At 46.2% G+C, this 72,089-nt stretch overlaps 1 pseudogene; it reads left to right on the top strand.

Moving 5' to 3' along the window:
- Window positions 1-19,220: 19,220 nt before the first annotated feature.
- LOC147596573 (lipoxygenase homology domain-containing protein 1-like) lies at window positions 19,221-70,233 on the top strand (annotated as a pseudogene).
- Window positions 70,234-72,089: the final 1,856 nt, after the last annotated feature.

Here is a 72,089-nt window from a genome sequence, read left to right as displayed (position 1 = left end):
GCAATAGGAAATGGCAGCTCCCAATAGCCCAGAACAATGATGAAAATCACATTTCCCCACCCTTCCAGTGTCAGACCACTGTAGGCCCCCCATCACTGCTGCCAGGGGAGTTTTTCCCTTGCTCTTCAGGAAGCCTCCTACTCTTAGATGTCATGACTGTACAGAGAGGCAAACCCATTCCTTCTGCGGCCTATTTAGATTGGTCATAACAAAAAACATATGGTAGAGTGGTACAGTGGAGCATAACCTGCCCGAAAGTGCTAACAGCCCCATTGCAGGAGGTGGACACTTGCAGACTGAAAGAGCCCATGGACACTGCAGGAGAGAGCAGCCCTGTGCTGTTTGGGAAATAAAAAGGGTGATCTGCTTGATCTTCAGTCACATTTCTGCTGGCTCTCTTGCTGGCAAACCAACCCAGGACGCACTGGAGCCCCGCCCCGGGGAAAGCAGGGCATCACACGGATACCATCAAGCCAAGCCTTCAATTTAATGCTGTGCAACACAGGGTTAAATATCTGCACACCCGCTACTCACGCGAACGCACGCGCCCCCTGTGCCCATGGATCTATCCGTGCCCGCCACGCACCTGCCCCTGCACCCATGGACTTATCCGTGCCCACCACGTACGTGGACGCACCTGCCCCCTGCACTTGTGGACTCATCCGCGTCCAGTGCGTGGACCGCCCCTCTAGCGTATGTGCAGCCCTGCTAACGTTACCCCACAATTCCCCCCCCTCTATGCTAAATCATCCTGGTCTAATGGCTGGTACTCTGGGGCGGATGCCGCCATAACATAGTTGATCATGGATAGTCGCCTAGTGACCCCTCAATCACAGCATGCAAGGACCGTAACAATAAGGGAAACAAACAAAGCATTATCAAAGCAACTGCTAGGATCGTCAGACCTATGGACACAATATTTCTTAGCCATCTAGGTAAACCAAACAGGTCTGGAAACTACCCCCAGTCCTTTTAGGGCTTTGACGTTGAATACCGACTGGGCAGCATGCGCACGCGTCTTCTCCAAGGCCGAGGAGGCGTTCTTGCTGAAGTCCAAACAGCAGTAACCCTGGAGACCTAGGACTCCCTCTAGGTCGCTGCAACCGATGCCGGGCCTCGCAAGGGCATAATCTAATGCCAACTTCATTTGTGTCAGTCCTTCGTCGTGTGCTGCTAAAGCAGTCGCCGGTTCAGATATGGCGAGGGCTGTGCAGTTGGCATTCCCAAGAGCCCAACAGGCCATGTGCTATGCAAACCTGAGTAGAGTCGGCGCAGTTTGTGAACCGCTCCCAGGAATCAGTTGTTATCACTGGCATTGGAAGACTCACAATCAGGATCAATCCCACTAGGGTGAGCTGGAGAGCGCCGCGCCGCTCGGTCACCCTGCTGATCCTCCAGCCACGGCTGTACCAACCAGGCTGGGATCCATCGGGTCCCTGCACCTGTGGAGATACAAGCATACCCTTGTGCCCATGTTAGCAGATCAGCGGGACCTTCCCAGCCTGGGTTTTCTGGCAGGCGGTACCAGACCTTTGGGAGTGCCTTGCCCCTAAACAGCGGCTGACGCGAGGAAAAATGGTTTTGGATAGGGGAAACGGATTGGGGGTTAGCGAAGGACATATGATTCAGTACCACAAGCGCTTCACCGACCAAGACCCCCGGCGAACCCCTCTCTCCCCCCTCTCTTAAGCATGTTAGCTGTGTGCCCTGATGTAGTATTCTCTGTATCACTTTTGTAGGCAGGTGACCAAGCACGGAATGTTCATGATTATACCTAGTATGATGCCTAGTATCACAATTCCGATTTTAGCCAAGGATAGCAACCACCCAGTTATGCCACACACAAGCTTAGCCAACAAAATTACTGATCACACGTTATACATAACTGCTAAGCAAAACTAAGTTTCACTACCTCCTAGTAATTTTCTACTACAGCATTCTTCTACTATTACAGACATAACAACTCCAGTAACTTTCTTACCTACAAGGCCAGTGACTAGTTTTTTGCAAGCCTCTGTTGAAACAAGCCATAAATTCTGCTAACAATGTTTTGTATCTTAAAGCTTCCCTTCTCATCCCATGGCTTTCTTCCTGCGAGCATGATTGTATCCCTCTCCCAAGGTCAGTTTGCTTTCACTGACACTGTACTGGCTCGAGAAATACCCACATCTCCCTCTTCTTTGTTTATGAGAAGAGGCTTGTTTCAACGCTTTATCTATTAAAGTCCGCATATATTTCAACACACACACGGAATACAGATCAAAATACATATATAAAAAGCATGAATAAGCATCCTACAGCTATTTCTAATAAGCTTATATCAATCCACCAAAAAGATCTCTGAATATATCAAAATCATCCCTTTGGTGCAGTTTCTGTACTCCTTTTTGCAAGTTTTGAATACTTTGTGAATAGATTCCGAATAATCAGACAGATTCATGCAGCAAAGCCCATCGAAATCCTGACAACCACGATTTTGTGCTAATAATAAAAAATCTATTACTGATCTATTCTGTTACCAACCCGACTACGCCAAAGACACCGCCGAGCAAGAGGATGATGATCAGCCGGGTCAGAGCAGAGAAGGGAGGCAGGCGCAGCACCTTCAGGGCATCCCCTGTTGTAAATAAAGTGTGCTCTGGGTCCATCCTCTCTCCCCTGCTCCGAGCCACCTTTGTTTTTACCCTCAGCAGATTCAGTGAAAGAGTACTGACTAGACGTTGCTGCACGTGTGGCCAGCGCACACAACAAGGCCTGACCAGACGTTGCTGCGCGCGTGGCCAGCGCACGCAACAAGGCCTGTCAAATATGTGCTCTGCAGGCTAACAGCGGTTCTGTTTTGTAAAGCAGCGTAGCGTACAGAATCTACATCAGTTAGCAGCGGTGATAGTACCGATGCAGTTGTATGCGTTTGCTGAGCAAGCCAACAGCCCAATTTATCTAGCGCAGCTAATGCCTGGGCACTTGCCACACCACGTGCAAAGACTGAAGCAGCAATAATTTCACTTGGTTTCCAAAACCCTGTATTATCTTGGCAATCAGATTCAAAGCTATGCGTACTTCATTTAGGCCTTTTATGCTGTCTGGGTTTTGATATGTGCTCGCGTGATTACACCATGCTGTGCCGTTGCAACGTATAGGTCTTAAAGCATTCACAATCATTACCCCTCTAGTAACATTAGCTCCTGAATAGTTAAAGAAAATAGGCAGAAGTCCATCTTTAGTGATCCCAAAAGTTCCATCTCTTGTAATTTAGCACTCTTGGCTGCTGTTGTTTTACACAGAGTTGCCGTCCTACCGCTATCTGATCTGGCAGATTGCCCAAGCATGTTCTGAAAGGCTTATTTGCAGATGATACAGACAGACAAATGGCGCCCCACCCTGTGGCACCAGCCATAGTTACCCGCACGTTTGTTCCCTCCGTGACTGATGCCCATGGAGCTGCCACACAGCTTGTTAAGAATCTGACAAACGCAAGGCGGCTTGGAGCGCTGGCCGTACCCATCGTGCAGGGATCCACTTGTTCGCTGCTCCTGTAGAGACACAAGCGTATCCTTTCCCCCACGTCATAAGAGGGAATGGTCCTTCCCAATTACCTGTTTCCAGATTCTTATTTTCACTTTTTTTTTTTTGGCTCCATTCCCTGCACCTGCTCATTAACGAGACTTGGAAAGCCAGACAGTGTCCTTGGTCTCATTAACAACAACCCTTATCATCAGAGCATTTTTATCAACATTCTTCACATACAAAACCCAAAGCTTCTAAGAGGAAAATTAACTCCATCCCTGCTAAAACCAAGACAGTATTCATCCCTTATTCCACACCATTTACTTCATGCTTATACACACACACACAAACACGCCACCTCTATAACAAGGAAGCTCCAAAGACTGAAGGCTCCTTTTCTGGATCTATGGGACCTGGATCAAAGGGATTTTCCGGCTCGCTGTTAGTCTTTGTTTCCATGGACGAAGGAGCAGACGGGGTAACGGGTGCTGTTGAATCTCCTTTCTGCGTGTGATTCTTCAAGGCTTCAAACATTACACGCCACACCGGTAATAGCCTTTGAGCAGCAGGGTCACCCCACGTTGCACAGTCCCACAGTCCAATACCTATGGTGTTCCAGGAGCCCACCGTATATAGATTACAGAGGTTTGCGTCTGATACGTGAGCGGACACCCAAGTCAACAAGCTCTTCAGGTCAGTGTTATTAATAGCACAGATCTGTTCTAACATTTTTGTTAGACTCGTTAAAACTGATTTATGTTCCTTTGAAGCAGTGCTTCTCGTCGTTCTGATCTGGAGGAATGCAGCTCTATCACCTGCCGCTTTATCCTTGGTCTCGGGACCGCGGCTCTTTTCCCCACCGGGAAAGCGCTCGGACCCCGCTCCGCGCCCCGCGACTCCTCGGGCGCCACCTCGAAACTGGCTCCTGCCTCACTATCGCCCCTCCGCAAATCCACAAGCGGTGGAGCCGATGGGGCAGAAGGAGAGACAGAGGGCATTTCTGTGTCCTCGTATTTGGGGGGTTGTTCTTTCGGGTCAGGCTCCTCCGGCAAGGAAAGCGTGATACACGGGGGAGTACACCCAAATTCCATCGCCCCTCTACCACCATCAGAGGCTCCCGGCCAAACGAGGCAGACCACCGGAGCGCCACCCCCTGTCCCCTCCGCGCCGTCTCGAGCCCGTTCGTCCCCCTCCCCTTCCGAGGGCCGCCCTTCTTTGATTGCAGTTAAAGCCGCAACCCACACTTGGCGCGCCTCTCGAGCCTTAGCCAGCAGTCTTTTCACCGAACCTAAGGTCTCCAGCCGCGTCGCCACACCCTTCGTTCCGACCCCCCTTCTTCCAGTAACTCTTTCCCCCGCCCCGGGGAAAGCAGGGCATCGCACGGATACCGTCAAGCCAAGCCTTCAATTTAATGCTGCGCAACACAGGGTTAAATACCTGTACACCCGCTATGCACACCACGCACCTACCCCTACACTCATGGACTTATCCGTGCCCACCACGTACATGGATGCAACTGCCCCCTGCACTTGTGGACTCATCCACGTTCAGTGCGTGAATCGCCACGGACCGCCCCTCCAGCGTACGTGCAGCCCTGCTAACGTTACCCCACAATTTCCTTTGTTCCACCAGCAATGATTACCATGCTGTCAGCCCTCACCTGTCTCTGCAAGGTGGCAAGTCCATCTCTAAGTTTTACCCATACTCCTGCAGAGCTTGGAAGACGTTCTCAGCACTTAACAAAACATAGGCTTTGCTGCGCAGCCATAAATAACTGTGTTGATAAATCACAATTTACCGCTTAGAGATTTTTCTCGTGTGCCTCTGATGTGCTTTGACAGATCCTACTCTCCTCCATCGTTAGGCAGCTGTGAAAGCATATGCAGTCAAATACCTCTCCAGTGGGGAGAGGGCATCAAGTACTGCTGTGATCACCATATGGTGGGAGAAGGTATCTGACTGTGGTCTTTATCAAAAAGAAAGTGCTCGTCAGACTTCGAGCCACTGCAATTGTCTCCATTAATTTGTTCACAGATGATGAGCAAGAATGCATAGACCTTCCACATTTCCATGGGGTATCCTCTTTTCCTGCACAGAAATTGTGTTCAGGGAGGACAAGAGGGATTTGACAGTGTGTCTAGGATTCACTTTGGACCAAATTGTCTAAGAAAACCTGGTGAAGATGTGTGAAATCATGACTGTATACAGCCAGTCTGATGTTTTCTGGATGCATCAGGCTCATGACACACGAATCTCATCACTTGTGCATCCATTTTAGCATCTAGGAACTTAGCTGAAGCCTTAATGATGCTTTGTTCCAGTCATCACACATTTCATGCCAGGCTTGCTTCATGTTGGGGCAGGCTTCCATTTTCTGCTACAAGAACACAAGAACAGACATACTGGTCGGACCAAAAGTCCATGTAGCCCAACATCCTCTCTCCTGTGTCACATAAGTGCATGAGTAGAGAACAGTAAGAAAAGGACAAATATTTATGATACTTCCCCCTAATATTCTTCCAGCTTTCAACTATTTCCAGTTGGAGACCTACTTCCTGAACAGATCTACTAAATATGAAGCATTTAGTAGGTTTCTCTTCCATTTATTTGTTCAAAGTTTCCAGTCTCCCCTTGAACATTTAAACTTTTAGCAACCATAATAATTTTTGCCAAGGACTTCACAGGCTGATTGTGTCCTTTTGTTTGTTTTGAACTTTGCTCTACAAGCATCATTTGATGCCCTGTATTTCTTGTAGCAGAAGAGTGAATAGTTGACACTCTACCTTCTTTATGCCACCTGTGATTTTGTAGACCTTCATCATACCCTTCCTTCACCCGCTTCTCCAGCCATCTGCAGAGCCCCACCTTATTTGCTTCTTACTCCTTTGGAAACTACTGCAGATCTTTGATCATGCTTGCTGCCATTTTCTGGATGTTTTCTAAATATGCCATGTGCTGGTTTTGAGCTGCATCAGCCAACAGTGCAAGCGTCATCCACGATTTGCTCTGTGGATTTATATGGTGGCATATGACGAGCAATTATTAAGAGCCATGGTATCCGTCAAAACTTTCACAGCACCATGGAGCGACTGGTAAAAGGAGAAATGAAAAGCTGTCAGCTCTGACGGACTTTGCTCCGTGCGTGGTGGTGGTGTGTGAGTCTGAATGACGGTCTCATTATTAACGTGTGTTATTCCTCTGCTGCTACCCGCTCTTGCTTGCCAGGCAAAAAAAAAACCTGTCAGGAGCTTGTTGCTTTTTTGTCTTTAAGCCTCTGAACTCATGTGGTGTTTTGGTTTAATGAAAGTAACTCTACTGAAAATACTAACAAAAGACAAATACTCATTCAAATGCGGCCACTGGCTAGATATAAATGAAGACGACAATGAGATTGTGCGGGAGCTCCCTGTGGAGGGATCTCTAGTGACTGAAGTCATGCCAGGTGAGAGCCACGGGCTCCGTGCAGGGGCTTGCTTAGGACCTGAATAGAAAGAAACCCTCTTTGTGTAAGGGAGGCACAGGCAGACCAATGCAATTCAATTAGCTTCTCATTCTGGCACTTTCTCTCTGGAGTATTTTCTGTTTGCATCATTAGCTGCACGAAGCCTCAGAAATCCCAGGCTCTTATTCTGAGCAGATTTCTCTGTGGTGGGAGAGATCTGGCCACAGCACAATTGTTTCCAGGTCTTTTTTTTTTTCTTCCCCAAATTTGTATTTTTTCTGGTCTCCTTTAAAATATGAAATGTCAAGTTTGAAGGGATGTTCATGGAAAGCATACTTGGGCAAAATACAATCCAAAATTTAACAATAATTTTTGGACTTTGACGTTTTATTTATTTATATGCACATTTATGCAGCTAAATGTATAAACGTATAGGAAGTAAGTAGCACAGAGCAGTTGTGCAAGAGCATATGCACCTTTCAGTACATGTGAGTAATTGGAAACATTTTTTTGGGTTAACTATGCTCAAGTTAAAGGCTTAATTAAGGAAAGCTGCAGAACTCTGTGTTGGCTTCCTGAAGTGGTCACATCTGCCTTGACCTTGTATCACAAGAATTAAATGTACTTGGAGGGAGAATTTTGAATAACAGAATACCTCAAGGTGGCCATTAGGATTTATTTTATTTCCACCAAAGCACCCAATGGGTCTCCACACTCTGTAGACCACGAGTCCCCTGTTTTGTGAAATTTCCAATGCACTCGGTGATCTGCATGCAGCTGAGCAGTTCCTCAGAAGAGGAAGAGTAATTGTAATTGCAGATATTATTAAAATGTAAGTAAACCTGATTTTGAAATGTATTTTTAATCAACTGTGGAGAGGGCTGCTTGAGTTCAAATGCAGGCACTGTCCTGTGAGGAGCAGTTGTACTGAGTGGAGGCGAGACTCAGTGTCCGTGTGTTGGGCTTGCAGGTGGGTTTGGGAGGGAGAATGGGAGCATTGCTTGTCCCTTCCTGATGTTGGAGAAAAAGTTCTCTCTTTCTTGAAGGCTGGTCTGTGGACTGGTTCTTCATTGTGAAATTTCTTCTAGAAATCCTACACCCAACGGGATGGGAGGGAAGAGATGAGGGCAGGGTGGGGAGAGGAAGGTGGCAGCTCAAAATCCATCCAGGAAAATCCTAAATAAAGATCTCAAAGGTGACAATGAGGCAAGACAGAATCCAGACTCCTGCACTGTGAGAATAATAAATTTGGTTTGTTTGTTTGTTTTTAAGGATAAATACTGTCTTACCTTTTTTAATTTTTTTTTCTCCTTCTCCAAGGCTGATGAATTCTTTGTTGAAGCCGTAACGCTGAAGCAGGTGAGGAGGGTGAGGATAGGGCATGATGGCAAAGGAGGAAGCAGTGGCTGGTGCCTTACCAAAGTGATAGTGAGGGAAGGACAGCCAGAAAGTGAGGCTGTGGAATTCCCCTGCTACAGATACTGGAAACAATGCTTGCAAATTGTGCCTCCATCTATGCATTTGCCAGACTTTGAAGAGCGTATCTGTTGCTCCAAGATGGGAACTTTCTGAGCAGGGCTTAATTCTTTTTATTTATTCATTTATTTATTTTTGTTAAGCCTGAAGGCAAAGAGTGTGGATTGGGAGGTTTAAGATATGGCTAACTCCCCTTACCAAACAAACAGCAATCTTAATTTTCAAAAGGTAAAATGCAACCTTCAAGTACCACATCCAGTGTCACTGCAATTGCCTGCTGCAGAAACATGCTCTGCAATCCGCTGCAATCTGCTAGTTTTACTGCATGTGTGGGATGCGATTCTGGTCTCTCCCATGCACATCCCATCTTTCCAGGAGCAATGGAATGCTATTTTCATGTTGGGAGAATGCAAAATTGTTATGCTTCTGTCTTGAGGGCCCCTTGCATGAAGGGAAATGCGTATCATGCAGACAGAGATAGCGGTAGAGCAGAGGGCTGTGAGTTCTAAATGTATTCTTCTCTTTCCTAGACAGTCAAGTGGCCAAAAGAAATCTGCTGTACTGAGGCTACCCATGGGGAACGAGATGCACCATCTGTCCTGGCACTAACTAGGGTCTGCCTCAACATTGCAGCACAAACTAGAGAGAACTATGTGAAAACATAAGAGGCTAACTTCAGTGTAGTTCAGTGTCCTGTAAAGTCCTGCTTGCCCTCTCAGGATGTCCAGCCTGTAGGATGGAAGTTCATTGAGCTCCACTTAAGAACATCAAGTACCTGTTCTAAAAAGTCATCACCTGGGAGACATGTGGAATTCTAAAATGCAAACACAATTATTTTTAAATTGCAAACAAAGGTAAAAGCACTAAGCTAGTTACTTGTCTCTTGTCAGTGCAAACAAGAAAGAACTCCACTATAATGAGAGGAGTCAGCCAAATATGAAACAGGAGCCAGCTCCAGCCTCTCTGCGTTGCTAAAGCCACCTCACATCAGAGAGTAAACTCACCAGGGAGACAGCACAGAGCAGGAGATGCAATGTCATCTTGGTTGTGAAAAGCAAGCCAGTCTCTTCCTTTTCAAAGAACAAACCACCATGTTGTCGTTGCTGCCTTTTGATACACTTTTAACAACCATATGTTTTACTGAGTTAAACAGGCAAGCGAGACAAGTTTGTACTTGGAAATGAAGTGTCCACGTGAAGAGCTATTTTGCTTAGACTCCTCAGAGATAGTTCTGTGTCTAACTGCGCTGTGCAGCTGGCTCATTTTAAAGATTTCCTTTTGTATTTATGGCTTCCTTTACTATATAACTGGGTGTTTTCCCTCAACCCTATTCCCCTTAGCTGTACACCAGTGGGTCGGAAACATCAGAGCCCACAGGGCATTCCCCTCAGGCCAGGGACTGAAAAAGGAGGGAGAAAGAAAACTCAAGACCTTATCCCCAAAGTATTCATGGTCTGCATTCAGACTTCAAGTCACAAGTGATGGGATTCCACTCTTCTTACTTTTCTTAATGTCTCTTTTTCCAAGCTGTATCAGTGTTGTTCGTGCGGCTTTATTTGCCATCCTTATGCCAGCATTATCTCTTCCTCTCAGATTGAGAAGGTAACATGACTGATCACCTCCAAACACAGGGACAGCTGCTCCCTCTCACTGTCTTTGGTGCCTGTGTCTCTTGAGAGACTGGGGCATCATCGCAGTATACGGGTGTTGTCATGGAGTCTAGAGAGATCTGAGGGCAAAGGTGCTCACCCACTGCATCCTCCACGTGAGGGATAAACGTCTCCATGACCTGCAGCGTTTGGATGTTCCCCTCCAGCCCTGTAGGCCAAGGACAGTTTATGTCTTTGTTGCTTTGACAGGTGCTCAGGGAGACTTGCTTCTTCACAGCCAAGATGTTGAAGAAGACTTGGCCAAGAAGAGCAGCCTTGTTTTAGTGAGCTGATGCAAGCAAGGTTAGTTAGAGACTCTGTCCAGTGGACACCAGGGAAGCTTCTCTTTCTGCTTGACCGGTCTATGGCCAGCCAGTAGACATGCTGATGTTGCCTTCATCTCCAAGACCTGATTGACTTCCACTCTTCTACAACAGAACAATTGCGTGGCCTGGAGAAAACAACTTCTGCTGTTATGTCCTTAATGAATGCTACTCTCTTGACTTTCTGCCACTTAGCTGCTACAGTGAGACAGCTAGAGGACAAAATGCCTTCCAGCAGAAACACATCTCACCTGTGCCGAAAGCTTCACAGGCTTCTTACCTCTGTAAAAACTAGGCTGTACCAGCATGTGGAGAGCAGATATTATAGCAAAGAGCTGGCTAACCAACTTCCACTGTAACTAATGTCTGTAGGATATCCTTATAGATCTTCATTGCATACAACTGTTTGAAGTTTCTGTTCCTGTTATTTACATATTCATATACACAACTATGTTTTGTCTTTTAATTTGAAAGCTTTTTTATGCCTCTATAGGAACATCTATTCCCTAATAGTCACAAAAGCTCTATGAGAAGAACTGTCTTTGTTGTACAAGGGAGCCAGCAGAGATAAAGAGAAGCTTAAGTGGATTAATTGTGAGTTTGTATCAGATTCAGGAAGAGCATTGAGAAATAATGACTCCCAGGCCTGTGCTTTCAACTCTTAACACAGTTGGCTGTAAAGAGAATGGCTTGTAGCTCTTCTTAGAGTCAATGATTTTTAAAGCGGTCTTTTGATCCATGCTTGCAAGAAGTAAATGCAAGTAACTTCTCCAAACATTATTTGCAGAACTACTAGTACATCATTTGGATGCACTGCAATATTATTCCTCCCTTATGACCACATGACATTATAATATCCATGCTTTTAAGGACTAAACACTGAATTGTTCAGTGGCAAAACTGAACAATCTATACCTTATAATACCTGATGTGGTTTAGGTATTGTGATTATGATTACCGCTATAAAGTTCAAAATGAAGGAGTTCACCTTTCGCCCCAGAACTGGAGACAAACCTTTTTGAAGATCAGAACAAAGTTCTTCAGATTTCATTTTCTCCTCAAGGCTTTGTGGAAGTCCAGGAATGGACTAGCTGACATTCTCTAAAACAGTCTATTTTTCATAATATTTATATCCCAGACAGAAATGAATTTTCAATCAGGCAAAGTCGTGAGTTCATGATAGGATAGAATTTTATATGCTATAAATCATTACAGCTCTACTGAAATCTTCAATGATAACTCATTACATTTTTTTCAAAGCATATGGACTGCACCATCCTAATTTTTCTCCAGCACAAGCATAAGGGAACATCGTTAATTCTCTGAAGAACAACAGACAGACCATGAATGGGATGATGCACTAGGAGGCTCCTGTGAAAGAACATTTATTCAATCAAATGCCAGAAGTGTTCATCATACAAAGGATCCAGAGAAACCTCCTTTTATTGCTTGAAAATAGACTGAAATGACTATTTTACACATATTTATATACATAGGCTGTATTTAAAGACACATAAAAAATACATATGTATCTCTGAATCTAATGAATGTGCTAATCATTCTGATGGCACACAGGCTATCATCTGCTGGATTTCTAATGCTATATATGATGTCACACCATATTTTTTTTACAATGCTTCCCTGACTCTCTGATCCTCTAGAAATTATCTCTGAAGTGGCTTTTGTGTCATATTTGTGTCTGCTTTGGGTTATTGGATGTACAATATCTCTTTAGAACCAAGTATGTGATACAAGACATGACTACATCCTTGCAAAACCCACAGTGGCATGTGAATTACATGCACTGAAATCGCATGGAAGCTCTGATAAAATAAAAGGTTTTTGACAGATCTTTTGTACTAGGAATATGATGGCACTATACTGAAAAATTCTATTTTCTGCAGCCTGATGTGTTTATAATGTTCATTCATGTTCAGTGTAAGATTATAAACCCCTGGTTGCAATCTGCTGCTCAGTGATATGCTATTGGAATTACATTGAAGTAAAATTAGGATATTGCAGTGTATGTGCTGAAGGGAAGGAACACTGTGGCATTGCTCATCCAAATACTTCCTCTGTCACTAAAGTAATCATGAGAAAATAACACTTCTGCCACTTCTGCCTATTCTGAAACAATGTAAGGAGCCTTAAGCCACTTCTGCTGATAAACCTTCCTCTTCCTCCTCCAGTCCAAGACATACTCCTCTTGCCATCAGTAGCTACCAATATTGGTAGAGGGAAATTCTTTATTTAGGGGTGTGTCCTCCTGTTTTGATTAATTTTTCTCATCTGTTTTCACTGCTGAAGCAGTTAGCATTTGCCATGCTGCACACAGAGATCTGTTTCTTGTGTGATGTATTTTCATCCTGCCACCTTGATGCAGAAGCAATTCACCTCACATTTCCCTAAAACATCAGCAACGGTGAAGGTGACAGAAAACAACAGCATGTACACGGGCAGCAGAAACAGCAGCTTGCAGGATACAAAAACCAGCAGCAGGAGGGCAAAAGTATGCCTACTTTGTAAGCTTCTGCATTCCTGAAGGCCAGGCTGAATTCAGTGGTCCTGGGGTGGCAGAGTTCAGGCTTGAATTTTGTGGGTCCTCCCAGTTAACATCCATTTACACAGAAGCATCCTGACTTTTGCAATGGTGTGATCCCCTAGCTGTTGGATACCTGCCCAAGGATGTGAATCCTGAGCCATCATGAAGAACTACATGATACAAAGGTATTAAGGACCAGTTCTAACAGGTAAAAACAATCTCCCTACCCCAAAACATCAATAAAGGCTTCCTTTCTTGAGACAACGTGATGTCTTGGCATGCTCCTCTTCTGCCCTCCTTGCACTCCACACTTGCTCGTTCCTTCACATCATCTATTTCTAGAAAATTTCTAGAAATATTTCTACAGATGATATTTCACATCATTTCTTCACATCATCAATCTATGGTCTTCCCCATAGATTTTTCGGCTCCTCTGTCCCCACTACACCTCTCAGCCTCCACTGAAGCACAACACTGCACTTGATGTCCTCACGTGGTGATGGTGTGATCATCACATGTTCATGTGTTCATCACCTTCATGCTGACCCCCTTAGCTTTTTTAGACCTTTTCAAGCCACCCGCTTTAGAGAGCGAAAGGGAAGAATACGGGGTAGACTGCATACCTGACAACCCACCAAAGCTTAGAGGGGAGCTGGGATGGAGACATGTCTGTGTGGTGGGGCTGTGTGCACCTCTTTTGCATGGGGACTTTGCTGCTAGCGCTTCTGGGATTGACCAGCTCTAGCTTGTGTTTGGATTTATCTCTCAGTGCTGGTTTTCTGCATGGCTTCTTTGCACTTATTGTTTTCTTGTGCATGAGAAGGGAGAGGAGACTAAAAAGACAACCTTCCTGCAGATGGATGAAATGGAGACCTATCACCCTTGGTCTTCCAAAATATTTGTTTACTTCTTGGTCACCATGGCAAGTCCAGATGGTCACAACAGTTAAGCTGTGCTGGCTTACTACCAGTGAGATACCATAGGTTTGATACCGCTCTCAGTGGGCATTTGTTCATGTCCCCAGATCTCTGTTATGAGGGTCGTTTGCTGGTTTCCATGTACGCTGGCTCATCAGCAAAATTGAAGGTGGAAACTCAAATGGGAAGTGAGTTCCCCTCCTTTTTGGCGTGAAGGTCAGCCAAGGGGAACGCGTGTGACGTGGTGACCTTGCAGGAAGCTTGTGGCCCATCTGTGCTGCATGTTCTTGTGCAGAAGTAGGTCTTTTGTGGTCTTGTGTAATTCACGTAGCTGTGTGGCCGCCTTTAAAAAGAAACACTTTCTGGGGATTTGTTTTTCTCTTTCTAGTTCTGGGAATACCCTGCATGACCTGCCAGAGCTTGCTCACTTGTCCTTAGTTCACTCCCGCTGGTTTTAAGCAGCATTTTTAACTGCAAAAGATGCTGCTGCAGATAGCTGTGTACCTGGGAATAATGAGTTTTCCAGGAACCGTGCCTGCTCTCACCATGTGATGTTTGGGGACTGAAATGGTCCCAGCACACCGCTGTGGGAAACCTAACACTAAGCATATGATTACAGGAATATTCCGAGTGCTGCAGCAGTCTGGGTTTGAAGTGGAAAGTGAGAAACCTCTGCCAGGGCCCTTGCTGTTGTCGTACAATGGTTGCTGTATGATGTATGATGGGGTTGGGACTGTAATTCCTTCATGCCTGAAGCTGAAGGAGCAGCTGTGAAGGTTACCAGATTAGCGATTGATTCTCCTCCATTTTCCTTTCAGATTTTTTTCCCTTGAGATCATGCTACAGTTTGCTTTGTGCCTGGCTCTTCTTCTTAATTACTCTAGTTGGATCATTAGATTAATGCTGAGAAACAAAGGAAATCCTTCTTTATGCTGGTGCCAGCTGCCTCCACATACCCAGCCCTGAAAATGGGAACATCATCATTCACCCCCTTCCTGGTCGGGAAAAAAAGCATTATATACTTATCTATAAGGAAAGGAAAAGTGATGATAAACTGGAGTAAGTAAATACTAAAAAAGGGAAGGTTTTAGTAACTTAGATGCTATAAAGGTTGCAATCAAGGAGACTAGTAATAAAGGCTGCAAGTGTTTCTGGTCAATGCTTTCAAGCGACTGCCCATTTACAGGAATAACTTGTGACTATGGAGTTCATGCTTTTCAGACAGATAGACATCACAGCAGATGCTTATCTACTGAGAGCAGGGCTCTCATGATCTCTCTTCTCAGAAAAAATGGAGGTTTAAAGCATGACTGCTGTAGGGTCTGGTCAAGCTCCTGTAAAGATAACAGAGAATATAGAGCCCCATAAAAATATCTTTTTCACTATGGTGTGGATTTTTACTATGTGTGGAGCCAGCCTAGATTTTGCAAGGTCTAACAGTTCCTGATTATTCAAAGATAACATACTTCTGTTTGTAAACCAGATGGCTTGACAAAAATGAGGATGATGATCACATTGTCCGAAAATTAGTGCCTGCTGGAGAGTCACCAATGTTAAAAAGTGAATTTAGCTTGGAAAAAAAGGAGGTCTGGGTTTGAGCTGTGTATGCACATATTTATTTGCTTTAATCTACTTAATAATTAATGTCAGTTCACAGAAAATCTACTGGGGTTTTTTTGCCATTCTTATGCAAGAAGCTGCAGTAGGTCACATGGGGGGAAATGCCTCTGACCCTTAAATCCTACTTTATGAATGGGATTAATTTGCATAAAAGAAAATAATTGCAACATTATATATGTGTGTCGTAGTTCAGCCCTGATCAGGACCAGACTACGCAGTCTCTCTCCTGCTCCCCCCACCCTCCGAGAGAACAGGGGGAGATGATATAAGAAAAACGGCTCAAGGTTTGAGATAAGGACGGGGAGAAATCCTTAAAGTTACCGTCACGGGCAAAACAGACTCGACTTGGGGAAAACTATTCATTTATTTTCTAAAATTAGCAGGAGAATGAGACAGGGAACAAGATAACCTCCCCCCACCCCTCCCTCTTCCCGGGCTTAACATTATCTCTACTACCTTCCCCTCCCGAGCGGCACGGGTGGGGAAAAGGGAATGGGGGTCGCGGTCAGTTCATCACGCGTTGTTTTACGCCGCTGTATCATCGTCAGGGGAAGAACTCCTCGCATTCCTCCTCTGCTCCAGCGTGGGGTCCCTCCCACGGGCCACAGTCCTCCGTGAAACTGCTCCGGCGTGGGTCATCTCTTCCACGGGGTGCAGTCCCTCTAGAACAGCTGTCCCAGCGGGCCCTCCACGGGCCACAGCCTCCTTCAGGCCTCCACCTGCTCTGGCGTGGGGTCCTCCACGAGCTGCAGGTGGATCTCTGCCCCTCCGTGGACCTCCATGGGCTGCAGGGGGACAACCCGCTCCACCATGGTCTTCACCACGAGTTGCAGAGGAATCTTGGCCAGGAGCCATATTACTCCTCCCCCTCCTTCTGAACTGACCTTGGCGTCTGCAGCCGTTCCTCACAACAGGCTGGCAGACGCCTCTCAGGATCCTTTTTACATCTTATTCACTTCTCATCTCCTCTCCACTTCTTGCAGCCGGGCCGGGCCGAGTTGGGCCCAGTCGGCTGCCTGGCGGGAGGCCAGAGGGTGAGGCCTGCAAGGCCCATGAGGCTCGCGCCTCCCCCTCTCTGCCCCCCGCTCAGCTGCTTCACATCTTCTCCTCCCTCTTTTTCCTGTTTTCCCCTACTTAAATACGTTATCGCAGAGGCATTATCACGAGACATTCTGCTACCAATTGGCTCGGCCTTGGCCAGCAGCAGGTCCGCCCTAGGCCCGGCCGAGTCCACTGAACAAAGGGGAGCAACTTCTAGCAGTTTCCTACAGAAGCTACCACCTTAGGCCCCCCCTCACTAAACAAAACCACGACAATGTGTAAATAAATTCTGGGTTTTAATGTCATGATTTGTTTAAGAATTGCTTTCTCGTATAGCTTTCTCTGAAGGATCTTGAATTGCCACTGCTTTAGTAGAGTAAATTCCATTAAATAACTTTGTGTTTCCAGAAGAAAATCACCAAAAAGTTTACATTGTCCTTTTCTTTAGATCCACGGCTCCAATACTATGATTTTCTTTAGAAAACAGTGCTTAGAGAGCTTGGGTTGAGATGCTTTTTGTTTTGTTTTAAAAAAAAAGTTAAAGCTATTGAATTAAATTGTAAGTAGAAAAAAGTAAAATCACCTTACTTGCCTAACCTCATTTTTATGGCTTGGTAATCATCTAACAGTGAGAGGGAGGAGTACAGACTATTTTCTGCTTATTAGTGCAACTGCTCCATCTGTTATGTTTTGGTGAATACCTTCAAGGTGTGACAGCTTATCCGGTGCGGCCCTAGGATGCTGGGTGCATGAATTGAGGAGCAAAGTCCTTTCTACATCTGTAGCTGGAGCCCTCCTCCCCTATATCTATTTGAAGCCAATTGCCTGGCTGAGCACTGGAAATGCCACTCACGTGCCTGTGTTTTGTACATTGATCTCACTTTAGATGTCAGTTACCACATCAGGGTAAATGTAGGCCCCCTCCGGAAGGGAACTGGTGTCCTGGTTACCCAGGACATGGAGAAGGCTGAGGTTCTCAATGACTTTTTTGCCTCAGTCTTCACCGACAAGAGTTCCTGTCCCACCACCCAAGCTGTAGAAGGTGCAAGCAGGGACTGCGAGAATGAAGAACTGCCCATTGTACTCGAAGAGCAGGTTCAGGATCATCTAAGGAACCTGAAGGTGCACAAGTCCATGGGTCCTGATGAGATCCATCCGCGGGTCCTGATGGAACTGGCGGATGAAGTTGCCAAGCCACTGGCTATCGTATTTGAGAAGTCGTGGCGGTCTGGTGAGGTCCCCGATGACTGGAAGAGAGGGAACATAACCCCAATTTTTAAAAAGGGGAATAAGGAAGACCCAGGTAACTACAGGCCGGTCAGCCTCACCTCTGTGCCTGGCAAGGTCATGGAGCAGATTCTCCTGGAAACCATGCTAAGGCACATGGAGAGCAAGGAGGTGGTTGGTGACAGCCAACATGGCTTCACCAAGGGCAGATCGTGCCTGACCAATTTGGTGGCCTTCTATGACGGGGTGACGGCATCGGTGGACAAGGGACGAGCAACTGACATCATCTACCTGGACTTGTGCAAAGCTTTTGACACTGTCCCACATGACATCCTTCTCTCTGAACTAGAGAGACATGGGTTTGATGGAAGGACCACTCGGTGGATAAGGAGTTGGCTGGATGGCTGCACTCAGAGAGTGGTGGTCAACGGCTCAATGTCCATGTGGAGACCGGTCACGAGTGGCGTCCCTCAGGGGTCCGTGCTGGGCCCGGCCCTGTTCAACAGCTTTGTCGGCGACATGGACAGTGGGATAGAGTGCACCCTCAGCAAGTTCACCAACAACACCAAGTTGTGTGGTGCCGTTGACGCGCTGGAAGGGAGGGATGCCATCCAGAGGGACCTTGACAGGCTGGAGAGGTGGGCCCGTGCCAACCTCATGAAGTTCAACCAGGCCAAGTGCAAGGTCCTGCACCTGGGTCATGGCAATCCCAGGCACAAATACAGGCTGGGTGGAGAATGGATTGAGAGCAGCCCTGAGGAGAAGGACTTGGGAGTGCTGGTGGATGAGAAGCTTAACAGGAGCAGGCAATGCGCCCTTGCGGCCCAGAAGGCCAACCGCATCCTGGGCTGCATCAAGAGGAGCATGGCCAGCAGGTCGAGGGAGGTGATTCTCCCCCTCTACTCTGCCCTGGTGAGACCCCACCTGGAGTACTGTGTCCAGTTCTGGAGCCCCCAACACAAGAAGGACATGGACCAGTTGGAGAAGGTCCAGAGGAGGGCTACAAAGATGATAAAAGGGCTGGAGCACCTCTCTTATGAGGACAGGCTGAGAGAGTTGGGGCTGTTCAGCCTGCAGAAGAGGAGGCTCCGGGGAGACCTGATAGCGGTCTTCCAGTACCTCAAGGGGGCCTACAAGAAAGATGGGGAGAGGCTGTTTAGTAGGGCCTGTTGCGATAGGACGAGAGGTAATGGTTTTAAAATAGAGGGGGGTAGATTTAGATTAGAAATTAGGAAAAATTTTTTTACGATGTGAGTTATAGAACACTGGAACAGGTTGCCCAGAAAGGTGGTGGAGGCCCCATCTCTGGAAACGTTCAAGGCCAGGCTGGATGAGGCTCTGAGCAACCTGACCTAGTCAGGGATGTCCCTGCTCCTTGCAGGGGGGTTGGACTAGATGACCTTTGAAGGTCCCTTCCAACCCTAACCATTCTATGATTCTATGATCAGCGTGAAGATGGGAGCTATCCCTGGTGCCAGCTCAGACTCCAAAGTTTTCATCAAACTCTGTGGTGAAAAATGCGACTCCAGCAAAGTGGGTCTCTCAGTCTCTGATAATGATCTAGTCAATTATTTTGAACGTGGTCAAGTGGATGAGTTTACTCTAGATATGATGGATATTGGGAAGGTAAGAACTAATTGCAAGTGGCTCTGTACTGTGTGCAAGTGTCTGAATTCAGAATCAATATAACACTCAGGATTGAAAGTGATGTAAGAATCTCTGACCTTTACATTGCATATTAAGAAATCCATTTTGTATAGACTATGGCATTGGCAGTCTAGAGTACATGCTAGCATGTGAAGAGTGTTTTAAGTTTATAGTTAAATACAATATAAATGATTTATATGAACATGGTGGAAGGACAGGGTGCCAGGGAAAGGAGAATTTTATATATTAAGTAAATTCTGTTGTGTTGGGATTTTTTTCTGCCTTCTTGGTTTTTTGTGTGCTTTTTTAAAGATCAACCGAATACTCATTGGACACGATAACGTGGGTCTCCGGTCTTGCTGGTTCCTGGCCAGTGTCATGATCACAGTTCCAGTCCAGGGAAGGCAGTACATGTTCCCCTGCAACCAATGGCTCGACAAAGATGAAGCTGATGGCAGGGTGGAGGTGGAGGTCTACCTGAGTGAGATTGTGCCTATTGAGAAATGTGAGAAAAAACACATTGAGAAATGTGTGGGTTTTTTTAAAGCTAGAACTAAATTTGTATTACTAGCATTTTAAGGACCAGGTTAGATATCAAAACCAAAAAGTCCCTATCCTAAAGAGGTTATGTTGGTGAGGAAAGTAAATTATTCTACTCCGGTTTTGTTTTCTAAAACAACTGGAAAAACATTAAAGAGTTTTTCATCTGCATTTCTTGAGATTGTATGAAAAATGTACATCCTGGGCAGTGTAACACAGCACAAGGCACTGTGCTGCTTCATGACAATATCAGTGGGTTCTGGTTTTTTCACGTCTACCTGTCCTGCTGCCCCAGCCCTGCAACAAGCACTTCCCGTCCAGCCTGTATTACCCCATTTTCAGGAAGAGAGAGGCTGTTTGATAAATAAGGACCAAATTCCTACTGTTTATTTGACTTTAATAAGTAGTTTTGTTTACTTTTAAGGCTATGGTTGAAATTTGCCTTGGGATCCTGAGAAAATATATGTTTTTCCTTTGCTCTTTGTAACTCCCTCCCTTGTGTCATATTAAGGAGATCATTTAACCGCTCTACAGTTAATACTGACATGAAATTCCCTTTTAAGGCTCTATTTCCCACACCTCTCACACTGGCTTAATACTAGTAAAAGGGAAAACTATTAGGTTAATCTTCAGTAGAGTTGTGTTATCTCATATTTGGTGTGGAGAAGAGCAAATGGTCGGCTACGTGGTCATTTGTTAAGACATGGTAATTTAATTTTGAACCTGTGCCCTTGGGAATGTTGTTTTCTGAGCCTCTATGGTGAATTAATTGCTTTATTTTTGGACTAGTGATAAACTACGAGGTGTCTGTAGTTACTGGAGATATGCAGGCGGCAGGCAATAATGCCAAACTCTTCATGTAGATTTATGGCGAGACTGGCAAAACTGAACTGATCATCTTAGAAAACAGATTGGACAACTTTGAACAGGGAGCCACAGATATCTCCAAGGTATGATGGAGGCAGTTGTTGCCAATTCTATGAGAGGAAAGAAATGACCAGCCAAAACTGAGACATCAACAGAATCATAGAATGGTTAGGGTTGGAAAGGACCTTTAAAGGTCATCTAGTCCAACCCCCCTGCAAGGAGCAGGGACATCTCCAACCAGATCAGGTTGCTCAGAGCCTCATCCAACCTGGCCTTGAACGTTTCCAGGGATGGAGCATCCACCACCTCTCTGGGCAACCCGTGCCTGTGTTCCACCACCCTCATTATAAAAAATTTCTTCCTAATATCTAATCTAAATCTACCTCCCTCTATTTTGAAACCATTACCCCTTGTCCTGTCACAACAAGACCTATGCAAGAGTTTTTCCCCATCTTTCCTGTAGGCCCCCTTGAGGTACTGGAAGACCGCTATAAGGTCTCCCTGGAGCCTCCTCTTCTGCAGGCTGAACAGCCCCAACTCTCTCAGCCTGTCCTCATAGGAGAGGTGCTCCAGCCCTCTGATCATCTTCGTGGTCCTCCTCTAGAACCTCTCCAACTGGTCCATGTCCTTCTTGTGTTGGGGGCTCCAGAGCTGGACGCAGTACTCCAGGTGGGGTCTCACCAGGGCAGAGTAGAGGGGGAGAATCACCTCCCTCGACCTGCTGGCCATGCTCCTCTTGATGCAGCCCAGAATGCGGTTGGCCTTCTGGGCCTCAAGGGCGCATTGCCTGCTCCTGTTAAGCTTCTCATCCACCAGCACTCCCAAGTCCTTCTCCTCAGGGCTGCTCTCAATCCATTCTCCACCCAGCCTGTATTTGTGCCTGGGATTGCCATGACCCAGGTGCAGGACCTTGCACTTGGCCTGGTTGAACTTCATGAGGTTGGCACGGGCCCACCTCTCCAGCCTGTCAAGGTCCCTCTGGATGGCATCCCTCCCTTCCAGCGCGTCAACGGCACCACACAACTTGGTGTTGTTGGTGAACTTGCTGAGGGTGCACTCTATCCCACTGTCCAGGTCATCAACAAAGCTGTTGAACAGGGCCGGGCCCAACACGGACCCCTGAGGGACGCCACTCGTGACCGGTCTCCACATGGACATTGAGCCATTGACCACCACTCTCTGAGTGCGGCCATCCAGCCAACTCCTTATCCACCGAGTGGTCTGTCCATCAAACCCATGCCTCTCCAGTTTAGAGAGAAGGATGTCATGTGGGACAGTGTCAAATGACTTGCACAAGTCCAGGTAGATGATGTCAGTTGCTCATCCCTTGTCCACCGATGCCGTCACCCCGTCATAGAAGGCCACCAAATTGGTCAGGCACGATCTGCCCTTGGTGAAGCCATGTTGGCTGTCACCAACCACCTCCTTGCTCTCCATGTGCCTTAGCATGGTTTCCAGGAGAATCTGCTCCATGACCTTGCCAGGCACAGAGGTGAGGCTGACTGACCTGTAGTTCCCCAGGTCTTCCTTATTCAGGCAGTATTCTCTTTGAAGTCAGTAGGGGTTTTTTTCTGAGTCAATACTTCGAGATTTTGCCCTATAATTCTGTCGCTCAAACTGGTTTACAGGCAATTCCCATACGTGCATTAAGAGGAGAAAAAGAGTGATTTTAATTTTTGATCTGTTGTTTTTACTTCACTTTGGTGGCAACAAATATGATTTCTATCATCAAACAAAAACAAACAGTAGAACATGTGTTTTCCACTTGGTAAACAAAATCAGTCCCAGACTACTCATTAAGAACAGAGTCCTGTAAGGCCTCTGTTGGGGGCAATGAATATCAGAAGCCCTGGGATTGAAAAATAAGGGACATTCTAAGAGAAGCAAAATTGAGGACACCACAGAAAAAAAAAAAGAGAAGAGAAGATGTGAAGAAGCTGAGCGGAGGCAGAGGCGCAGAGGGGGAGGTGCAGGCCTCATGGGCCTTGCAGGCCTCACCCTCTGGCCTCTCGCCAGGCGGCCGACTGGGCCCGACTCAGCCCAACCCGGCTGCAAGAAGTGAAGAAGGAGAGGGAGGAGTAATGCTGCTCCTGGCCAAGATTCCCCTGCAGCCTGTGGTGACAACCATGGTGGAGCAGGTTGTCCCCCTGCAGCCCATGGAGGTCCACGGAGGAGCAGAGAGCCACTTGGAGCCCATGAAGGACCCCACACCGGGGGAGGTGGATCCCTGAAGGTGGCTGTGGCCCGTGGAGGGCCCGCTGGGGCAGCCGTTCTGGAGATACTACACTCCGTGGAAGAGATGACCCACGCCAGAGCAGTTTCATGAAGGACTGTGGCGTAGGGTTGGGACCCCACAATGGAGCAGGGGAGGAATGTGAGGAGTTCTTCCCCCGACCATGAAGCAGCAGTGTAAAACAACGGGTGATGAACTGACCGCTACCCCCATTCCCTCTTCCCCCCCCGTGCCGCTCGGGAGGGGGGAAGGTAGTAGAGATAATGTTAAGCTTGGGAAGAGGGAGGGGTGGGGGGAGGTTATCTTGTTCCCTGTCTCATTATCCTGCTGTTTGTAGTAATAAATGAATAGTTTTCCCCAAGTCGAGTCTGTTTTGCCCGTGACGGTAACTTTAAGGGTTTTTCTCCCTGTCCTTATCTCAAACCTTGAGTTGTTTTTTCTTATAAAATCTCCCCCTATTCTCTCGGAAGGTGGGGGGAGTGAGAGAGAGACTGCGTAGTCTGGTCCAAATCGGGGCTGAACTACGACATGCACTCATAAAGTTTTAATTTGAGGCTGTTGGCAAGGTGCGAGATGTGGCATGGACAGGGGATCGAGATGCAATGACCCTGTAAAGCAGCGGGAAACCTCCTCGGTCTTTCCATCCCTGCAGGTTTGAGCGAGTCCAAGAGGACAGTTTCATTTTGGAGATTGCTGCCATCACACCCCTCAGGAAGATGAGGATCCAGACAGACGGGAAGGGGACTTGCCCACACTGTTTACTGGAAAGGTAATGCACTCCGCATTGCGCGTCTCTCTGCAACCTGCCTGTATTGAAGCCTCTCAGCCCTTGAGAAAGAAGAGAAAGGCAGCAAGTGACTTGTTTTTATTCATTTCCTGCCTCTTTGTCCTGGTTCTGGCTAGGATAGAGTTAATATTCACCGGAGCTGGGAGGAACTGGTACGTGTTGTCAGCCCAACCCTTCAGGGGCTTGCTGCTGTAATTTCTGTGAATGTGTGAGTGCCCCATGGATTTTACTGCCTATAGCACTAATCCAACATGCACTGCACAGACGCAGTGCTCGAGGTGCGCAACGCGCTCCTCCAGCTATCGGTTGATACTGCGGATTCTGCATCTCTTTCTGAGCAACCCAGCAGCAAGCAGACTATTTTCAGGGTTGAAAAGCCTCAGGCATAACGCAAGTTTGTGAGCCAAGACCTGGCAAATCTAGCAAGAGGTGCTGGGTGGACAAGGCTGAGCAGCAGCTGTGGTTGGGCATCCTCCCCTGAGCAACTTATGTTGAACTGCCGTCCTCTTCTGGCTTGCTTGTTTGGATTTTTTGTCCAGAGAAACCAAGATCTAGGGGAAAGAAATGGTCTTAGTTCTTGCTCTGATGTGGGGGGTCAGAGTAGGGACAGGACGTGCTGTCAGACCATGTCAGAGCCACATCCTCCTTTATTGAAGTAAGCTCAGGAGACACCAACATCTGGACAGACTCCAGATGGAAAAAGGATTTAGGGTACATCTGTCATATGTTCTCACAGTGTAAGGCTCAGCACCGCAGTGCCTAGGTCTCTTAGTGAATTTACAGTCCCACAGAGATGAGATCCATCTCATCATACAGCTAAGCACCTACTTGGAGCTAGTCATAGAAGCTCCCCTGATTCATCAAGACTGGGATGTTCTTCCCATTGTCACTGGACAAACGGAGGTGCCTTTATCCAGAGCATTACCACAGCTTTGTAGTGTGTATTTTTGAGATCAATTCACCTCAGTTTCTTGTTTTATAGGATGGAGTTAGTGATGTTTATCCATTTTTAATGAGTTATTTGGGATGATGAGTTATTTAAGATGACTAGCACCTTATAAATGCTTGCTTTTTTAAGACTCTACAATTTTAAGATTAAGTTTCTCTGATTTTAAAGGAAATAAGCTTTTCAAAATGTATGAGTAAAAGCTATTAGCCAATATCAGGTTTATAATAAAGCCATATGTACAGTGTTCTGTTTACATAGCTATGTTTATATCCTCTTTTGGATTTTTATTGCCAGACTTTAAAGTTCTGCCAATTTTCTGCGATTTTTTTTCTATGAGCACACAAGGCAGAAGCTCTGAAACATTAGTAGACAGATCCTCTATTTCTTTCATGATATGATTATTTACAGAAAGATATGGGCAAGAATAAGATTGTGTGAGCTACATGCTAATAGGAAATGCCATCAATTATAGACAGAGCAGGCAGGATGATTATAGCAAAAATAAGGGTAAAGCAGTGTAAGGAAAGACACATTCTTTATGCTAGGACAGCTGGATCAATTTTAGTTTTCTGATAAGCATCTTGTGTGTGATTGATTTTGTTTTAATTTACTATAGAAAAAAATGCTTCTGGACTGAAACCCTATATGCCAAGTTGCCAGATTTCAGCATGAAGCAAATGTTTGCGAGTTTTATAATATAAACACTGCCTAACAGCATAAGCAATCATCAGAAACAAGTCATTGGTTGTTGAAGGACTGCATGGAGTAAGACTTTCTATCCAACTTCATTAGGTAGTAAGCCAGACAAATAATCTAAACCAACAAGGTTTTTTTATATGCTGTATTGACTAGAGATGGAAATCTTCTTACTGATACAGCCTTCTGCCACTGACACATTGTAATTGTCGACTCTCTTGCCGACAAACCAAACCAGGACGCACCGGAGCCCCGCTCCGGGGAAGGCAGAGCATTACACGGATACCATCAAGCTAAGCCTTTGCCTTACTGTTGCACAATGTAAGATTAAATACACGTACACCCACTGCGCACGCAACCCCCGTGCCCAAGGACCTATCTGCACTTAGCGCGTGAATCGCTGCAGACCACCCCTCCTGTGTACGTAGGGCCCCGCCCGCAGCCCTTCCCACACACGTGCATCTCATCCCCGCTAGTAGCCTTAAACCCATGTGACTCAACAACACCCACCTGTTTGCTAATGTGACCCAACAGTAATCACTAATGATTGTATCCTCTCTGCACACTAGTGAAGTGAGAAGATATTCTTCTAATTTTCCAGATGAGAAGGAAGGAGAAGGGCAGTCCAAGCCCATGATCCATATCAGAGATCAGGTTATCTGATTCCAAGTTTACTGCCTTTTTGCTACACCATTATTGCTTCTTGTTTGGTTCATGCCTCATGCTAAGTATTGAATATATCTTATTATTCACTTAAAAAAGAACTCAGGTACTGAGAATCCAATAATCTAGTATGATATTTTGGCATATTCACCTTTAATGCCAACATAGAGACAATACTGGTGAGGAGAGCAATGGAGAAGTAGGGAGCCCGGTAAATATGAATTTAGCTCCTATCCTTGCCCTGGTTGTTCTGAATGCCTTCAGCTCAGTATGTTCAGATGAGATTTGGTGATGAGGAGTATGAAGGAATAAAATAGGAAGGAAAATGTAAAGGTAAACTTGCATGAAAAATTTATCTTATCCTTGCTTAGATGTTTTGGGTGATAGAGGTGATGCTTCTCATTTTTAAGAAATCACTTTATGAAGTTAAGATGTCTTATATCCTCTTGGGTGCTGACTTTCTCTTGATCGCAGAGAGAGGCTGCAGATGTTGGCAAGATTTATAAGATTCGGATAGGCCGTGACGGGAAAGGCATTGAGGGTGGCTCGTTCCTAGAAAGTGTAATGCTGAAGTGACTTGCCACAAAGACGAAGGAGTCTGACAAAAAAAAAGAAAAAGAAAAAGTCTGATGAGGAGGAAGAAGAGGAGATGAAGGCGGAAGAAGCAATGGATGTCTATACATTTGTGGCACATCACTGGTTGGCTAAAGATGAAGGAGATGAGGAGCTAGTGGTGGAGCTGGTGCCTGATGGAAAATCTGCTCTGGAGGGGAAATATCAGAGGGAATGTGCGAGTATGTGTGGATATAGCAGGTCCATGAAGGACAATAACCACACTGTGGTGCCTGTCAGGACCCTCAGCCATCCCATTGCCCAGGCCTGCAGTGTAGGTTACACTATGAGTTGGTTGATCAGCTCTGGCGAGCAAGAGGACAGTAGTTAAACTCAGACAAAGGATGGAGGAGACAGCCTGAAATAGGAGTATCCTAAAGGACTGCTCTAGGATTCTCCAAGGCTTGTCTGGGGAACTTGAGTCACAAGTCTCACAAGTTGCCACTGTGGCTAAGAATTTAGCAAGCTTTAACTATTTATTTGGTTAATGACAAGTGCCGGCTCTCTTGCCAGCTAACCTACCCCGCACGCACCGGAGCCCCGCTCCGGGGAAAGCAGGGCATCACACGGATACTGTCAAGCCAAGCCTTCAATTTAATGCTGCGTAACACAGGGTTAAATACCCGTACACCTGCTACGCACGCGACCGCACCCGCCCCCTGCGCCCATGAATCTATCCGTGCCCGCCACGCACCTGCCCCTTCACCCATGGACTTACCCGTGCCCACCACGTACGTGGACACACCTGCCCCCTGCGCTCATGGACTTATCCGTGCCCACCACGTACGTGGACACACCTGCCCCCTGCGCCCATGGACCTATCCGCGCCTAGCGTGCGAATCACTGCAGACTGCCCATCCTGCATACATGCAGCCCTGCTAACGTTACCCCACAATTCCCCCCCCTCTATGCTAAATCATTCTAGTCTAATGGCTGGTACCCTGAGGTGGATGCCGCCATAACATAGTTGATCATGGATAGTCGCCTAGTGACCCCTCAATCATAGCATGCAAGAAACATAACAATAACAGAAACAAAGCATTATCAAAGCAACTGCTAGGATTGTCAAACCTATAGACACAATATTTCTTAGCCATCTAGGTAAACCAAACAGGTCTGGAAACTACCCCCAGTCCTTTAGGGCTTTGACGTTGAATACTGACTGGGCAGCATGCGCATGCGTCTTCTCCAAGGCCGAGGAGGTGTTCTTGCTGAAGTCCAAACAGCAGTAACCCTGGAGACTTAGGACTCCCTCTAGGTCGCTGCAACCGATGCCGGGCCTCGCAAGGGCATAATCTAATGCCAACTTCATTTGTGTCAGTCCTTCGTCGTGTGCTGAGTAAAGTTGATGTAGTTCGTGAACCGCTCCCAGAAATTAGTCGTTATCACTTGCATTGGAAGACTCACAATCAGGATCAATCCCACTAAGATGAGCTGGAGAGTGCCATGCCGCTCGGTTACCCTGCTGATCCTCCAGCCACAGCTGTACCAGCCGGGCCGGGATCCATCATGTCCCCGCACCTGTGGAGATACAAGCATACCCTCGTCCCCATGTTAGCAGATCAGCGGGACCTTCCCAACGTGGGTTTTCTGGCAGGCGGTACCAGACCTTTGGGAGTGCCTTGCCCCCAAACAGCGGCTGACGCGAGGAAAAATGGTTTTGGATAGGGGAAACGGATTGGGGGTTAGCGAAGGACATATGATTCAGTACCACAAGCGCTTCACCGACCAAGACCCCCGGAGAACCCCTCTTTCCCCCCTCTCTTAAGCAGATTAGCTGTGCTTTCAGGGTTTTGTGTGCGCGTTCTACAATCACTTGCTTGGTGCTGTTCAGAGGAATGCCAAACGTATGGCGGACTCCCCACGTCTGCAGGAAGTGGCGAGATACCCGTGACGGCCCACGGTCAGTCTTTATTTTCCGAGGTATCCTAGGCAAATAAAAGCCCAGCTCTGGTGCAGGATGGATTTTGTGTTATGGACGTCGTGAATGGACACACAAAGAGAGCTCGGGAGCAAGTGTCGATCGCAACATGAATGTATTTGAAACAGCCAAATAGCGCATAGTCTGTGATATCTAGTTGTCGTACCTGGTTCGGAGCATACCTCTGGGGTTAACGCCTGGGTAGTATAAGGCCTGGTTCGGCTTTGCTGCTTGACATGCTGGACAGGCTGCCACTACAGCCCAATCGTGTGAGATGGGCAGTTGGAACTGACGTCGTATGGCGTGTGCGTTCTGATGTATTATTCTCTGTATCACTTTTATAGACAGGTGACCAAGCACGGAATGTTAATGATTATACCTAGTATGATGCCTAGTATCACAATTTTTTAGCTAAGGATAGCAACCACCTAGCTATGCCCTACACAAACTAATAAGATTACTAATGACACCTTATATATATATATATATAAAAACCCCTAAATTTCACTATTTTCTACTAATTTTCTATTATGATATTCTCTATTACTACAAACATAATAACTTCAATAACTTTCTTATCTACAAAGCCAGTGACTAATTTTTTTGCAGGCCTCTGTTGAAACAAGCCATAAATTCCATTAACAATGTCTTGTATTTAAAGTTCCCTTCTCATTCCATGTCTTTCTCCCAACGACTATGATTGTATCCCCCTCCCAAGGTCAGTGTGTTTTCACTGACCTACATCTCCCCTTGTTTGTTTACGAGAAGAGGCTTGTTTCAACCCTTCATCAGTCTGCACACATTTCAATACACACAAAATACAAATTAAAATACATATATAAAAGCATGAATGAGTAAAACATCTTACAGCTATTTGTAATAAGCTTCTATCAATGTAACTTTTTTTTTTCATATTCATGCAGCAAAACTCATCAAAATCTTGACAATCATGACTTTGTTATCTACTGTCACCAACCCTACTATGCTAATAACACCACCGCCGAGCAAGAGGATAATTATCAGCTGGGTCAGAGCAGAGAAAGGAGACAGATGCAGCACCTTCAGGGCGTCCCCTGCTATTAATAAAGTGTGCTCCGGATCCTCTCCCCCTCCCCGCCCCGAGTCACCCCTGTTTTATCCTCAGCAGATTCAGTAAAAGAGTAGTCAGTAGACATTGCTGCACGCGTGGCCAACGCACACAACAAGGCCTGACCAGACGTTGCTGCATGTGTGGCCAGCACATGCAACAAGGCCTGTCAAATATGTGCTCTGCAGGCTAACAGCGGTTCTGTTTTGTAAAGCAGCGTAGCGTATAGAACCTATATCAATTAACAGTGTTAATAGTACTAATATAATTGCATGTGTTTACTTAGCAAGCCAAAAACCCAATTTATTTAGTGTAGCTAATGCCTAGCCACTTGCCGCATCAAGTGCAAAGATTGAAGCAGCAATAATTTCACCTGGTTTCCAAAACTCTATATTATCTTGGCAATCAGATTTAAAGCTATGTGTACTTCGTTTAGGTCTTTTATGCTGTCAGGATTTTGATATGCGGTCGCATGATTACACCATGCTGTGTCATTGCAATGTATAGGTCTTAAAGCATTTACAATCATTACCCCTCTAGTAACATTAGCTCCTGAATAGTTAAAGAAAATAGGCAGAAGTCCATCTTTAGGGATCCCAAAAGTTCCATCTTTTGTTATTTAGCACTCAGCACTCACGGCTGCTGTTGTTTTACACAGAATTGTCATCCTACCGGTATCTGATCTGGCAGATTGACCAAGCATGTTCTGAAAGGCTTATTTGAAGATGATACAGACAGACAAATGATGTCCTGTCCTGTGGCATTAACCATAATTACCCACACATTTGTTCTTTCCGTAACTGATGTCCATGGAGCTGCCACACAGGTTGTTAACAATCTGACGGACGCAAGGCAGCTTGGAGCACTGGTTGTAGCCATCGTGCAGGGATCCATTTGTTTACTGTCCCTGTGTTAGTGATTTGAAAGAGAAACTTAACACATATTTAATAGGATATTATCACATGGGGAAGATTCACTCAGGCATCAAAACATGCATCTGAACCCTTTACTGCTGGACAAATCCATTTAGCAGGCACCCATCGAGGGCCACTCGCAGTTTGCACACATGCATAACCTCGGCCCACTTGCAGTAGTGGTACTGGCCCGTGCCATTCTAAAGTGACTGGGTCACGGAAGCACACTGGAGCTTCCGCTAAGCGGGAAGACAATGTAGTCGAAAAATGCTGGGAAATTGGGGATATCTCTGTTCCAGTCATTTGATTGATTACTACCAGAGCTCTTGTTAGGAACTCATAATGCCCCCCAGGGGACACTCTCTCCCCCCCTCTAACCCGATCAAGCTGACGCTTGATTGTTTGATGTGCCCGTTCCACTATAGCTTGGCCACCACTATTGCCTGGGATGCCAGTACGGTGTTCCACTCCCCAGTTCTGTAAGAAATTGTTATACAAGCTGCTTTTATAGCAAGGCCCATTGTCTGTTTCTATCTGTTGAGGCACCCCCAATGTAGCAAATGCAGCACAACAATGTCGGATAGCAGCACGTGCATTAGTTTTGATTTCTGCGGTAGCATGGATGCAACCGCTACAAGTATCCACACTTACATGAAGATATTTAAACCATCCGAAGGGGGGATATTCTGTAATATCTTGCTGCCAGATCTGGTTTGCTTGAAGGCCCCGCAAATTAACACCTATTGCTATGGAAGAGATAGATTTGCAGCTAGGGCAAGCAGCGATAATTGCTCGCGCGTCCACTAAGGACACTTTGAAAGTTTTGGCCAGAGCTCGAGCCCCTTGATGAAAGAACTGATGAGATAACTGAGCTTGTTTTAGAGCAGGAACCCCCACCGCTGCTATCTGTACCAGAGTACTTGCGGCCTCGTCTGCCCGACGATTACCCTCTGTAATAGCCCCTGGTAACGTGGTATGGCTATTAACATGCGCAAAAAAAAATAGGTGCAGTACGCTGTTCTAGTGCATTTTGAAGCAGTCGTGCTGGGGCTGTAGTTCCGGGCAAACTAAGTGTACAGCGGAGAGCTAATCGGTAGCAATACTCACTGTCAGTCACAATATTTATCGGGATATTGATCCATTTGTGTATGGCATGCGTTATTGCTTGTAATTCCAAGCCCTGAATAGAGCCCTCTGCCTTCCAAACTTGTGTGCGCCAAGTTCCTTGGTTATACCAAGCAATAGCCGCTTGCTGAGTCCGTCCGGAGGCATCTGTGAATACAGTAAGTCCCTGCACTGGGGTCATTAAAATTGGGCTAACTGGCAGTACTGTGACTGACTCCAATGCCTTTAGCGCCATGCATGGCCGGGCTGGACGGATGTCACCAGAAAAGTGTGCTAGCGCCCCCTGAATGTTGTTATCCATCATCATTAAATTTTCTAATGTTGCAATAAATAACGAAGTGGACAGGATGTGAGGATCTTTTCCTGACAATTGCCAACAGCGGAGCCGCCCTCGGCGTATAGCATCCCCTAGTAACTCTGTGTATTGGGGTGCAGCATTTTTCTTGATAGAGGTGTAAAGCCACAGTAGCGGACAAAATTGTTGCTGCTCATTCCACTGAAACACTACTGCGTTCGCCCCCTCCTTTTGCAGAGCTATATGAAGCTCCAATTTGACACCCGGCTGATATCTGGCCAGGGAATTTTGACTTAGCCGAGAAGCTAGGTCCTGTAACAGTGTCAATTGCATTTCATTTAATTTACGAGGTGCAGCCAAATCTGGTGGACCTGCTAAATCAGTTATTAGGGGACCTAGTTCTTTATGTGTGATAGGAATAAACTGTCGTAGCCATTGCAGATTGCCCACCAATACCTGCAAATCATGCAAGTTACGTATCTCTTTCATTATGGTCAGTTTCTGTGGCTTTACCGTTGTTCGCTCTACCAAGGTTCCCAGATATTGCACAGGAGTCTGCAACTGTACCTTTTCTGGAGCAACTGTTAAACCCCAACTCTGCAGGGCAGCTGTAAGCTGCTCAACTGCCTGTTCCACCCCCTCTGGCCCAGATATAATAATGTCGTCCATATAATGATAAATCACCCAGTCTCTATGGGCCTGCCGAAATTCTTGCAAGGCGCGAGAAACATACAACTGACATAGAGTTGGGGAGTTTTTCATCCCTTGTGGTAACACCGTCCACTGCAGTCGTCTTGCAGGTGCCGTGTTGTTGATTGTTGGAATCGTCATGGCAAATCGCTTACTGTCATCAGGATGCAATGGTATGGAGAAAAAGCAGTCTTTAATGTCTATGACCGCTACCGGCCAGCTGTCCGGTAACATGGATGGCCAAGGCATACCTGGCTGCAGTGGTCCCATGTCTTCCAGTACTGCATTCACTGCTCGCAAATCATGCAAAAATTGCCAAGTTCCAGACTTCTTTTTTATCAGGAACACTGGACAATTCCAGGGGCTTATTGAGTGTATCAAATGTCCTGCTGCTACTTCCCTATCTACTAGCAAATTTAATTGATTCAATTTTTCTTCAGTTAGCGGCCACTGATCCACCCATACCGGGTTGTCGGTTAACCATGTCATTCTAATGTAGGGTTTTTCTGGATCAGTGGCCTCCACTAAAAAGGCTTTTCTATGCTGAGCTGAACTTTAAGAGATTGCAAAATGTCCCGACCTAAAAGGGAAACAGGTAGATTATTCAATACGTACGGTCGTATAGTTGTCTCACCTTTTTCTCCTTTTATTGAGAGACGTGCTGGGTATTGGCTCCGTAATGCTCTCTGACTGCCGCCAACGCCTTTCAATGGGGTGGCCACTGGGGCTAAAGGAAGCTCCTTTGGCCAATCTGTCAGAGAAATTACCGTAACGTCTGCTCCAGTGTCTAACATGGCTTCAAAGCAGTTTGGTGGCTGTTGGTCTGCTTCCGTGGAAGGGTACCTGTGTGGACGTAGCTCGCACACGACTATCGGGCGTGTTGAAAGATCAAGTAATAAACCGACAAAAGTTGACCCTTTGGGTAAATATACGGGCATCTCGGACACCGGAGCAACACACACTGTGTTTTCCCCGTTTTGTGTCTTCATTTCTGGCACCACCTCCACCCCCAACTGTTGTGCCCCTGCCCCTACTATTATTCCAGGTGGTATTTTTTCGTCAATGCGTACATAAGTAGGGGCTGTAATCCACAAACCTTCCGCGCAAGTTAGTTGTACTCCTGAGTGGGACCCGACAGCAGGGCCCGCCCCTCTCTGTTTAGAAAGGTTAGTGGGGGCGTTTCTTTGCCTGGCGTATCCCTCCACCCCCGTAAGAGACTGCACCTCCCGTTTCCCTGCCCCCCTGCCAGGCGTGGCTGCAGACACTGTTTGGCAAGATGTCCGCCCCGCCCACATCGAAAACATCTCCTTTTTTGGCCATTTGTGGGTTCTGTCTCCTGATTGGTCCCTGAGGGACACTGTCGCTTAAAGTGTCCTACACCCCCACAACCAAAACAGGTGGGGCCCACGGGCGGTGATCGCATAGCGGATACTGCTGCGATGAGCGGTTTTGCTTGCTGCAGCGCTTCTGCCTCCATGACTCGTTTAATCATCTGCGCCACACCTGCATTCCCGGGCAATTGAAGCAAAGGTTGTTGAGTTACCTCGTTTGCATTCTGTTTAGCTAACTCTTTCGCGCCAGTATAGGTTTCACATCCTCTGGCAAATCAGAATTCTCAATCGCTTTTTGCAGCCTTTCCAAGAAAGAGGTATAGGATTCTCCTACGCCCTGCTTCACCTGAGTGCACGACCACTTCTTGCCCTCATACTTACCCATTTTTGCAAACGCCACTCGTGCCGCCCGTACAGCAGCGTTGATGTCTCTGCCTCACATGTTAGCCTGTACAGCCGGATCAGTGAAGTTACCTGAACCCATAATCCTCTCCACAGTAATCCCGTGCAAGGGGTGATTCGGATCTAAAGCTTCTAAAACCATCCTATCTGCTTCCTCCTTTAACGCAGCCTCCCACAGCACCATTTGGGGGGCTGTAAAAACCGCTCTAGCCAGCTGACTGCAATCAAAGGGAAGCGGATTCGCTGCCCAGATGACATCTAAAATCGCTCGAGTCGCCACCCCATTAACACCTTCCTCCTTCACCGCCTTCTGCCACTCTCTAAGCAACTTGTAATCTAACGGGCTCCACTGCCGCCCGTCCTGCCCCTGTGTCACTGGGCACACCATTATACCCCCGTCTCCGTCTGGTGGCCCTAGAGAAACTCCTTCCAATACGCAATTTCTAGCAATCAGTGTCCAATCTGTAAATCCACGAGTCATCCCCTTTTCAGCTGCTGCCTCCGCCTTCCGCGGCGACCCCTCTACTTGATGTAATGTTTTTTTCTACGTTCGACGCCAACTGCGTGAACCTTTGGATTAAAGCGTGCACTACTCCCACTTCAGTGGCCCCCTCCCTTCCTTTTTCAGTCCATGAATCATTAGGGAGAGATGGTAAATTGGTCTCATCCTTCTGCAAATTTTCTAACGGTGGAGCTGATGGGGCAGAAGTAGAGACAGAGGGCATTTCTGTATCCTCGTATTTGGGGGGTTGTTTTTTCAATTCTGGCTCTTCCGGCAAGGAAGGCATGATACACGGGGGAGTACATCCAAATTCTACCATCCCTTTGCTATCCTTGAAGGCTGCCGGCCGAACCGGGCAGACCACGGGAGAGCCACCCCCCTTCCCCTCCGCGCCGTCTCGAGCCCCTTCGTCCCCCTCCCCCTCTGCCTCCGGGGGCCGCTGTTCTCCCTTGATTGCAGCTAAAGTTGTAAGCCACAATTCACGCTCCTCAAGAGCCTTAGTCAGCAATCTTTTTACTGAACCTAATGTCTGCAGCCGCGTCGCCACACCCCTCGCTCCGACCTCCCCTTCTTTCTGTAACTCTTTCCCCGCCGCTTGTAACCGCGCCGCTTCCATCACCTCTCCCGGCTTGTTAATCAAGCCCCTTTTCTGCATCCATAGGATGAACTCCGTCAACGGTGCCCTGTGCACCGGACAATGCAAATCTTTACCCAACGCCTTTAATACCTTCACTGTATCAGAGATGGATGCCATCCTAACAGCAGGCAGGCACGACCGCCGCGCGGCCCCAGCTCAAAACCGTCCGGACCTGTCACACGTCGGGGTCACCACTTGCCGGCTTCTCTTGCCAGCTTACCTACCCCGCACGCACCGGAGCCCCGCCCCGGGGAAAGCAGGGCATCGCACGGATACCGTCAAGCCAAGCCTTCAACTTAATGCTGCGCAACACAGGGTTAAATACCCGTACACCCGCTACGCACGCGAACGCACCCGCCCCCCTGCACCCATAGACCCATCCATGCCCGCCACGCACCTACCCCTACACTCATGGACTTATCCGTGCCTACCACGTACGTGGACGCACCTGCCCCCTGCACTCCTGGACTTATCCGTGCCCACCACGTACATGGACACACCTAACCCCTGCACTGATGGATTCATCCGCGTCCAGTGCGTGAGTCGCCACGGACCGCCCCTCCAGCGTACGTGCATCCCTTCTAACGTTACCCCACACTGATCTGTGGTTATTTATGTTATTAAAGCCTATGAAGTCCTGTGTAAGTGCTGGGTGCTGCTGTCATTCTTGTAGGTATTATTTTTCTGTGCCAGCAGTGGTTAGCAGTTGAGGAAGATGACAGTCATATTGTCAGGGAGCTGGTCCCAGTGGATGAAGCATTTGTAAAGAAAGATTCGCAAAATGATGGTCAGTCTCTTGCAACGCTGGGCCTGGAACAGAAAAGTTTATGTTAGCCTTGTATTTCTTCCAGTATGGGGTTTGAAAAGGAACCAAGTTATTAGCACTGCTGAGGGTATTGGCAGTTAGCGTTCTCTGGGCTGTGAGTAATTCTGCCTCAACCATGAGGTTTTTCAGGTGTGAATGAGGTGTGAAGTGCATGCCAGCCAGCGAGGAGTGGACACTCCTCATTTTTAGGTTATTTAATCATCTTGCAAGATTGGACCCAAAGTGAGAAAGCTAGGAAGATGGATAACATGTCCAGTCATCATCTCTTAACTGAAATGCACATTCATTGCTAATATCTAAGGCATAAATCCCATCCATTTCACATCATGGACAGGAATAGTTAAAGGTTTCAACATGAAACCGAGCAGAGAGCAAACATGACCAGAGAAAGGGAAGAGACCTAAATTTGTCTCATTTTCCATCTTGCTGCTCATGTCTGTTGTCCTCCAAAGTAGCTTTGTCTCTCTTGAGTTTGATGCTGCAATGTGCTGAGTGCCCACCACTTCCACTGTCTTCACTGCCAGTGTAACGTATGAAACTCTCCCCTAAATCCCCCCTCAGATGCTTTCAAATATATGAATAATTTCCACAAGTTGTGTAGCCAACTAATTTCCACAAATTGGCTAACCCTTTGGTTCAGGAGGACCTGCTGGCTGAGCAGCATCTTGGAAACATTTGTCTAACTATGAAAGAAAGGTTCTATTTTTGGAAATCTTGAGTATGTTTTTGCAGCGCAGTGAAGACTATATTAGGATTTTCCACCTTTATTATGAGTTTACTTCACTTCCTAGATGACAATGCAATAAAAACCTCCCTAACGATGCTATTGTGAAGGATGTCTCTGCTGTTAGATCTCACTCTCCCTCTCTGCAAAAGAGCCTCGGCTTGCCACTGTGGCACCTGCAATATTTCCTGGTCCTTGGGCTGTACCCTGAGCTCCTGCAGACTCCTGTGGGAGAGTGGATCCCCCTCTGCCAGGCAGGGACAGCTAGTGTGGGCCTGGGCTGGGTGGGACATTCCTAAACAACCCATCCTTTCAGGTGAGGCATCCAATCTTTCCCCTTCCCTTCTTCCTCAAGCACACAGGCAGATTTCTTTCTTTTCTTGTTCATACAAGTAAGGTGTCATTTTCTTCTTGTCTTTTGAATAGAGCATGCAAAATGGCTCCCACCACTTCTGTCGATTGCATTTTTCCCTGGTGTCCTACCTTGCAAGAAAGCACAGTGCTTTCCTTTATCTTTTCTGCTAAACCACCAGCCCCATGTAAACATCACTCAGATTTGGGCAGTAAAATGCAGTTAACTTGTTATGGGTCCCTGTAATTATATCTCTAAGATAGAGATGGAGTGATGTGCTGATTCCACACCATCAGGTGTCATTAAGGGAGAAACACATCTCTACTGCTTTTATTTAGCATGTTTCTTCTAGAGTAGATATCCCGCTGGATTTCTGTATCTTGACTTTTTTTCTGAGAATAGGTTAAGAACCAATAGCTTAACCCATGGTCAGAAAGAATAGTGCAAGATTTTTTTAATTGGGTCCTTTATCCTGTTCGACCAGTCTGAAGCTGTCCTTCATTTTCCTATAAATAATGTATTTACTTCACTTCCTAGATGACAGTGCAATAAAAACCTCCCTAACGATGCTATTGTGAAGGATGTGTTCATGCATATGAACTGCATATGTCAAAGTGCACATACCTTCTGGTATGTGTTATATGCAAATATATTATTTGGTTCTAATAGCATAAAGGAGTGGGGGTGGGGTTTTAATGAAATAGTACAGGCAGGGGCAGCTTAGAGGAGCCTTAGAGATTCCCAGGAAGCAAATGGGAAGGCTTGAACTCACTTCTTATCTGTAGATATGCAGACAATGTACTGAATGACTGGAGCAGTAGAAGACTCTGCAACCAGATAGCCCAGCTCACCCCAGCGTATGACAGGAATTAGAGATTACAACATGGCTGTAATCAGTCAAAATAAAATCCAAACCAAAGACACATGCAATGAAATGTAGAGTTAATTCCTGCTCAGACTTCACACTCTTAAATGAAGATATTTTATCTGACAGCTAAATCAACAACATACACTATGAAAGTGAAAACCGGGGACAAGAAGAATGTTAGGACAGATGCCAATGTCTCCATCACTCTCTATGGAAGTAAAGACGACACAGGTATGGCTTCACGTGACGGAACAGGGTAGCACCTCACTGCTAGATACCTGAAAAGACAGGTCATGGTTTCCTTTTCTTTCCCCAATAAGCATTCCTCACTCCTTTTTAGCACAACTTCATGTTGTCACTGTCTCCGCATATGTCATGATAGCTGGGAGCATACCACCAGCTGCTGTAAATCACTGTCAAACTTTGTGACGCTGATTTGCACCAGCTGCCCATCCAAAGGCTTTAATTTCAACTATAGAAACAGCACAGTTGACTGGGACTACATTACTGAGTAGTGAATGTGGTGAATTATTTGCTTTCCTCAGCAATGAATCAGCATGCTCCTGAAATCCAGCTCTCCTCTGCCTCTTTGAGTGGCACAGAAGTATTTAATCAGCTGATGAGCAAATCCTCTTGGAAGCAGCTGAGTTGTGTGTGCAGTGACTCAGATGCCTGTGAGAGTGACAGGGAACTGGTGGGTAGGACTAATTTCTTTAGCTGTGAACACAGCACAATAGCATTATCCCTGTGACACTGCCAGGGGATTACTCAATAAATGAGTTATATATATTTTGGGTGTTGATACAGATTTGGGTTCAGAGGGAGGGAGGGACAAAGCTCAGATCTTGAGATGAAAAGACATTTTTTATGTTTTAGCCACTTCCCCTGTTCCGCTGTTGACATTCCCAGAAGATTTGTTTCACATGCTGAACAATGTCCTTTTGCATCACCACAACAGGGATAGTCAGCCTAAAGGCCTCAAAGATTAACAAGAACAAATTTGAGCGTGGGAAGATAGATGAGTTTACAGTGGAGTCTGTGGACACTGGAGACCTGAAAAAATCAAGATAGGCCATGACAATAAACGTAAAATAATCTGCTTTGTAATGTAGTATTTCTAGTGCATTAGGCATATTGCTGTATAAAATAACCTGCTTTCAAGACCCCAAACGTAATTTCATAGAATCATAGAATCATAGAATGGTTAGAGTTGGAAGGGACCTTCAAAGGTCATCTAGTCCAACCCCCCTGCAAGGAGCAGGGACATCCCCAACTAGATCAGGTTGCTCAGAGCCTCATCCAACCTGGCCTTGAACGTTTCCAGAGATGGGGCCTCCACCACCTTTCTGGGCAACCTGTTCCAGTGTTCCACCACCCTCAGTGTAAAAAAATTTTTCCTAATATCTAATCTAAATCTACCTCCCTCTATTTTGAAACCATTACCCCTCGTCCTATCGCAACAGGCCCTACTGAACAGCCTCTCCCCATCTTTCTTGTAGGCCCCCTTGAGGTACTGGAAGACCGCTATCAGGTCTCCCCGGAGCCTCCTCTTCTCCAGGCTGAACAGCCCCAACTCTCTCAGCCTGTCCTCATAGGAAAGGTGCTCCAGCCCTCTTATCATCTTCGTGGCCCTCCTCTGGACCTTCTCCAACTGGTCCATGTCCTTCTGATGTTGGGGGCTCCAGAACTGGACACAGTACTCCAGGTGGGGTCTCACCAGGACAGAGTAGAGGGGCAGAATCACCTTCCTCGACCTGCTGGCCACACTCCTCTTGATGCAGCCCAGGATGCGTTTGGCCTTCTGGGCCACAAGGGCGCATTGCCTGCTCATGTTGAGCTTCTCGTCCACCAGCACTCCCAATTTACCTTTTGGTGACGAATTCTTGCTGTCACTTTGGCTCTTGAGGCCAATAAGAGCACAGTGGTGGCAACTTGCAAGTAGCTTTGCAACCTCTCTCTCTCTCTGAAGAGGCTCTTTAGTTTTGCAGTCACATCTTTGGAGAGATTTCTCATACATCACCAAACCTCGTATTTTTTTTCTTGTCACACATAGAAGCTATTGACTTGTCTCATTTCTTTATCAATATTTTTGTTGTTTTCATCATCAAGTCATAGCTGCTTCTTAGATACAGAGGTATCTCTACTTAAAACCAGGGAAACAGTGGAAAGACACATGAGTTCCTTCCCCATGGGGCACCAAGGGACATGTTTGTTGATAACCCCTCTATCCTATTACAGAGGCAAATTAATCCAAGTGATGGAGTAATTACCACTTCCACACGCACTTTTTAACCTGCCACATATAGAAATGTAAAGTGCATTATCTCACCCTGGACAATTGCTTTCAGTGATCTTTATGACTTCTATTCTATTTTTCCATTGGCAAAAGAGAGGAAGATTTATTTCTCAGAGATCTGGAATGCGATGATTCATTTGCTGTTTTCTGTAAAGGCTTTGTGGGTTATTCACTGTATCTCTCCAACCACAGGTAATTCCACCGGCTGGTTTCTGGAATGGGTAGAGATTGATGCGCCATCGCTGGGACAGTGCCTCAGGTTCCCTTGTGGCCATTGGCTGGATAAATTGGAGGATGATGGAGCCATTGAGAGAATTATCTTCCCTGCAGGACTGCAGACAAGAGACTATATCCCATGTGAGCAGAATGCCATTTCCTCAGGATAGGCCCATCATTACAGAAGATAAAATCTCACTAGCTCATGCAGTTTTATAGGCCTGACCTCTCCCTTGAATTGGCTTTAAAAAATTTATAAATGCATCACATGCCAACTGTTTCAATTACTACAAGAAGGTTCCTCTTGGTGCTCTAGACTAACATTTCCTGTATTTGCCAAATCAGAAAGTCATTAGAAGCCATGCGGCTGGGTATGCTTGTCTTTCTGCTCCCTCTTGTCCTTTCATCTCCAAGTCCTCAGCCCATTCCAAGCTGTCTTCTTTGTCTCAAATTTCCCTTTGATTTTGCAGCATTCTAATATTGCTTTCTGTTGTCAAAGTAGACGCTTTAGTCTTGCTTCCTAGCCTTTGTTCCCCCAGTGCCTTTGGCATTGCACACCCCTCTCTTGCTGAAAGACCCTCTTCCGGAGTTTCTTCAGTGTGGTGCTTTTCTGATAGTTTTGCACCAGTCTGCCTCTTTTATTGTTCTCCAATTTTTCCTTTTAACTTCACGCCCCTCTAAATTAATGTTTAGGGTAACCCCAGTGTCATTTGGGAGATCCTTCTGAGTACTAACCTTATAATTTTCAAGTCTGCTATGGCACCTCAAACTCTTCTATTCAGGCAACTTCTTTTCCTATCTCCAGAAGACTGAGAATCTGATAGCATGACTTTCTTGAAATAAATGACTGGAAACATTATTTTGCTTATTTTGTAGCTGTCTTGTTGTCTTTTCACATGTGCATCCTTGACTATGTGCAGGGAAGTCGCAGCCCTGGGCTGTATTTGACTTGTCCCTCCCTGATCTGCCTCATTTCAAGTTATCGACAAATATTTCCTGGCCCACCTTCAGGAGGCTATCGAAATTGCCTTTTCCCTTCATTAGTTTGCATGCCATGATGATGACGGACAAGGTCTGGAACCTGAGAGTTGATTTCCATCCCATGCCCTGCCAAGTGCTTCCTAGGTATCCTGGTTTCAGCAGGGATGGAGTTAATTTTCTTCTCAGTAGCTGGTGTGTTTTGGATTTCACGTGTGAAGAATGTTGATAAAAACACTCTGATGATACGAGTTGTTGTGAATGAGACCAAGGACACTGTCTGGCTTTCCAAGTCTCGTTAACGTGCAGATGCAGGAAGCTGGGAGAAAGACAGACAGGATAATTGACCCAAACTGGCCAAAGCGAGTATTCCATGCCATAAACGTCATGCTCAGTATATAAGTGGGGGTTCCCCATGGGAGGAGGCATTCTTTTCGGACATTCCTGAAAAGAATGCCTGAAAAGCATTCTTTTTGGGCACCCTTGGCATCCTTTTCCTCTCTCTTGCTTGCTGGCATCATTCCCTCTACCTTGCTGGCTTGCTCTGCCCCCTTTTGCTTGCTGCTCGGTGTCGTTCCTGTGATCACTGCTCAGGACGGGCTGCGTCGGTCATTCGGACATCGGGTGGTGAGAAATTGTACAGCAGGTCGAGGGAGGTGATTCTCCCCCTCTACTCTGCCCTGGTGAGACCCCACCTGGAGTACTGTGTCCAGTTCTGGAGCCCCCAACACAAGAAGGACATGGACCAGTTGGAGAGGTTCCAGAGGAGGGCCACGAAGATGATCAGAGGACGGGAGCACCTTTCCTATGAGGACAGGCTGAGAGAGTTGGGGCTGTTGTTCTGGTTTTGTTAGTGAGGGGGGGCCTAAGGTGGTAGCTTCTGTAGGAAACTGCTAGAAGTCGCTCCCCTTTGTTCAGGGGACTCAGCCGGGCCTAGGGCGGACACGCTGCTGGCCAAGGCCGAGCCAATTGGTAGCAGAATGTCCTGTGATAACGCCTCTGCGATAACGTATTTAAGTAGGGGAAAACAGGAAAAAGAGGAGGAGAAGATGTGAAGCAGCTGAGCGGGGGGCAGAGAGGGGGAGGCGCGAGCCTCATGGGCCTTGCAGGCCTCACCCTCTGGCCTCCCGCCGGGCAGCCAACTGGGCCCAACTGGGCCCGGCCTGGCTGCAAGAAGTGGAGAGGAGATGAGAAGTGAATAAGATGTAAAAAGGATCCTGAGAGACGTCTGCCAGCCTGTTGTGAGGAACGGCTGCAGACGCCAAGGTCAGTTCAGAAGGAGGGGGAGGAGTAATATGGCTCCTGGCCAAGATTCCTCTGCAACTCGTGGTGAAGACCATGGTGGAGCGGGTTGTCCCCCTGCAGCCCATGGAGGTCCACGGAGGGGCAGAGATCCACCTGCAGCCCGTGGAGGACCCCACGCCAGAGCAGGTGGAGGCCTGAAGGAGCCTGTGGCCCGTGGAGGGCCCGCTGGGACAGCTGTTCTAGAGGGACTGCACCCCGTGGAAGAGATGACCCACGCCAGAGCAGTTTCACGAAGGACTGTGGCCCGTGGGAGGGACCCCACGCTGGAGCAGAGGAGGAATGTGAGGAGTTCTTCCCCTGACGATGATACAGCGGCATAAAACAACGCGTGATGAACTGACCGCGACCCCCATTCCCTTTCCCCCCCCCCACCCCGTGCCGCTCGGGAGGGGAAGGTAGTAGAGATAATGTTAAGCCCGGGAAGAGGGAGGGGTGGGGGGAGGTTATCTTGTTCCCTGTCTCATTCTCCTGCTAATTTTGGAAATAAATGAATAGTTTTCCCCAAGTCGAGTCTGTTTTGCCCGTGACGGTAACTTTAAGGATTTCTCCCTGTCCTTATCTCAAACCTTGAGCCGTTTTTCTTATATCATCTCCCCCTATTCTCTCGGAGGGTGGGGGGAGCGAGAGAGAGACTGCGTAGTCTGGTCCGATCGGGGCTGAACTACGACAAGGCCCCATCTCTGGAAGCGTTTAAGGCCAGGCTGGATGAGGCTCTGAGCAACCTGACCTAGTCAGGGATGTCCCTGCTCCTTGCAGGGGGGTTGGACTAGATGACCTTTGAAGGTCCCTTTCAACCCTAACCATTCTATGATTCTATGACATAATGCTGAACTTTATCCAACTTATCTAAGGGTACAAGTCATGAACTATCTCCCCTCTTTGACTATTACTAAAAAAATACATTATATCCTTGATGATTAGTTTAAACATGTTATATCATCTCCTGCCACACTGACATTGTCTAGGGACAGCAGTGCTCCGCAGTGAATAGAATCAGATGTGTTTATTTCTAGGTAGAAATTTTTTCTCTGCAATAGCTTTCAGCTTTCCAGTGCACCAGAGGCATTGAAACAAACGACAAAAGAAAACGTAGGGTAGGATTCATCTCACCTATTTGTCACTCTCAAAAAAGTTTTACTTGTGGGCTTAACTCTTTCTAGTCTAGACTGTCTGTGGTCAATTCATCTGGGAGAGAAGTCTTAATCAGTGGTCTGGATCGTCCTCTGGAGGGTCTCTGTCACTCTGTCTTCATCAGATTCAGACAGAGCCAGCACAATTAGGTTAGGCTAGATGGCTAAAGTTAGGGAACATTAATCCCACAAAAAATGTTCTGCAGCGACCTAGAAAGTAGCAGTCATTTCCTCCCCAATGTACACACATATTTAACAACAATTCTGTTTTATTTTTTCCTTAAAGATACCTTTGAGTTACAGTTTGGCTTTCCAGAAGTCATTCCAACTTGGATGATCATGTAACATACAGAGGTTGCATCAGGGAAAGACTCCTCTCTTGCAAAGGTCGAATCTCCTCTCTTTCAAGGGTCAAATCCAGAGGCCACCAGAAGTACCTCAGATGGCAGCTCTCAGAGTGCCTGCAGATAAGGGTAGAAGAGGTTGTTACGGCAGACACATCCCAAGTCAGATGGGTAATCTTTGGTTAAAACCAAGATCTTTATTTACTTTTGATCTTGTAAGAGAAATAACTCACAACTTCATTTTCTTCAAGGTATACCCCACAGACACAGCTGCAACAGAGCTGGACCACCTGATGGCTCTTTCTGTTGCACAAAAATGTCCTCGCCTGTTAATTTAGATTTACACAGACTTTCTGTATTCTATATGCAAGCATCATATACATGGTAATTCAATAAAGATGGAGAAAGAATAAATACTGCTTTCTCATTTTCCAAGGATTAATGAAGCAGGAGGTTTTTATCTCCGCTGTTATAAGATTAATTAGTATGTTGTCAGCTACAGCCTACAAATTACATAATTTAGGACAGTTGGTGTAATTTCCTAGTGCCTTATCCAATTCTCCATTAAGTCAAAAGAAGGACATTCTTTGGCCTCAGTGTTACCGAAATCCGGAATAAAACACCTTAACAGCAATGTGAAGTTAAGAAGCAGGCACTTCTTTATTGCAGCGCTGCGCACACGGGGGATCACTCCACCTAGCGTGCGCACTTGTCTGATCCAACAGCGCAGGTTAAATACACATTCGATATACATATTCACTAGATTTACAAGAAATGTTATGCATAAACATCAATTTTCCAAGAAATCATTATAATACGTCTCCTCCCATTCGTGCATGCTCAGTCATTTGAGTCGAGGGTCTTCTGGTGGTCTCGGGGGTCGTCAGGATGCCCCCTCCTCAAATTCGTTGGTCAAACCCCTCCTTGAAATCTCCATATATGGTCCTGAGAACAAGGTCATCTTGCCCTTGAATCTTTTGGCTTGAAAGTGATGGCTCAGAGCCCAAGCTGCATAGCTGGTGCCTCGTTCTACCACTCCCCAAACTACCCCCCGACACGCTAGGCTAATTTCTAAGATAAGGATATTTCATATAAAATTTAACCCATGTGACTATAGCTCTATGGTTAACAAGAATCACCCTATATTTATATTCCAGAACCATATTGATTAAGTATTTTCCTATTATCAGTCATTGGTAATATAATTGATTATAATTCTACTGATTAAAGTCCTCGATACCCAGATCGAGATGGAAAGGGTAGGGAGTTTCCTCGCAGTGAGCTGGTAGCCATAACAGATTTGCAACATCAGAAGGCTGTGACTCAAGCCTATAGTTTGTTTAAAAATGATGCAGCTGCTCAGCAAGAGTCATAAAATCATAGACACTTGTTGGAAGGGGCCTCTGGATATTATTTCATCCATCTTCCTGATCAAAGGACTATTGCCAGCACTAGGTCAAATCAGCTAAGACTCTGCTCAGCTGAGTCCCGGACACCTCCAGGGATGGTGATGCCACCACCTCCCCAGGCACCTGATCCAGACCTCTACCATTTGCCTAAGAAATTTTTTTTTTCCTGATTCCCAGCAATTTGTGGCTGTGGCTCCTTGGGTTATGGTCTGACATCTCCACAGCACACAACACTGTTGTCATCACTGTCCCTCCATGTGGTCAAGGGGCCCTTGTTCACCTGCACCAGCTCATCTCCCTTGGCCTCTCCTCACAGTTGTATGCCCCAGCTCCTTTCCATATTGGCAACCATCTGCTGAGCCCTCCTTAGTGTCTCAACATGACCCGGGAACCCAAACTGGCATCATGGTCTAAGTATGGGCTCCTCAGTGCTGAGCAAAGGGGATGAGAGCTTCCCTTCAGCTGCTGGCCATGCTCTTCCTGATGTAGCCAAATACGTGGTTTGCCTTGAACACTGAGAACTTACTGTTAGCTCAGATTCAACCTGAATATGAATGTTATGTCCAGGTTTCTTCAACTCCCCAAAATGGACTTCAGTTTGCTTTGTTCCTCACCTCAGCAAGCTTTAGTGTCGTAAAAGGTACTGCCAGATGAACTGCCTGAATCCCTGATGCTTTCTCTTCCTTCTTAAGTCCTTCCCAGGAAACTGATGAAAATTTGCCCCAGTTTAACTTAGGCAATTTTTCACGTGGCCAACAAATGTTGCTTTGCCTTTTCTCTGTATGATGCTTTTTCTCCTCTTCTTTTTTCTTTTAGTATTTTTTTTTCAGTCCTTCTATAAGAGTTGTGATTTCTTCCTAATTTCTATATTCAAATAATTATCCCAAAGAAGTGGTAACTTTCTCAAAAACTTTTCAGTCCCCCCAACTTTGTCTCTGCATTGAGTGAATGAAGCTGTGGGAAACACTGTCTGTGTGGCCCAAAGTGGATTTACAATGCTCTTGTGTAAGAAATGGCTTGGCAGGTGGTTAGAGCTGGACTATCTAACTGAGGGCAGCAGAGGCTGAGTTTCTTTCTGAGACATATTTGGGTTCGATGATCTCATTTTCATTTTCCAGAATTTAAGGGCTTTGGTTGCATCTAGCAATGAATGTCTGCCCACGTGGAATCAAATTTCTTTTATGAATCTGTTTTTTTTATTATGGCATCAAAAATAGAAAGCAATAATTTTGATCAAATTATAAATAGTGCCAGGTAAAAATGTTGTAACACTTTCAGCTAAAATGTTCGCGAGGTCACTGCAGGTGATGATTTGGCCTTGAACTCTCAAAAAGTCAGGAAAATTGACAGCATGGCTGTTTTGTGCAGCAAAATATGGACAGTAATGTGCATATGATATTCAATATCAGATAATAATGATCATCTTATAAATTATTATTTTCCTAACATATACATAAGAAGAGGTGGGAGTTGGTGGGGCAAACTGTTGTATGAGAAACTGGAACTTTTACCATTAAATGCTGCATGGACAATATTTTGAGAAACAGGAATATAGAAGGAAGACTTATGGGAAGGGAAGGTGGGCCACAAGATGCCATAGTGGTTTGGTTGATGATCTGCACTTTGCTTTCAAATCCCTGTGCCATACAACACAGGGAGAGCAGTAGGAGACAGATGCCAGCTGAAGTGTCCTGGGTGCCACAGGAGAGCTTGGAGGAGGTTGTGGGACTGCAGAAGGAGACCATGCTGTGGAAAAGGGACTGTGGCCCTGTGGGAAGCCCAGGACAATGTATACTAATACTTTCTAGCTAGAAAATTTAAAATACGTTCTTTAATGCTCTTTTATAGATCGCTGGACGTTGCTGGGTAAGTCACTTTGCTTCCCAAGCCACCTTGGAAAAATGGGAGTCATGACATTGACATCCTCTGCAAAGCAACGCGATGTACAGTGCTCCATTGGGAGCAGATACTCCTACTTCCTATTAGCACTGCTGTCATCACAGTCACCGTACCTTGAATGCAAAAGCGAAGCATTACAGCTGTATTTGGGGGACAGGAAGGGCTGGCTTCTTAGCTACCATGGGGTGTCCCCCTTGCAAGATCCTGCACAAATTCACTGAAATTCGTTTGCTGTGCCCAGAGAAACCTGAGCATCACTGCAGCCTCTTCCCGCTTGCCTTTGCTATCTCCATTTCCATGGAACTGGGGTCTGGTTGTCAGCCCTACATGGCAGGCTAGCCCATGACGATGTGCCTTGCTCTCTCCTTCCAGGAGCAGGCACCAATGTCAACGTGTCCTTGATCCTGTTTGGGGAGAAGGGGGACAGCGGGACCTTGACTCTGAAGGAGTCCAACAAGTCTAACAAGTTTGAGAGGAACCAGATGGATTAATTCAATTTCTCTGACATGCTGAGCCTGGGAGATCTCTGCAAAGTGCAGATCTGGCATGACAACAAAGGTCAGGGCAGTGACTTGGTGGGATGGGAGAGATCGGGACAGTATTTTCACTCAAGGAAACACATCCTCCTCCGTGGACGTGGGGCAGGCTGAGGGCACTGTTCCCTGTTCTGCTGTAGGCTGGGTAATCTCAAGGATTTTTACCTGGATCCTGTGTCCCAGCTTGCCTGTCTAGACATATCCCCATCATGCAGGAGACTGTCTCCCTGCATGCTGGTGTAGTATTTGCTCTAATGGGTCCCCAGCTTCACTCTGAGCTCATGGCCACTCCTGCAGCACAGATAATGATAGCTCCTCCAAAGCAAAGCCATCCAGCCTGTTGTCCCAACATGCTGACTCTATTAATACAATACCTTTTTCACAGGCCAGTATGGCACTTTCCTAGCAATTTAATGCTATCAGCCTGACACGGACACATGGGGTAATGCAGCCTGGCATAACATAGTGAGCTTTAGAAGATGGAAATAAAGATCTGTATCTGTCTTTATTAAAATCACTACATCAGCCAGTGAGTGTGCAGTGTCCTGCTGAGAGATTCTGACATTTCCCTGCTGCTGGACACCCGGACTGGCTTCATAAACAGCAGAGCAGCACTCAGTACCTCTGTCGTAGTCATTGGTGTTGTTATTCAGGCACCTAGCAGCATCTCATAACAAATGCATCACTAACACTGTGGTGATGACATCTCATCCCATTCCATCTTCATCTACAGGAGATGATCTTGCATTAACAATTACTTGCTCACTAACAGCAGGCCCTTGCTGCAGCCCAAAGGTGAAGCTTGATGGCTCCCGTAGACCCACCTGGCTCAGTATTAACGAGGCAATTTATGCAGTAGTATTTATCGAAGTCCAGGGAGGAATGGCTGCAGGACTACACAGTCGTTACCTGGTTGTACTGAGGCAGCTGGTTTATGGCTGGGCTGGGGTTATATGTCAGTATGAGCATGTCCTGGCCATCATCTTCTTGACTTCTCCAAATTGTGGCAGATGGGGAAGGCTGCATCTCATGCAATATTAATAAAAGATGCTACCTCTGGATCAGACTCTCCCACTAGAAGTTTGCCTCCTTATTTTTATTTAAAAAAAAAAAGAAAAGAAATCTTATGGTAGCCTCTGTCTGTTGTGAAATATGGGAAATACAACCATTCACCTAACGTGATTGTTTATTCCCAGCCACTGTGAGCTTTGGGCTTGTATTTATCACTCCCACAACACAGGACAATTTAGTTGATTGAACCCTGTAATATCATGCTGCATACCTGGTGCTGAATGTGGTAAGGGAGCTGCTTTTACCTGATTTTAGTTGCCAAAACACTTATTCTTTGATTCTGCAGTTTAGATGCAGAAATGGAAAGGGCTATCAAAATACCCACTGGAGTTTTAGCTCAACAAACACACATCTCTACAGTTGCAAGGGTGATTCAGGTGTCCTTCTGAGTGCAGCAAAAAATCAACATGGACTTGCAGACTCATTTTCTAATATATTACCAGATAAAATATCTATAAAAAGAACATTTTCCTCAAGACGCATTGTGGCTTCCCGGTGACTGGTCGTGCTAACAGGATGAAGTACACTCACCAGATCAGAGCTGATCCTTAGGGCTCAGGCAGGCAAACAAGCTGGGATGTAGGAAGATGACAACTGGGTCAGAGCGAGGATCTGTCGAGCCCAACAGCTATTTCCAACAGCAACATCATTGGGTACTCGAGGAAGAGGAAGAATTGAGCAAGCATGTGTAATCCTTCCCCAGTCCTCTGCATCTTACTATATGTAGATCAGGGCATCTCCCAAACTGGATATAATTTTTGCCCGTTAAGTAACTTTAAGTGAATTTTCTCATTCAAGTGCCTGTCCAGACTCTCCAGGAGACATTTAGCACCCACAACATCCCATGGCAATGAGTCCCATGGGTCTGCTCTCTGCTGCATGACAAGTAAATCCTGTTAATCTAGGCAGTTATGCTGCCTTTTCCTTCTTGCACAAGTGATTGCATTTCACCTTCTCTGTGCCACTGATGATGTTGTTGATACAGGTTGAGGAGTTACTGCTGACGCAGAAGTCACGGACACTGCTGACGTCCAATATGATCAAGCAAATGCCGATTTATTGTTGATACATCCGGGTTAATATAGCCCTTCTAATTCCGTATCATGTGCAAGCTCTCTACTAATTGGCTAACTATATCATGCACGCGCTCTTAGCTAAAATATGATTCGTTAAGTCTCTTTGTTCACGCGCACAGTTCTCTCCACCTGCACCCTGCTTCACGTTCAGCCCCCCCCAGTCACGTATGCCAGCTGTTTTCCTTCTTCTCAAGGTTGCTTCGTTTACTTTCTCACAGGAAGCTTCATTACTTTCTCACAGGCGGCCTCATTATTTTCTCACAGGTGGCTTCAGTACTTTCTTACAGGCAGCTTCAGTACTTTCTCACAAGCGGCTTCAGTGATGTCCTTGAGGCCTGCTGCTCACAAACATAACAATTCCATTCGGTCTGGATTGTTCACTAAGTGCCCCTGGTACTCCAGGTATCCAACAAATCCCCCTTTTTGTTTTGAACAATCCAGACCCACTTTCATCATACGTTCCATAGCTTTCACAAAGCTATTTTCAAATATACCCCAAAATCATCAGTGTCAACAGCAAACCCATCAATAATACCAACCCATGTACTATCAAATCTTTTAGCCAGCCTGTGACCCCCAAGGATTTCAACCAGTCTGTTAACCTGCTTTCCACTTGTATTGCATGCATGTTGCATCATAACTCTGCCAACTGATAGCGTATCGACTTAGAGTGATCAGAAACATTCATGCAACACATACCTTCAAAATCTTCACATCCATGTCCATGCGCTAATAAAAAAAAATCACTGGCTGCTAGATTCTGCAAAAATATCATGACGCATGCTATCCATATCTTCTAATAATCCTGATAACATGCTACAGGTTAAATTCATTTGCTTTTGTGCCCAACAAGCTAATTTATTTAAGTTAGCTAAAGTTTTTGCAGTTGCTGCCCAAGGAACAAATAAAGATAATGCTATCCACTCAGCTGTACCCAACAGGGTTAAATTGCCATCACAATGGAGAGTCAATACTTTTAGCGATCTTCTTGCTCGAGTACGATTCCATAATGTTCTCATAGATGGAGCAAACATTATCAATTTTCCAAAATAACATGGTCCTCCTATGGCCCTTTTTGGTACTCCTGACCTTATTTTACTATAATATCAACTAGGTTCATGTAGGGCTCTACTGAATCTCCCTTTTTTCTTTTTTTTTTTATGAGCCAGATTGTCTGTATTGAGTTGTTAATCATTTTTTGCAAGCATGGTATGTTAATGATTATGCCTAGTATGATGCCTAGTATCACAATTCTGATGTTAGCCAAGGACAGCAACCACCCAGTTATGCCACACACAAGCTTAGTTAATAAAATTACTGATCGCACGTTATACATATTCATGATTACGAAGCAAAGCTAAGTTTCACTACCTTCTAGTAATTTTCTACTATAACATTCTTCTACTATTATAGATATAACAACTCCAGTAACTTTCTTACCTACAAGGCCAGTGACTAGTTTTCTGCAGGCCTCTGTTGAAACAAGCCATAAATTCTGCTAACAATGTTTTGTATCTTAAAGCTTCCCTTCTCATTCCATGGCTTTCTTCCTGAGAGCATGATTGCATTCCTCCCCCAAGGTCGGTGTGCTTTCACTGATACCATACTGGCTCAGCGAAATACCACATCTCCCCCTTCTTTGTTTATGAGAAGAGGCTTGTTTCCATGCTTTATCTATTAAAGTCTGCACACATTTTAAGACACAGAATATAGATCAAAATACATATATAAAAGGAATGAATAAGCATCCTACAGCTATTAGTAACAAGCTTATATCAAGTCATCAAAAGATTTATGAATATATCAAAACCACCACTTTGTTGCTGTTTTTGTACTCCTTTTTGCAAGTTTTGAATACTTTGTGAATAGATTCCGAATGATCGGACAGATTCATGCAGCAAAGCCACGCATGCAGCAATGTCTAGTCAGGCCTTGTTGTATGTGCTGGCCACGCATGCAGCAACACCTAGTCAGTACTCTTTCACTGAATCTGCTGAGGGATAAACAGAGGTGGCTCGGAGCAGAGGAGCGAGAAGGGACCCAGAGCACACTTTATTTACAACAGGGGACGCCCTGAAGGTGCTGTGCCTGTCTCCCTTCTCTGCTCTGACCCGGCTGATAACCATCCTCTTGCTCAGTGGTGTCTTTGGCGTAGTTGGGTTAGTAACAGAATAGATCAGCAATAGATTTTTTTTTTATTATTAGCACAAAATCATGATTGTCAGGATTTTGATGGGCTTTGCTGCATGAATCTGTCCGATCATTCGGAATCTATTCACAAAAGCATTCAAAACTTGCAAAAAGGAGTACAAAAACAGCAACAAAGTGGTGGTTTTGATATATTCATAAATCTTTTGGTGACTTGATATAAGCTTGTTACTAATAGCTGTAGGATGCTTATTCATTCCTTTTATATATGTATTTTGATCTATATTCTGTGTCTTAAAAATGTGTGCAGACTTTAATAGATAAAGTGTTGAAACAAGCCTCTTCTCATAAACAAAGAAGGGGGAGATGTGGTATTTCGCTGAGCCAGTATGGTATCAGTGAAAGCACACCGACCTTGGGGGAGGAATGCAATCATGCTCTCAGGAAGAAAGCCATGGAATGAGAAGGGAAGCTTTAAGATACAAAACATTGTTAGCAGAATTTATGGCTTGTTTCAACAGAGGCCTGCAGAAAACTAGTCACTGGCCTTGTAGGTAAGAAAGTTACTGGAGTTGTTATATCTATAATAGTAGAAGAATGTTATAGTAGAAAATTACTAGAAGGTAGTGAAACTTAGCTTTGCTTCGTAATCATGAATATGTATAACGTGCGATCAGTAATTTTATTAACTAAGCTTGTGTGTGGCATAACTGGGTGGTTGCTGTCCTTGGCTAACATCGGAATTGTGATACTAGGCATCATACTAGGCATAATCATTAACATACCATGCTTGCAAAAAATGATTAACAACTCAATACAGACAAACTGGCTGAAAAAAAAATAAAAACCAAACAAAAAAAAACCCCAAAACCCCCAAACAACCATGAACCTAGTTGATATTGCAGTAAAATAAGGTCAGGAGTACCAAAAAGGGCTGTAGGAGGACCATGTTATTTTGGAAAATTGATAGTGTTTGCTCCATCTATGAGAACATTATGGAATCATACTCGAGCAAGAAGATCGCTAAAAGTATTGACTTCCCATTGTGACGGCAATTTAACACTGTTGGGTACAGCTGAGCGGATAGCATTATCTTTATTTGTTCCTTGGGCAGCAACTGCAAAAACTTTAGCTAACTTAAATAAATTAGCTTGTTGGGCACAAAAGCAAATGAATTTAACCTGTAGCATGTTATCAGGATTATTAGAAGATATGGATAGCATGCGTCATGATATTTTTGCAGAATCTAGCAGCCAGTGATTTTTTGTTATTAGCGCATGGACATGGATGTGAAGATTTTGAAGGTATGTGTTGCATGAACATTTCTGATCACTCTAAGTCGATACGCTATCAGTTGGCAGAGTTATGATGCAACATGCATGCAATACAAGTGGAAAGCAGGTTAACAGACTGGTTGAAATCCTTGGGGGTCACAGGCTGGCTAAAAGATTTGATAGTACATGGGTTGGTATTATTGATGGGTTTGCTGTTGACACTGATGATTTTGGGGTATATTTGAAAATAGCTTTGTGAAAGCTATGGAACGTATGATGAAAGTGGGTCTGGATTGTTCAAAACAAAAAGGGGGATTTGTTGGATACCTGGAGTACCAGGGGCACTTAGTGAACAATCCAGACCGAATGGAATTGTTATGTTTGTGAGCAGCAGGCCTCAAGGACATCACTGAAGCCGCTTGTGAGAAAGTACTGAAGCTGCCTGTAAGAAAGTACTGAAGCCACCTGTGAGAAAATAATGAGGCCGCCTGTGAGAAAGTAATGAAGCTTCCTGTGAGAAAGTAAACGAAGCAACCTTGAGAAGAAGGAAAACAGCTGGCATACGTGACTGGGGGGGGCTGAACGTGAAGCAGGGTGCAGGTGGAGAGAACTGTGCGCGTGAACAAAGAGACTTAACGAATCATATTTTAGCTAGGAGCGCGTGCATGATATAGTTAACCAATTAGTAGAGAGCTTGTGTATGATACAGAATTAGAAGGGCTATATTAACCCGGATGTATCAACAATAAATCGGCATTTGCTTGATCATATTGGTCGTCAGCAGTGTCCGTGACTTCCGCGTCAGCAGCATTACAGTGCAAGCAGAAGACACTGCAAAGACCTCACAGTCCAGAGTTGAAATAAGGTAGAAAAATAAAAGATGCAAGCACATAAAACAGCAGGCTTGGAGAGAAGGCAAAGACCTCAGTGTTGACCTTGAGCAGTGTCGTAGTTCAGCCCTGATCGGGACCAGATTACGCAGTCTCTCTCTCTCACTCCCCCCACCTTCCGAGAGAATAGGGGGAGATGATATAAGAAAAATGGCTCAAGGTTTGAGATAAGGACAGGGAGAAAATCCTTAAAGTTACCGTTACAGGCAAAACAGACTCGACCTGGGGGGAAACTATTCATTTATTACTACAAACAGCAGGATAATGAGACAGGGAACAAGATAACCTCCCCCCACCCCTCCCTCTTCCCAAGCTTAACATTATCTCTACTACCTCCCCCGTCCCGAGCGGCACAGAGGGGAAGAGGGAATGGGGATTGCTGTCAGTTCATCATGCATTGTTTTACGCTGCTGCTTCATCCTCAGGGGAAGAACTCCTCGCATTCCTCCTCTGCTCCATCGTGGGGTCCCTCCCACGGGACACAGTCCTTCGTGAAACTGCTCCGGCATAGGTCATTGCTTCCACGGGGTGCATTCCCTCCAGAACAGCTGTCCCAGCGGGCCCTCCACGGGCCACAGCCTCCTTCAGACCTCCACCTGCTCCGGCGTGGGGTCCTCCACGGGCTGCAGGTGAATCTCTGCCCCTCCGTGGACCTCCATGGGCTGCAGGGGGACAACCTGCTCCACCATGGTTGTCACCACAGGCTGCAGGGGAATCTTGGCCAGGAGCCGCATTACTCCTCCCCCTCCTTCTGAACTGACCTTGGCGTCTGCAGCCGTTCCTCACAACAGGCTGGCAGACGCCTCTCAGGATCCTTTTTACATCTTATTCACTTCTCATCTCCTCTCCACTTCTTGCAGCCGGGCCGGGCCGAGTTGGGCCCAGTCGGCTGCCCGGCAGGAGGCCAGAGGGTGAGGCCTGCAAGGCCCACAAGGCTCGCGCCCCCCCCTCTCTGCCCCCGCTCAGCTGCTTCACATCTTCTCCTTTTTTTTTTTTTTTTTTTTCCTGTTTTCCCCTTCTTAAATACGTTATTGCAGAGGTGTTATCATGGGGTATTCTACTACCAATCGGCTTGGCCTTGGCCAGCAGCGGGTCTGCCCTAGGCCCGGCCGAGTCCACTGAACAAAGGGGAGCGACTTCTAGCAGTTTCCTACAGAAGGTACCACCTTAGGCTCCCCCTCACCAAACAAAACCAGAACACACAGTCAGTAATTTCTTCCCAATCTCCTGTAACTGCAGAACCCTTCACTACAGAGTGGAAAGAGCCCAAAAGGACAGATATAGCTCTAGAATTATCAATTCTGTAAAAGCTTCTCTTTTCTAAAAGCCTCTTTTGCTCCTCTCGGGGACAAATTATCCTGCACCTTTGTTACATGCTTTTACATCAAGTATGCCTCGATAAAATATAAAATATGCTTCAATCGCAAGAATACCATCTGAGAAACTGTCGTATCTTCACTCTGAGCTGTTAAGTGGTTAAGGAGTAGTTTATCTATAAGATGAAGAACAAGTCAGGCAAAATGGCCAGGAGGCCCATGTGGATGAGCAAGGAGCTCCTGGACCAACTGAAAGTGAAGAGGAAAGCCTATAGAGGGTGGAAGTGAGCCTGGGAGGAATACAGAGAGGCTGCGTGAGTGGCCAGGGATCAGGTGAGGCAGGCTAAAGCCCTGATGGAATTGAATCTGGCCAGGGATGTCAAAAGCAACAAGAAAGGCCTCTGTAGGTATGTAGGGGACAAAAGGAGGTCCAAGGAGAACGTAGGCCCCCTCCAGAAGGAAACCAGTGTCCTGGTTACCCAGGACACAGAGAAGGCTGAAGTGCTCAATGACTTTTTCACCTCAGTCTTCACCAATAAGGGCTCTTGTCCCACCACCCAAGCTGTGGAAGGCACAAGCAGGGACTGGGAGGATGAAGAACCGCCCACTGTACTCAAAGAGCAGGTTCAGGAACATCTGAGGAACCTGAAGGTGCACAAGTCCGTGGGACCTGATGAGATCCATCCGTGGGTCCTGAGGGAACTGGCGGATGAAGTTGCCAAGCCACTGGCTATCGTATTTGAGAAGTCATGGCAGTCTGGTGAGGTCCCCGATGACTGGAAGAGGGGGAACATAACTCCAATTTTTAAAAAGGGGAACAGGGAAGACCGGGGTAACTACAGGCCAGTCAGCCTCACCTCTGTGCCTGGCAAGGTCATGGAGCAGATTCTCCTGGAAACCATGCTAAGGCACATGGAGAGCAAGGAGGTGGTTGGTGACAGCCAACATGGCTTCACCAAGGGCAGATCGTGCCTGACCAACTTGGTGGCCTTCTGTGACGGGGTGACAGCATCAGTGGACAAGGGATGAGCAACAGATATCATCTACCTGGACTTGTGCAAGGCATTTGACACTGTCCCGCACGACATCCTTCTCTCTAAACTGGAGAGACATGGGTTTGATGGACGGAACATTCTGTGGATAAGGAGTTGGCTGGATGGCCGCACTCAGAGAGTGGTGGTCAATGGCTCAATGTCCATGTGGAGACCGGTCACGAGTGGCGTCCCTCAGGGGTCCGTGTTGGGCCCGGCCCTGTTCAACAGCTTTGTTGGCGACATGGACAGTGGGATAGAGTGCACCCTCAGCAAGTTCGCCGATGACACCAAGCTGTGTGGTGCCGTCGACACGCTGGAAGGGAGGGATGCCATCCAGAGGGACCTTGACAGGCTGGAGAGGTGGGCCCGTGCCAACCTCATGAAGTTCAACCAGGCCAAGTGCAAGGTCCTGCATGTGGGCCGTGTCAATCCCAGGCACAAATACAGGCAGGGCGTGGAATGGATTGAGAGCAGCCCTGAGGAGAAGGACTTGGGAGTGCTGGTGGACGAGAAGCTCAACATGAGCAGGCAATGCGCCCTTGCGGCCCAGAAGGCCAACCGCATCCTGGGCTGCATCAAGAGGAGTGTGGCCAGCAGGTCGAGGGAGGTGATTCTCCCCCTCTGCTCTGCCCTGGTGAGACCCCACCTGCAGTACTGCATCCAGCTCTGGAGCTCCCAACATAAGAAGGACATGGACCAGTTGGAGAGGGTCCAAAGGAGGGCCACGAAGATGATCAGAGGGCTGGAGCACCTCTCCTATGAGGACAGGCTGAGAGAGTTGGGGCTGTTCAGCCTGGAGAAGAGGAGGCTCCGGGGAGACCTTATAGCGGTCTTCCAGTACAAGAAAGATGGGGAGAGGCTGTTCAGTAGGGCCTGTTGTGATAGGACTAGGGGTAATGGTTTTAAAATCGAGGGAGGTAGATTTAGATTAGATAATAGGAAGAAATTTTTTACAGTGAGGGTGGTAGAGCACTGGACCAGGTTGCCCAGAGAGGTGGTGGATACCCCATCCCTGGAAACATTCAAGGCCAGGATGGATGAGGCTCTGAGCAACCTGATCTAGTTGGGGATGTCCCTGCTCCTTGCAGGGGGGTTGGACTAGATGACCTTTGAAGGTCCCTTCCAACCCAAACCATTCTATGATTCTATGTATGTGTGTGTTGGGGGGAGGTTGTCTGAGAGTAATTTATGGTTGGTTTTGACCTGAGTCAAGTTCTGGACTGAACAGGTTGCGTAGACAAGAGAGAGGGGTAGGGGCAGGGGGCCTATTTTCTAAAACTGTCCCGAATGTTAAGCTTTGGCTTTGTCAAAGGTTGTGAGACGTTTTGTGTTGCCTGTCTGGTCTGATGAGAAATGTTGTGTTGTGAACTAACATGATCCTAAAGGAGAGAGATACAAAATTGATCTATTTTTATTCTGCCACTGGCTTGCTGAATGACCTTGCGTAAATCACATCCCTGTACTTCAATTATGTAAATTAGAGATAAAAATTTTTCACCTTCTTAAAGTGTTTTGAGATGTACTGATGCAAAGCTAGATGCTATTATTTTAATACCTCACAATTAACGCTCCATTTCTAGCGATCTGACGCTGCTATCAAAACTCCCACTGCTTTCTGGGTGATATCTCATGTGATGGGGTTTAGGGATGGATGGTCATCTAACCAGGCAGGGGATAATGTCAGGGGACACAAGGCTCATGAACTGTCTTTGCAATGGTCATTACTTTATGTTTCAGAAAATGTGAAAATTAAATGAAAAATGCAATTAGGAGGCTGAGCAGTGCTGGTTGATGGTTGTGAATGGCTGGGCAGCAGCAATTCTTCACTGGCCCCTGAGCAGTCAATGTCCCAAGCAGGATTTTTCTTTTACTCCTATGCGAACACAAGCACTGGTAATGACAACTATTATCCTTGATTAGGCATCAATGGCTTTCAAAACCAAACCAAAGAAGACCTGTGACAGACAGACAGGGGATAGAAAGGAAAATCAGTTAATATGGCTACAAAGAGTGGAGACAGTTTAACTTCCATGGACATGTCTGTATCCAAGCCTGGATGTGGCTCTACCAGCAAGGATTTGATCCCACCAGCTCTCACTTTGCAAAAAATAGTTAATATTCACTAAATCAAGGTCAGGGACCTGGTGAACCCACCAGACTCAATTCATTCTCACTCTTTTTCTCCATCCTCCCATGTTTCTACATATGTCAGAACAGCTTAATATTTTAGGGATGAATATAGGCTGGGGCAAGTGGTGACAGGAACTGCTCAGATATGTGCTATTTCTTCCCTTCTATCCCAAAGCAGTAACGGAGACGGAGACAAAGCCCATGATGCCCTCCAAGTCATCTATGAAGTTGGCTTGTGCTGAGTCCTTATACTGTTAGTCAAGGTGCCAAAGGGATGCAAACAGATCTGCTCCGGCTCTTCTGCAACCGCTGAAAGTTAAGTGATGGAGCAGCTGTGGCCTTCATGGTGGATCAGGATCCACCATCCAACAGCATCCAGGGAAAAGGCTGACAAGCCATCGCTGCAGAGATCCTCCAGTTTCTCCTGCGTGGCCAGGCTATTGAGCAGTAGACAGAACCAATACTTTGTCTTTCTTCAGCCCCAAACCAATCCTTCCATTGGTTCAATCAGCTTTTAAGTAGATGTTAATGTTGTGGCAGTGAAAGCCTTGATGTGACACCACTCCTGGCACCAGGGGACATAGATGGGGCAGGAAGATGTGCCAGTATAGCATTCACCTGGGGTGAATCATTTATCTCAAGAAATGAAAAGCAATATAGGATACTTCTACAGCTTCCAGGTCTCCCAGTCTAATTTAAATGGCTAATCAGGAAGAGAAACAGAAAAAAAAGAAAGATCAGTTCTAGTGAGAGGAAAGAGAACTATTTTTTCCTTGAAGCAGGCGGGAGGAAGCTTTGAGGCAGTAGCCTTTTTCTAAGAGTGACCAGCCAGCTCCTTGATTGGAGGTACCCTCGTGCTGCAAAGGGACATCCTGTTAGTATTTGCTTTCCAGTGTTGATCCCCTGACAGAGCCCAGAGCTTGCTCTTTAAGTAGCCCAGAGCTGATAAATGTATTTTTTGCAGGGAACAACAGGAAAAGCTACACCTTGTGCTTGTTTTGCCCTCAGCTCCAACATGTGCTGGAAAGTCAGCTCCAGTCCATCTTTCCCTGTGATAAAACAGCAGGTTTTTGCTGCATCTCATCCAGTCTCTTTTCTGATACCACTGATTAGCGCTGAGCCTGTCCCAGTCATGCTATTCACTGCTGGCAACAAGACTAAGATCATCAATTTATTCTATCCTGGTCTGTAGTCATTGATCTCTCTTGCTGGAGAAGGATGAGATGTTTTCTTTCTTTCATCCTACACTGTTTTAACTAAAGTTTTGATGGAAGCAGAGCAGCCTCCTGAACATGCTGCAGAGACGTTCATTGAACTTAAATGGAAATGAGCCTGCCAAAAAAATTAACTGCTGGCACTGCCAACATGTTTAGAATAAATTTCCAAACAACCCCAAAAAGCAAGTTGCTCCAGTTAGAGCATGGTGAAAGCCCTGGGGAACTTGATAAGATCTGCCCAGGAAGCAGTAAACTGGTGAGGATCTGTGAGGGTATCATATGCCAGCTCACTCCCAAAACCCCTTCATACCCTTGATCTGCTGCTGGAGCCTGGAGGAGGTTTTGCATGTTTGGGTGGTGCATCCAGCTTCCCTGCCTGGATCCTGTACCTATGGTGTTTGCATAGGTTTGTCATTGGCACACGGCACTGTCCTCCCAGTTCAAGAGACAGGAGCATACTGGAGGGAGTCCAGTGGAGGGTCACAAAGATGATGAAGGAACTGGAGCATCTGTTGTATGAGGAGAGGCGGAAAGAGCTGGGACTGTTCAACTTGGAGAAGACAAGGCTCAGTGTACAAGTATCTGAGTAAAGAAGATGGAGCCAGACTCTTCTTACCAGTGCCCAGTAACAGGACAAGAGGTAATGGGCACAAACTGAAATACAGAAAATTCCATTTAAACACAAGAAAATGGACAGGTAATCAAACACTGGCACAGGTTGTCCAGAGAGACTGTGGAGTCTCCATCCTTGGAGACAGTAAAAACCTGACCTGACACAGTCCTGAACAACCTGCTTTAGCTGAGCTTGCTCTAAGCAGGGCGTTGGACTAGACATTCTCCAGAGGTCCCTTCCAGCCACAATGATTCTGCAGTTCTGTGCCCCTGAAATTTAAGGGGCAAGTGTTGTCTTTGGTTGAGGTCTGTTCTTTGTAGCAGGTAATTTCCTAGCTTGAAGAAGATTCAGGAAGCCCAAGTCCAAAACAGGAATGGCTGTGAGGCTAGTAGAGAGCTGCCAACACATGGTGTGGAGGGATCGTAGTCTACAGGAACAGAGTGACTTGTTGACATAACTCAAAAAGGTGCCATCATTTTCTTTTCAGGGCTAAAGAAGATGAATATTTGCAAACTAAGGAAATAGGTACATGGCAGTGAGTTCTTGGAAGAGCAAGAGCTGTTTAATATCTCTGAGATGTAAATAATGTTAGCAGAGATCTCTCATTGTGAACATAACCTTTCTTTGTCTAATAACAGGATTTGTAAGTAGAACTGTCAGAACCTCCCATTCCCTCAAGCTCAACAAGGGCTTCTTCTATTTCAACAAAGAAATCAGGAAAATGTTTCCAAATGCACTTTTCTTCATTTTCAAGTTGCTTTTCCACTGGGGGAAAAAAAAAGTAAGTAGAAAACTAGAAGGGAGCTATGACTCCTCAGAAGGCCCCAAGGCAAAAGTTAGGTGATTTGGTGGTCCCTGCTGGAGCATCCATCACTTTAGTCTGTCCTATGTTCATGTCCAGTCACAGCATTAGTGAATTCACCCTGGTTGCTTGGCAAGTCAGGATAGAATGAGTAATTTCCTTGCATGTGCTAGCTGGCAGAGTCAAAGGAGCAAGTTATAATTTACCTTCTGACCTTCAAATCCAAATATGAAGGGTTTGGGGGTAATATAGGCCATAGAGAAAGGCACTAAACCCTACAACTTGTGGCCAACTAGCACTCCCAAAACGTGAAGGGACCAAACCATGCACACACTGCTATGTCTTTTTTAATAGCTACAGATGTGTGTGGCAGAGGGATGGGTGTGGAACATGAACTCATATCTTTCTTTTGGCTTTAAGGCTTCATGTTTCCCTTAAAATGGAAGGAAGGATCAACAGAGATTTCTGTGACAGAAGCTGCTCCTTTAACTTTGCCCCTATGATTTCCAGTAGATTTCATGCTTCTGGCTCTGGCAAACAGTTCTGCAGGGCCCTGATTTCCTTGTGGCTTTGTACAGGTTTTTGGTCCCTAAGCCACAGTAGTGCTTCTTCCTGGGATGGTTCCTGTCTCAGTGTGTTGATGGGGGTACGCCGCTCCCGACTCTTCCTGCTCACTGGTGCTGCTACTGGTATTGCAGAAGCCTCATCTCGTGCAAAGTGATGGGCAAAGACAAGCAATAGTCCCTTACCCAGAAATCTAGGTTACACAAGACCATGCTCCGACACCCTTGTATCTGATCAAAAGCCAGCAACTCCCTCAAAAGCATGATCTAAATTTAGAAGGGGAATCAGATTATGGTTTGGAGCAAGTCAACATTGCTTTTGGTATCAGAATGATGTCATGTCCACTGGTGACATTTTCTGAAGCAAATATGGATAATTTCTAGCACCAGCGGGGTGCTACCAAGGAGAGGTATCTCACCTCTTTACCCAAGCTATGTGAAAATATCCAAATCTTTTTTATTTTGTTGTTTTACTAGGAATTGCACCAGGTTGGCACTTGGAATATATTGACCTGAAGGACTCCACCATGGACAAGACATTTCACTTCCAGTGTGATCACTGGCTGGCTAAAGGTGAAGATGATGGGCAGCTCATGAGAGGACTGGCTTGTGCCAATAATGACATCCTGAAACTGAAGGAATGGACCGGTAAGTTTAGAGTTGACTTGTGGCATTTACTGAGGGACCTCAGAGGCCATAGGACCACATCTCCTGCAAGTTGCTCCACTGAAGGTTCCCATGGAATAGGCATTTGTATTTGCAGGCTTTAAGGGTTGGATTATTGAAGGTACTCTTTAGTTTGAAAGTGCAATGCTGTGATAAGAAAGAAACAAATCAGGATTTATGAGGAAGAAAAACATCTCATTCTGGGTTGAAACCTAAGAGAGGCCCATCTGCAGTGCTTCAATCCAGTAAGCCATAAGGACATATGGTTATGGTCTCATTAGAAATAATGGGCTTGAGTCCTTCAGGTGGAAAATAAGTTCAATCCTTAAAGCTTTGTAAGAAACATTACTCCAGCTTCCTCCTTAACATGTTCTGGGCTACTGGCTCAAGTATCCCAGCTGAACATGATAGCTGAGCTTAACAGCCCATAGCCCTGGGTCTGCTCTGGGTAATTCCACTGGGTCCAAGGTAATTACACTGGTGTCTAATGTGGTGAGCCAGCGAGCAAGAGTTATTTAACTGCACTGACGATATGCAAAGTGCATCTCAAGAACTCCTGCACCACAGTGCTCTTCTTCAGGAGAGTCAATAATCACATTACTTCAGTGTGATTTCACTCTGCCCCTGCAAAAAAAACCAGCCTCATGGTTACCATTTTGGGTACTTACATGCCACCGTAGCATCTGAGCACATGGATACCCTCACTGTCCCTGTTAGGAACAGTGGCATAAAAACTGTAGGATTTGGGCTATGTTAAAAAGGGAGTGCTTAGCACAGCAGAGAACTGGACATAGCTTGTTGAAGAGTAGCTCCATCTACTCTTGCTAGCTGATCAAGCGCTACTCTTATTTTTCATGTACTCTATCCCTACATGAAATCCAAAGCATGTAGAAGTCAAAAGTCCCACAGATTTCAGTGTGGTTCCATCCTTATTTCGCAAATGCTTTCTCGTGTGCTGTGATAAATATTAGGAAAAGAGTTTTTAAGCAAACTGACAGCCAAATGAAGAGATCTTTCTGGCTGTCTGCTCTTCCTTTTCTGTTTAATGTGTGTGTTAATTATGCTTTAAAGCCTATGAGATTGTCACAGTAACAAGCAACAGAGAGGACGCAGAAACAAAGGAAAACATCTGGATCATCTTAGAAGGAAAGCTGGGCCACTCAAAAGAATTCCTTATGGAAAACTCCTCCAAGAAAAGGAGATTTGAAAGGTAGTGGGACTGGATGGTGGGCTAGAGCAATTCCCCATCAGCTATGTGTCTTCCGCAAATGCCACCTCTTCTCCAGAATGGTCTACAGAGTTGTGTTTGTGCCATGCTGTTTCTCATTCTCCTTCCAAAAAGCCTAATGGCTTCTCAACTGGAGTAAAAGGAAGACATAAAATTAGTTTATGATGGGGAGGCACAGAGAAGGTTTAAAAATGATAAGAAAAAGGCATTTGGTAAAAGGAAATGTAGATGATGCATGTGTGCATGTGTGTCCTTTTGTATTAGTATGTACAAATGGGCTTCTGGCGAGTCCCTGGGGAGGCTGTGTATTTTTGAGCTGGGAGGAGCAGAAGGAAGCTGGAGGTGTTGTTAGTTCCTTTTACAGCATCTCACTGGCAGTGGGAATCAGAGAGAAAGTAAAAATAGTTGGAGGCTAAATGTTGTCAGAGCTGCTCAGATTCGACTTTCCAGACGAATCTGGGGGGTAAGGCTAAAAGATCACTGTCGCGTGAGGAAAGCCAAATATCAGCCCCGTGTGCAGACGAGCTGGAGGTGGATCTATGTAACGTGGGGAATGTTCCTTTTCCCATGTGGGACTGTTCTGGTTTTGTTAGTGAGGGGGGGCCTGAGGTGGTAGCTTCTGTAGGAAACTGCTAGAAGTTGCTCCCCTTTGTTCAGTGGACTCGGCCGGGCCTAGGGCGGACCTGCTGCTGGCCAAGGCCGAGCCAATTGGTAGCAGAATGTCCCGTGATAACGCCTCTGAGATAACGTATTTAAGAAGGGGAAAACAGAAAAAAAAAAAGAGGGAAGATGTGAAGCAGCTGAGCGGGGGGCAGAGGGGGGGGGCGCGACCCTTGTGGGCCTTGCAGGCCTCACCCTCTGGCCTCCCGCCAGGCAGCCGACTGGGCCCAACTCGGCCCGGCCTGGCTGCAAGAAGTGGAGAGGAGATGAGAAGTGAATAAGATGTAAAAAGGATCCTGAGAGACGTCTGCCAGCCTATTGTGAGGAACGGCTGCAGACGCCAAGGTCAGTGAAGAAGGAGGGGGAGGAGTAATATGGCTCCTGGCCAAGATTCCTCTGCAACTCGTGGTGAAGACCATGGTGGAGCGGGTTGTCCCCCTGCAGCCCATGGAGGTCCACGGAGGGGCAGAGATCCACCTGCAGCCCGTGGAGGACCCCACGCCAGAGCAGGTGGAGGCCTGAAGGAGGCTGTGGCCCGTGGAGGGCCCGCTGGGACAGCTGTTCTAGAGGGACTGCACCCCGTGGAAGAGATGACCCACGCCAGAGCAGTTTCACGAAGGACTGTGTCCCATGGGAGGGACCCCACGCTGGAGCAGAGGAGGAATGCGAGGAGTTCTTCCCCTGACCATGAAGCAGCAGCATAAAACAACGCGTGATGAACTGACCACGACCCCCATTCCCTTCCCCCCCCCGTGCCGCTCGGGAGGGGAGGTAGTAGAGATAATGTTAAGCCTGGGAAGAGGGAGGGGTGGGGGGAGGTTATCTTGTTCCCTGTCTCATTCTCCTGCTAGTTTTAGGAATAAATGAGTGTTTTTCCCCAAGTCGAGTCTGTTTTGCCCGTAACGGTAACTTTAAGGATTTCTCCCTGTCCTTATCTCAAACCTCGAGCCGTTTTTCTTATATCATCTTCTATTCTCTCGGAGGGTGGGGGGAGTGAGAGAGAGACTGCGTAGTCTGGTCCCGATCGGGGCTGAACTACGACAGGGACCAAAGTGCTCCAGATGTGAGATGGGTTTTCTACTTTGTTTAAGGATACAGCACACCCTTAGGAGATGGGAACCTCTTCAAAGTCACAGACACTGCTGATGTACAGTTGCTTTGCAGGGAGGAACGTTTTTTCTTGTGGGTCTGTAAAGGAAAGTGAAATTACAGCTGATGTGGACTCTAGTTTGAATGGCTGAGATTTCATGTGAAACATGGAAGATCACGAAGCGCTTCCTCCAGACCTTCAGCCGATGGTGTCTACAGTGGAGTTAAAGACACCACTCTCCAAAGCAAGTCACAGTCCGTCCTTGGAGGCAGATTGGAATAAAGACTAGTCCAAGGAGATAAACCTAATAGATACACAGGGGACATGACAGGGAGCCAGCCAAGGGTTTGACAGAGACCTATTGTTTCTCTAAACTATTTTCAATCTGAGCTTCAGGAAGGGTGGCTGAACTAGCAAATTTAAAACAGCTATGGTGGGTAGATGTGTAACAGATACAGTATCTGTCAAGGATGAATAAATAAATGCCAGAGGGGATATTAGTCATTCTTCACCTTTATCTATATAGAGGAAAATTGGTTTTGTATGTGGAAGAGATCAAGTTTATCCTAGAAAGTCCTAGTCCTAGTCCTAATTTAAAGTGTCACCCCTAATCAGAGAAAATACTAAATTTACATATGGAAATTATACTTTGTGTTGAATGGTTGTAGGTTAAATCAAATTACTTTAAATGAAGGCTTATCTTCTATCTTCCGTAGCCATGCAAATGACTTAATGTCCATATGAGACAAGTCTCTGTGATCCTTCAAGATGCTAACTGAAACTGCTCCCTGTTTCCTGTAGGGGAGCAGCAGACACATTTCAGTTTTCTTCAAAGAACGTTGGTGATACTGCAGCCATCTGTGTCGGTCACTGCCCAAAAGATGGGAAGAAGTCATCTGCAAAAGCTGATATCTTCTGGCATGTCCAAGAGATCATCATAACAGAGATGGAGATTTGCAACAAGTAAGTGCCTTCTCATCTGCAAGGAGCCACTCCAGGAGGGTATGGAGAAGCTGAGCAGCTCTGCATGTGTCCTCCTGAAGCATTTCAGACAAGAAATAGTGGAAAGTTTTCTCGAATCTTAATCCCTTTCTGAAAGCTAAGGACAAGCTGTTTGGTGTGTCAGGTACACAGCTTTCCCTCCTGACTTGCCTGTGCAATTTCTGAGTTGTTAGAGAGGGCATTTGCATATGCACATAACTTTATGAACAAGTTGGCTTGGGTGAATCTCGCAGCTATGACAAATTAATGTCCCGCCTTGTGGAAAATACTTAGACTGACTGAAATTTAAGGGATTTGTAGGATGCTCTGCACAGACTGGCCTTTAGGTAAGTCTTGTAAGAGATCTCCTAGAAAAAAAGTTGAGAGTAAGACAAAACCTGAACCTCCAGTTCACACCAGTTTGGATGCAAGATCCTTCTGGGACAGTCTGAAGAGCCCCCTGGTTGCAGTCACCTACCAAATCAGAAGTTCTCAGCTACTCTGATTTGAATATGACTGAAATCTGCCACAGCTGAAAAATGAACAGGTCTGAAGAGCCCTGAGCACATCAGGTCCTACAGGCTTTGGTCTGAGCCTCATTTTTGAAAGGAGCAATGTACACAACTCAGGGAACAGATAGCACAGTGACTATACAGGAAGCAGAGAAGATAGTCTGGTTGCAGAACAAACTCCTCTTCAGAGGAAATAGCTACAATGTTAATTGTGCATTTTTTTTCTTCTCCATGATATTTCCATTGCTGCTAAAGAATTTAACTATAAGGAATTTGTTCCAGCTGAGACAATTGAGTGTTTAAGAAGAAATCTTTGAAGTGGTCTTTTTTTTTTATATGCTAAGAGTCTCTCCTAGTAAATCAATCAGCCAGCAGAAGAGCCTTAATAATATTTGCTGAATGAAAACTCAATCTATTCTTTTCTCCTGGTAGGGAAAAACCTGGAAGCCTTAAAGTCCAGCTATGCAATCAAGTCCATGCACTAAACTCATTGGGAGTATGCTGAAATTGCTGAAACAGGATGTTTTGAAGAGGCCAAAGATCTTCTCATAAAGCCCCAGGTTTTTTAAAGTTGTTTTAAATTAAAGAGGGCAGCCAGGAGATACCGGTAAAGCCTATAGCCTGTGCTGCTGTCTGAATCGGGGCTCTGGCTTTGCAGACGCAGCATTTCACAGCGGTGCTTGCTCTGCACATGATCAACTGGAGCAGATCTCACTGTGAGAGTAAGTCCTTGCTTCAGGTATTCTCGATCCCAAATATCCAAAAAAACCCACTCAGTCAAGCCAAAGACCATATTAAAAGAGTTATGAGATTGGTGCGGCAATAGTTTTGAATTATACTGGGATTATTGCCTTTTAGTAAATCTTAGTGTGCAAGAGGGCTGTATTTAGAAACTTTTTCTTGCAAACCCCACAGCTAGAAAGGCCATCTTTTTTTTTCTGCCCCTCACAAAGACTGGCATGCTCTTTCGTAACTCCAGACCATGAGATATTATGTAGCCCAGGAAATAAAACTGCAGCATCAGGCAACCCCTCCATTCCACTCTCATGCTTTTCTGTCCCTGAGCCTGAAATTTTGCTCCCACCAGAGCTTCTCATTTATTAAGCTTCTTTCCAGAAAAAGAACAGCTTTACTTTGGCTGTGGAAAATGTCAAAAGTGTTGACAGTGCTTAAGAAGCACAGTATTGCTGCAATTGCAGTAACCCTTCCTCCAGGTGTTTATTTTACGCACATGCACTGCAATCCAGCTACTCTCCCTCCAGGAAGACCTGCTGCAGTTGGGTGAAGGAGGGGCAGGGCGAAGGGGGAAAAACTCATTTGGAAATGATCTGCATCATTGGAAATGAAATACATCATTAAAAACAGAGTGCTCCAGCCCCTGGCTGCCAGGTCCATGGTAATTTATGGATGTATTGTGTGCTCCCTGCATATCACCATGGGCAGCACTGCAGAGCCAAGGGCTTTCAGCATCTGGTACCTATCATTTCTGTGCTCAATGCTTTTTTTTTTTTTGCCTGCTAAGGATGGGCTGAGTGATCTAGATGGAGAAAAGGGGGATCTAAACCTCCTCCACTCATCTTTCATATTCCCTTTTTCCTACTTCCTAGCCCAACCTTAACCATACTGTCAGTGATGATCATTGCTGAGTTCCCTTGAAGAGCAGCTGCGCGGATGAGACCCTGCTCTCAGACCAGTTAAAGAGATGACAGGTGCCCCAAACCGACCCTCACATGTGCAGGGTATCTGTGGCTGTCTAGGGAGATGTTGAATTTTCCAGTTGCAATTGCAATGTTCAATCACGGCTTTCTAGAGAGAAACTCTAGTGCTAGCACATATATGGAAAAGTACTGAAACAGCATTAATAGTGGGCAATTTAGCATCATGCCCAGTCCATAACATTTGCCTAATAAAGTGGCCGTCCCCACCATTAGCATTCTGCTAATTTTCCTTTGGTAGATATTTTTTCAGGTGCAACATGAAAATCCCTCTGCGTTACAAGACACGGGACTACAAAGTCTTTGAGTGTGCCAAGGTCACCGAGAGCTTTGCCAGCAAAGCCCAGAGCTTGGTGCCAGTCAAATACGAGACCATCATGATCACAGGCTTTGAAAAGGGCGTGGGGACCGATACCAACATGTTCATCACCATCTTCGGGTTGAATGGGGACTCGGGAAAGCGGGCGCTGAAGCAGAAGTTCAGGAACCTCTTTGAGCGGGGCAAAACCAACAGGTTTTATCTGGAAACACTGGACATGGGAGAATTAAAAAAAGTCCAGATTGAGTATGACAACAGTGGTCTGACACCTGGCTGGCTGGTGGAACGGGTGGAGATGACCAACTTGGCAACCGGCGTGACCACCATATTTCCCTGCGGGAAGTGGCTGGATGAAAACCAGGGTGATGGGTTAACCTGGAGGGAGCTTTTTCCTAGGTACTGAGGAGGGCAGGGCTGCAAGAGGGTTTCAGTCCCTTCTGAACAAACATTTTACTCATTATACTGTTTTATATTGAATTTTACTTTTTAAAACACTACCTTTTATATTGAGAGGTTTTTAGTAGCAAGATGCTCTTCCTGGGTTAACATTTTGTAAAAGCAATACTGCTTTTTTTTAAGCGCATACAAAATTGTGAATGAAATAAATACATTTCTCTCTTATTTATGATTCAAAGCCACAACTGGCAGTCATAAACCATCCTTTAACAGCTCAGATGCCATCTTCTGCTTCCAGTGCTTTGCCCCGCCAGGGCTGGGAAAGCCCACTGGCCTCCACCACTGATGAGCTCCCCTTTTAGGCAAGTGAAGAGGATAAGGGAATTGAGCCAATCTATTTAAGAAAAATGAGCTTGGAGATCCCAGATTTTCCCACTTCTGGCACCTGTGAACCCTGCATGTCTGTACACATACATGCACACCTCCAGAAGGCACTGCGTCGGAGGCAGTGGGCACAGCAGGGATTTCTGCAGGGAGGGCTGAGAAGGACCATTGTATGTGGGGTAACGTTAGCAGGGCTGCATGTATGCAGGAGGGGCAGTCCGCGGTGATTCGCGCGCTAGGCGCAGATAGGTCCATGGGCACAGGGGGCAGGTGCGTCCGCGTACGTGGTGGGCACGGATAAGTCCATGAGTGTAGGGGTAGGTGCGTGGTGGGCACGGATAAGTCCATGGGCGCAGAGGGCAGGTGCGTCCACGTACGTGGTGGGCACGGATAAGTCCATGGGCACAGGGGGCGGGTGTGGTCGCGTGCATAGCGGGTGTGCGGGTATTTAACCCTGTGTTGCGCAGCATTAAATTGAAGGCTTGGCTTGACGGTATCCGTGCGATGCCCTGCTTTCCCCAGGGCGGGGCTCCGGTGCGTGCGGGGTAGGTTAGCTGGCAAGAGAGCCAGCAATTGTACACCCAGTCAGGCCTCAAGTGATAGGATCAGAGTGATGTTTTCCACCCATGGGCTTTTCCCCGTAACTCAGATCCAGCTCTTGGGCTGCATTTATCTGGGTATGCCCAGAGCTGAGATCTACAGCTATGGCAGCCAGAACAAAAAAAACAAAAACAAAAACAAAACCAAACCAACCTAATAATCAATTCCACTGCAAGGAAGCTGTGTTAGCTATATTCAAAGCTGTCTCAGGATAATCTTACCCTATATGGCTTGAAGACCAACTCCGTTTCAGAGTAGCTGCTATTCATTTTAATTTTTTATTTTAATAAGAATTGCTGTTTTGATTTTTTCTGTGGTGGAGGAGGGATTTCCCGGCCATAATAAGGGCCAGTGCTCCTGTAGGTGAGCTCTTCCCAGCTGCTCTCATCTTTACAGGTACCAACAAGAAAAGCTGTTTAAAGATCATTACTTCTGGAGTCCTGTCTCCCTCCCCAGGGAGCAAAGCAGCAGGACACATCCTTCAGAGGAGAAAAGGAGGTGTCTGAGCCACCATGAGAAGACGACTTTCCTCTTGGCCCTAGGAGCGGTCTTTCCCCCTCCCAGAAGCTGGTTTTAAACAAGCACTTTGTGCGAATGGAGATTAAATAGGTTAAGAGTGGGTTAAACTCACTGAGCCCATCCATCCCATCAGTCCCTGGGTTGGGGATGATGCTTGAGCTGGGACATTGTAGCCGGTTCGTACGCACAAAAATCACCCAACATATGATATTTAAAAGCACAACAGTATTTATTGCTCTATTACAGCCCTGCATAAGCAGTTACCAGCATAAGCAGTCACAGTTACCTGCATAAGCAGTTACCAGCGTATTGTCTTCCCTTTGTGAGAGTCTTACCACCCCGACTAAGCCAGAGACACCA

This window comes from Chlamydotis macqueenii, chromosome W (genome assembly GCF_036417535.1).
Source record: "Chlamydotis macqueenii isolate bChlMac1 chromosome W, bChlMac1.mat, whole genome shotgun sequence".
Classification (NCBI taxonomy): domain Eukaryota; kingdom Metazoa; phylum Chordata; class Aves; order Otidiformes; family Otididae; genus Chlamydotis; species Chlamydotis macqueenii.
Note: the sequence above shows the minus strand (reverse complement) of the source record. Positions and strands in the feature narration are given on the sequence as shown.